General features: G+C 34.9%; 5 protein-coding genes across 5 annotated transcripts; 4 read left to right on the top strand and 1 right to left on the bottom strand.

The window, feature by feature from the left end:
• Positions 1–22,699: 22,699 nt before the first annotated feature.
• LOC133039208 (uncharacterized) lies at positions 22,700–23,458 on the top strand. The gene has a single exon (XM_061118045.1). The coding sequence runs from the start codon at positions 22,700–22,702 to the stop codon at positions 23,456–23,458; it is 759 nt and encodes a 252-aa protein (XP_060974028.1).
• A 29,318-nt stretch (positions 23,459–52,776) lies between these two features.
• On the top strand, positions 52,777–55,358 carry LOC115695130 (protein neprosin-like). The gene is made up of 7 exons (XM_030622221.2): positions 52,777–53,135; positions 53,412–53,498; positions 53,882–54,121; positions 54,242–54,403; positions 54,487–54,540; positions 54,631–54,777; positions 54,857–55,358. The coding sequence occupies exons 1-7, from the start codon at positions 52,989–52,991 to the stop codon at positions 55,235–55,237; spliced, it is 1,218 nt and encodes a 405-aa protein (XP_030478081.1). The 5' UTR covers positions 52,777–52,988; the 3' UTR covers positions 55,238–55,358.
• Positions 55,359–62,178: 6,820 nt separating this feature from the next.
• Positions 62,179–63,704, top strand: LOC133038817 (uncharacterized). The gene is made up of 2 exons (XM_061117168.1): positions 62,179–62,796; positions 62,873–63,704. The coding sequence occupies exons 1-2, from the start codon at positions 62,210–62,212 to the stop codon at positions 63,678–63,680; spliced, it is 1,395 nt and encodes a 464-aa protein (XP_060973151.1). The 5' UTR covers positions 62,179–62,209; the 3' UTR covers positions 63,681–63,704.
• Positions 63,705–63,836: 132 nt separating this feature from the next.
• LOC133039121 (uncharacterized) lies at positions 63,837–64,461 on the top strand. Its single transcript, XM_061117939.1, has 2 exons — positions 63,837–64,108; positions 64,195–64,461. The coding sequence occupies exons 1-2, from the start codon at positions 63,908–63,910 to the stop codon at positions 64,420–64,422; spliced, it is 429 nt and encodes a 142-aa protein (XP_060973922.1). The 5' UTR covers positions 63,837–63,907; the 3' UTR covers positions 64,423–64,461.
• Positions 64,462–70,636: 6,175 nt separating this feature from the next.
• LOC115724424 (small ribosomal subunit protein eS19x) lies at positions 70,637–72,021 on the bottom strand. The gene is made up of 2 exons (XM_030653710.2): positions 71,863–72,021; positions 70,637–71,282 (listed from the first exon to the last, which is right to left on the bottom strand). Exon 2 carries the CDS (start codon positions 71,268–71,270, stop codon positions 70,842–70,844), a length of 429 nt encoding a protein of 142 aa, XP_030509570.1. The 5' UTR covers positions 71,271–71,282; positions 71,863–72,021; the 3' UTR covers positions 70,637–70,841.
• Between the last annotated feature and the right edge of the window lie 68 nt (positions 72,022–72,089).

The following is a 72,089-nucleotide window of genomic DNA, read 5'->3' as shown; positions in this document are numbered from 1 at the left end:
AGTGGGAGAATTTTAAAATTCTATACCCATCTCCAATAGGTTGATACTTGTGATAGGTACTTAAGAACACTACTGAAAAGCAAATCTAACCATTCACATGGATAGGAATAGCTTATCAGAATTATGAGAATAAGATAAAGAACTCTAGTTCAGTCCATTCGAATGACTTGAACCTAGAATTCCTAATCCTCATAAAATTTGATGGTATCTTAATTTTGATTACTTTATCTCTGGCATGTATTTTTCACTTCAAATACTAGTGTGCTATGTTGATGACTTAGTCTTAACTTAATGATTCAGACTAATACAAAAGTCACAACTAGATAACTCTCCAAACAATAAGAGGTTAAAAAGTATTATTTAACTAGACATCTGCTATTGAGTGGGAGCTATCTGAGATGTAATCAAATAGGGAACATTAGAAGATATTCAAGAAAGATTTATGAAAGTGATCTATATGATAGATATTAAGGAACTGTGTATCAGTTGTCCTTGTATCTCACCATCTAATTTCGAGATCTTTGAGATGGTGCTTACTTTTGTGGTGGAGGAGTTATTCTATAATAATTCAAGCTCTACCAGAGAAGAGTTATAACTTTGTAGATTCGAGATTACAAGAAAGTTATATCACTGAAGAAAAGTCTACACTGTATTATCTCAATTACATATTTTAAAATATGAGAGATATGTCTTCTGTTTATTCAGATGTACTTTTAAAACAGTAAAGATTTCAGTATCCCTTGATGAGTAAAGCATATAGTAAAGGATGTTTCATAAGAGTATTTATGAACTAGTTTCCAGAAGTTTGTGTGGATTCAAATATACTACACTTGATCTGAAGATCAAGACATCAGATTGACCTATTTGCACAGTTTGTTTTATATTAGTGCAAGTGGGAGTTTGTTGGGTTTTATGCCCTAAATAAAACTCTTTACAATCTGATTAGTTATCAATATAAGAAATTTGAAGTGATTGATGTTTGCATGAATTTTACATGCTAATGGTTTAAATATGTTTATTACATTTAAACACAGAATCAGTTAAATCCAGATCATATGTTTATTCACAATTACAGTATCGTCAACACAGTGGAATGTGATTGTGATCATATGTATTAAAAGACTTGGTCCCTGTTTTATCAGTGTTATTGGATTTACACTAATGTGATAATCAGCGATGATGTATACTTACACTTGGAGTAAGTGTTATGTTCTTTCCAGGACATTAGTAAAGTATACTAGTTTCGAATGTATGGAGTATACATTGGACTGGACCGATATTGCAACTAAGTTAAGATATTACAAACTTACCGTTATATATATCTTTCCAAGTCAATATCAGTAGTTGATCTTAAGATTAAAAGAATCTAAATCCTGATATGCTTAGGCTCAACTCAGGAGTGCTATTCATGTTCTTTGATTTATTAGTTAAGCCTACTTTTAGGTCAGGGTGATACGTATATTTTGGGAACATGATAGTATGATTGAGTGGGAGTGCTGAACATAAATATGGAATCTATAGCTTCTACTGGTGTATAGAAGTAAAGTGATGATTCCCTTCGAGCTTAGCAAATAGAAGTAAATGGATGAGCTCTTGTTTAACTGACTAATCATTAGATCACTAAACACCATTTACAGGTAGCTAAGTGTTTTAAGGGGCAAAATACATTGAGGGGTGAGAACGGTAAAGAAATCCCATCTTGATGTAGATCATCTATATAGAGGATCTTTAAATCACAATAAGATTATAACAATGGTTAAATGAGATAGCATATTGATATCGTGGAACATACAATATGCTCTATATAAGTCTGCAAGTGCAATTCTAAGTTCTAAGAGTGGATTCAACGAAGAATTAATAAGTAGGAATTTACTTGGTAAATTTGGTTCACTTATTGGAAGCTCAGCATATAGATCCATGTCCCCATTCTAGTTGAGAACATTCTGCTTGTAAGACTCATTAATTGATTCGTGATTGATCAATTATAATTCTAAAGTTAGACTATGTCTAATTTTATGAATTTTCACTAAGCAGGGGTGAAATTGTAAAGAAAAGAGTTTCTAGGTTTATTTATTTATTAATGGAATTTAATTAAATTAAATGACAGTATTATTTAATAATCTATTTTAGTTATTAAATAATTAGTTTTGGCATTTAAAAGGTTAGAATTAGAAAATTAGCGTTTTTGAGAAAATAGAAATAAAATTTGATAAAACTGCAAAATCAAGTGGGGCCCACTATAACACCATGGCCGGCCACTAATTGAGGTTTTTTTCAAATTAATATTTTCATCATTTTAATGCCAAATAATTCCTAACCTAAACCTAGTAGTTGCCTATAAATAGAAAGTGATGGCTCAGTCAAATCACATGCTTTCATTAGTTTTCTGACAGAAATTTCTCTCTTCAGAAAAACTGAGCCTTCCCCACTTTCTATACCTGGCCGAAACCCTCTCTCCTCTTTTCTCCTTCATCAATTTCGAACCCTAGTGAAAGAGTAAGTTCCCACACACAACAAGCAGTAACTCAATCATAGATTGGAAGACTGTGAAGGATCAAACTTGAAGAAGAAGGACATTCGGGCTCAGATCTTGATTATACTCTGCTACAGAAAGGATACAAGGGTTAGAGATCTGAGTGGAAGGAGACATTAATTCCACTGCATCAATGTAAGGTTTTCTTAACTTTATATGTGTTTAATTTATCATTTTAGAAAGTTCATATTTAGGGTGTTTAAACAACATACTTGTGAGTAGATCTAAGATCCAGGTAAAATAAATTCCAACAAACACAACCTTTTCTCCACCATTACTCTTCCTTAATCACAAAATCATTGATAATGTGAAATTCGTCTCTATATGTCTAGTCTCTTGGGATACTGGATTCTATACCTTTGGCAACTACTTCTTGGTTATTCAGGAAGTAACACTTGTAGTTAAGGCAATTTGGAATGGTGCCAAATAAGTACCTTTCCTGCAACTTTAACATTTAGTCCCTTTCTCGTAGACCTAGAGACTTCAGATAGGTTATTACACTTCTCCAAAATTACTATTCCACCCCCAGAGTAATCACCATCTTATCAGAAAGATTTTTTAGCACAAAGGCAAATTTCGAAATCTGATGTGGTGTAGTCTAAGAGTTTTAAACACACCCTTATAGACTAACATATAGTTCCTCTTCTTTATCTTAAGATTTACTTGATTGTCTTCCAATATTCTTCTCCTGGATTAATCTGATACCTACTCATTACTCCCACTCAACAGTAGGTGTCTGGTCTAAAGCATACTAAAGCATATCTGAGACCTCTCACTGTTGATTTAAGAAATTATTTTAGGATCAACTAGGTGATATTGAATTGAATAGATATTACAGTAAATTTATCATATCTAATCCAAGTTCAATATCAGTCCCTTCCAATGTATACTCCATACATCCGATACTGGTAAACTTTGCCAATGCCCTGGAAAGGACATAACACTTATCCAAGGTGTAAGAATACCTATCGCTGATTATCATGTCAATCTAAATCTAGTGAACTAACAAATCAGGGAATAAACTTTCGAACATATAATTAAGATTACATTCCACTGTGCTGACAACACTATAATCATTAACAAATTCATATGTTCTGGACTTAAATAGAATTCATACATTATATGTATATAATCATGAAATAAATCATGTGAACCATGCAACATAAAATGTTATTTCTGATCTTTATTAATAAGTAAATCTGATTATATTGAAATGGGTTTTATTTAGGGCACAAAACCCAACAAACTCCCACTTGCACTAATATAAAACAAAATGTGCATTTCAGATAATCTCAACACCTTGATATACAAATCAAGTGTAGTAGTAGTATACTCCTCGTAATAGGATCTGACAGGTTGAATTAAACACAACCTTCTCTCCACCATTACTCTTCCTTAATCACAAAATCCTTGATATTGTGAAATTGCTCTCTATATGTCTACTCTCTTGGGATACTGGATTCTATACTTTTGGCAACTACTTTTTGGTTAATCAGGAAATAACACTAGTAGTTAAGAAATGATGGAACGGTGCCAAAAATGTATAGAACTTTCCTTAGACTGAATAAGTATCTTTCCTGGAACTTTAACAATCAGTCTCTCTCTGGTAGACCTAGAGACTTCAGATAGGTTTTTACACTTCTCGAAAATCACTACTCTACCCCCAGAGTAATCACCATCTTATCAGCAGACTTTCTAGCACAAAGGCAACTCTCGAAATCTGATGTGGTGTAGTCTAAGAGTTTTTAAACACACCCTTATCGACTAACATATAGTTCCTCTTCTTAATCTTAAGATTTACTTGATTATCTTCCAATGTTCCTCTCCTGGATTAATCTGATACCTACTCATTACTCCCACTCAACAGTAGGTGTCTGGTCTAAAGCATACTAAAGTATATCTGAGACCTCTCACTGTTGATTTAAGAAATTATTTTATGGCTTTATCTTTTCTGGAATAGTTGAGACTTTTCCTTAGATAAATAAAATCTATGTCTAGAAGTTGAGAAGCTTATATAGATTGCCATTAGAAAAGAAAATGCTTCAGCATCTTACTAAACCAAGTTACTTGCACTAGAGTAAGTATGTAAAGCCCGCTTAGTTAATTTGGAAATTAGCAGTTATTTATGTTAATCAGGAAATTATTTATAGCCATTTAAATAATTTATCATGGATATTTATGGAATTCAGTTATGCATGTGTATGTTATCAGCAGTTTTTATATTTCGCATTTCCGGTGTCCGGTATTTTGGAACGCGGCGTTTGGCTCAGTAGAGATCACAACTTAGTATGTTAGTATTTTGGGGACGGGTTTTAGACATTGGGAATGTCGGGAATGGCCGGGAATTTAGAATGTCCCAAAATTACCCCTTTAGTATGATTTTAGTGATTTTATGGTGGAGGGGCAAAATGGTCTTTTTCCCCCATTAGTATTTTGTCTTATATGATTTATTAAATGGAAAATAAATAATTGTTTAAGTGATTATTTGGCTGAAATGATTTGTGTATATGTTAAATGTTATTTTTTTCAAAAATCATTAAGTTTGGAAAAATAGAAAAAAATTGGAAGCTTTTCTCTCTTTCTCTCTTCCCCATTTCGGCTGAGCCTTGGCTGTGCAAAGGCTGGTTTTTCTTTGATGATTCAAGCCCTAGATTGCAACTTTAGTGATCCATTATTGTGGTATGTGCTTCCTTGTTCATTTCTCTTTAAATTTCTTGGAAAAAAATGATGAAAAGTGATGAATGCATGCATGTTTTTAGTTGATTTTGGCTGCTGTGTTTTGAGGTTAAATTGTGTGATTCAAAGCATGTTTATGTGATAAATAATTGGATTGTTTGAAGCATGCTAGATAGGATGTTCAAAGCCTTGAGTTTCTTTGTTAAAAGTTAGGAATTTTGAAAGAAAATGCCATGTTTTGTTTCTGTGAATTGCTGGAGGTTGTTGTTTGTTTTCAGAGGTTATATTATGCTAGTTTAGGTTGATTTTAGTTGGTTTGCATGCTTGTTATGTGGTTTTGCTCAAGCTTGAGTTTGGAACTCAAAGCTTGAGCTCCAATGGCAAAATTTGTGTATGAGGTTTCTGGGTAGGTTTGGTGCCTTGGAAATGTTTATTAGGGTCTATTTAGCAGGTCTGGAAAGTTTGGGATCAATTGGGTTCGAATTGGTCAAGATATGTGATTTTTAGTTTGTCGCTGCGAGGAACCTAATTCGGTTGAGCATCCGGAATTCGGATGAGGGTTCAGATTTTCCCGAACGGAATTCGGTTGGGCAACCGGACTTCCGGATGGGGGATTTTTCAGAACCCTAGTTTTCCTCGTTTTTGGGTTTTTAGGGGTATTGCCATGCTTTTTATCGATAGGGAAACTTTTAGTTTCGAGTTTTAGTCCCCGGGAAGTGATTTAGCGTGTCACTTATAGCGTTGTGGTTTTTATGGTTTAGGAGCCGATGTCCGCCGTTCGGCTTCGGTTCCGGTCGGGTTGTGGCACACCTGAAATCGGAATCCAGGTAAGATTAGTATAACAGTATGCATATGTAGATTACATGTTTAGCGAGCATGTAGGAAGCCTATTAGATTACATTAGTTGTATGTTGGCTTCGAACCATCCAACCCTGTCACGTCGGTACAGGCTGGAGTATGACCAGCAGCCGGAGTATGACCGGTTTGACCGATCAGCCGACACCGGTTGGTGGTTCCGTGCTATTGACGTATCCCGTCGGTACAGCTGGAGTATGACCAGCGGCGGAGTATGACCGGTTCGACCGATCGGGAGGATATAGTAACACGTCGGTACAGTGGAGTATGACCAATGGCGGAGTATGACCGGTTCGACCGATCAGGTTGTTACGTGTCAATAGTACCGTCCCTATGAACGTTCAGAACTCAGTACCATGTTGGACATGGCAGTAGTGGCTCAGTACCATGTTGGACATGGCCGTAGCGGGACTCAGTGGCTCAGTACCATGTTGGACATGGCAGTAGCGGGACTCAGTATCGTGTTGGACACGGCAGTTAGTATCATGTATGAGTATTATTATGCTTTTCTTACTGAGTCTGTCGACTCACAGTTTATGTGCATGTGTAGGTAAAGGCAAGGCAGTTGCTGATGGACCGTGAGCGAGCTTATGGGATTGTACATGTCGGGGCGGTTAGGCCTGGAGCGTACGATCCTCGGGACAGCACGGCTGAGATTTTGTAACTGTCGTTAGACGACTTTCATTTTGATGTAAAAGTTAAACAGTGAAAACGTTTGTAAATATTTTTTATAAATCGGGATCCCGAGACTTTTTGTAAAATGGTTTATAAGTTTAATGAAAAAGCAAAATTTTAATTAATCACGTTTTTCCATAAACCTCGTTGATTAGCAACGAGCTGCACAGTACGTTTAAAAATCACGTAATACGCCTAAATTAGTTAGGGTGTTACAATTTGGTATCGTAGCGCGGAGTTGTCTTCCGAAGATCGTCACGACATGTACAATCATCATCAGCAGTTAGCTCGGTTCACGGTTCAGTAAGCCTTTATTGCTTTAGTAGTTATCTTATTCAGTTATGAAAAGAAAAGCCTGTTAGGAAGCATGTTAGTAGCCTGATAGTAGAATAGGCGCATGTTTCATTTCTAATTTCCAAATTAAGCGGCATTAGTAAAGCTCTCGATGATCGTGACCTGAAATGCCAACTCGGAATTTCGAGGCAGTTCAGACTAGATGGACGCCAGGCGAATATTAGGAGTCAGGGCATCTCAGTCGGGTCAGATCAAGGTCGAGGAGCTCAGTTTCCCCCCAAGTGTTTTGGGCCGAGGTAGAGGTCCCAGGGGCAGGGTTCGCGGTTGGAGTGATGTTAACTCGCCGCAGGCTGCCCAAGTGAATCAGGAAGCCCGGAATTGGGAAGTTACAGTTTGCGGAAATGCAAACCCGGATAGAAGAGCAAGATCTCGAGATTCAGAGGTTGAGACAGCAGGGTGCTCTTGCAGTTCCAGTGCCCGTAGTTCCAGTGGCACCTGCCCCTGCTGCCCAGGCCGAGTTAGTGGTAGCGGCCATTAGATAGGAACCTTAGTATGAGCGGTTCCGGAAGCAGGCACCTCCGGTTTTCCTGGGAGGTCCGGACGTGTTGAAAGCCGAGTAGTGGCTGACGGTGGTCACCAAGATTCAAAACTTTATGGGTGTCACCGGGAACGACAGAGTGGCGAGTGCCACTTTTCAGTTTAAAGAAGACGCTCTGGTCCGGTGGGACATGGTGTCTCAGATCCATGACGTCATCTCTATGACCTGGGAAAGATTTTAGGAACTCTTCAGCGTTAAATGTTGTAACGAGGCGGTCAGAAGCGCCAAGGGGAAAGAGTTCGCCCACCTGACCCAGCGAGAGAATATGAGCATGACGGAATATATTGCTCAGTTTAGCCGGTTGGCGAGGATAGCCTCGGGATTTGCGCCAACCGATTTCAGTAAGAAAGAAAATTTCTCGATGGACTTAATGTGAAGATCAAGTATGACCTTATGATCACTACCGACGATAAGGCCATCTAGGTTGAGGTGGCGAAGAAAGCATGGTGAGCTGAGAGCGCAGCTAGATGTATGTGGAATCAGTTAGAACTCCGGAATGTGGCGGGGCTCCTACCCCTTCTGCGTCAGGTTTCAGCAGGGGAGGTAGCGGTTCGGCCATGGACTGGAGGAGGAATCACCCACTGCATCTGGTGGCTCGAGGCAGAACAAGAGGTTCCGAGGGAACCAGAATTAAGACGATCGTCAGGGTAGTGTTAAGACCCGTTATTCCTACTGGAGTGTCTTATTAGTAAGAGGCATTCTCCGGGTGAGTGCTTGGGTCGGGGTTGTTTTGTGTGGCTGTTAGAATCTCTCGTAATTTGGGTAGACCATATGATAGATATGAATCAGGGTTTGGAACCCTGTTACCTGGCGGAGAATTGGTTATCTCCAATAGGTGGATTAGGTCTATGCCGATCAGGATAGATGGTAGAGAGTTAAGTGCTAATCGGATAGAGATGAGCTTCATCGAATGTGATATTATTTTAGGAATGGATTTCCTATCTAAATATTCGGCGAGCATTGATTGCAAGAGGAAGATGGTGGTCTTCCAACCGGAAAATGAAGAACCGTTCGTAATTGTGGGTTCGGTTCAGGGATCTCGGATCCCGGTGATCTCGGCTATGTCAGCGAGAGAATTATTGCACGGTGGGTGCTTAGGGTTTCTGGCCGTGGTGGTGGACACCACTCGGCCAGACACCATTCGGCCAGAGGACATCAGAGTGGTTCGGGAATTTTTGGACGTTTTTCCCGAAGAACTTCCAGGGTTACCACCTCAACGGGAGATTGACTTCGTGATTGACTTGGCACCAGGGGTGGATCCGGTTTCTAAAGCCCCGTATAGGATGGATCTATGAGGATGTGCATCGACTACAGAGAGTTGAACAAGCTGACGGTGAAGATTAAATATCCATTACCTAGGATCGATGACTTGTTCGATCAGCTTCAGGGGAAGACGGTCCTTTCTAAGATTGATCTCCGTTCGGGTTATCATCAGTTGAGGATCCGAGAGGAGGACATTCCAAAGACGGCTTTCCGCACTAGGTATGGATACTACGAGTTTCGGGTTATGTCATTCGGACTAACCAACGCTCCTGCAGCATTCATGGACCTGATGAATAGAGTATTCAAGGATTTCCTCGATATCTGTGTGATTGTGTTTATCGACGACATCCTCGTGTACTCTCAGTCAGAAGAGGAGCATGAGTTACATCTTCAGATGGTACTGCAACGACTTCGAGAACATAGACTCTACGCCAAGTTCAAGAAATGTGAGTTCTGGTTGTCTCAGGTGTCCTTCCTAGGGCACATAGTGAGTAAAGATGGGATCAAGGTAGATCCCGGGAAGATTGAATCCGTCAGGGATTGGCCGAGACCGAAGACAGTGACAGAGATCAGAAGCTTCTTGGGATTAGCTGGGTACTACCGTAGGTTCGTGGAGGGGTTCTCCAAAATTTCAATGCCCCTAACCGAGCTTACAAAGAAGAATCAGCGATTTATCTGGTCAGATAAATGCGAAGCTAGTTTTCAAGAGCTGAAACAGAGGTTGATTACTGCTCCGGTACTAGCTTTGCCTTCGGACAAGGAGAAGTTCGTGGTCTATTGTGACGCATCCAAACAGGGTTTGGGGTGCGTACTGATGCAAGCCGATCGGGTTATCGCTTACGCCTCCCGTCAATTAAAGGATTATGAACAGCGATACCCGACTCATGATTTAGAATTGGCCGCAGTGGTATTTGCACTGAAGATTTGGCGGCATTACTTGTATGGTGAGAAGTGCGAGATCTACACCGACCATAAGAGTCTCAAGTATTTCTTTACTCAGAAAGATTTGAACATGAGACAGAGGCGTTGGTTGGAATTAGTGAAGGACTACGATTGTGAGATCCTTTACCATCCCGGGAAAGCCAATGTAGTGGCCGATGCCCTGAGCAGAAAGGGTCCCGGGCAAGTGGCTAGCATGGTTCAGATCTCACCTCAGCTAGCAGAGGATATGGTCAGGTCCAGCATTGAGTTTGTGGTAGGACAACTACACAACTTAACGTTGCAGTCTGATCTGTTGGAAAGAATAAAGGTTGCTCAGACGTCAGATCCGGAGTTAGTGAAGATCCGAGATGAGGTATTGGCTGGTCAAGCCAAGGACTTTTCAGTGTCAGACAGTGGAATGCTTTTGTATAAAGCCAGAGTTTGTGTCCCGAGCAGTGTGGACTTGAGAAACAAGATCTTTGAGGAGGCTCATTCTACCCCGTATTCTCTGCATCCCGGCACCACCAAGATGTACCAAGACTTGAAACCGTACTTCTGGTGGAACGGTATGAAGAAGAATTTGGTAGAATTCGTATCGAGATGCCTCACGTGTCAGCAGATCAAGGCTGAACATCAGAGACCAGCAGGGTTGTTACAGCCTCTAACCCTACCAGAACGGAAATGGGAGGATATTACTATGGATTTTGTGGTCGGGTTACCTAGGACCACGGGTATGTTTGATTCCATCTGGGTAGTGGTGGACCGATTTACGAAATCTGCTCATTTTCTGCCGGTCAGAACAACATTTTCAGTGGATCAGTTGGCAGAACTGTACGTCAGGGAGATAGTGAGATTTCACGGGGTACCGAAGTCTATTGTTTCGGACAGGGATCCGAAATTCACCTCCAAATTTTGGCAGAGTTTGCAACGGGCAATGGGTACGAAGCTAAAATTCAGTACAGCATTTCATCCTCAGACAGATGGTCAGTCCGAGAGGACAATTCAGATATTGGAAGATATGCTGAGAGCCTGTATTATGGACTTTGAGGGTTCATGGAATAAATATCTACCGTTGATAGAGTTCTCGTATAACAACAGTTATCAGAGTTCGATAGGGATGGCACCCTACGAACTGTTGTACGGTAGAAAGTGTAGATCCCCTATCCACTGGGATGAGACAGGGGAGAGGAAATATCTAGGTCCAGAATCAGTTCAGCGGACCAACGAGGCAATAGAGAAGATTAAAGCTAGAATGCTTGCCTCACAGAGCAGACAGAAGAGTTACGCAGATCCGAAACGTCGAGATGTTGAGTTCCGAGTAGGGGACCATGTGTTTTTGCGAGTATCTCCGATGAAGGGGATTAAACGTTTCGGGAAAAGAGGCAAGTTATGCCCTAGATTTACAGGACCTTTCGAGATTCTCGAGAAGATAGGTCAAGTGGCATATCGGTTAGCATTGCCTCCAGCTTTATCAGCAGTGCACAACGTATTTCATGTCTCAATGTTGAGAAAATACGTTTCAGACCCCTCTCATATACTCAGTTATGAGAGCCTTTAGCTTCAGTCAGATATGTCTTACGAGGAACAGCCAGTGCAGATCCTGGATAGAAAGGATAACGTCCTTCGGAATAAGACCATAGCGTTGGTCAAGGTTCTCTGGAGAAACAGTAAGGTGGGAGAAGCCACCTGGGAGCTAGAATCAGATATGCGAGCTCAATATCCAGAGTTATTCAGGTTAGATTTCGGGGACGAAATCCTTTTAAGGGGGGGATAGTTGTAAAGCCCGCTTAGTTAATTTGGAAATTAGCAGTTATTTATGTTAATCAGGAAATTATTTATAGCCATTTAAATAATTTATCATGGATATTTATGGAATTCAGTTATGCATGTGTATGTTATCAGCAGTTTTTATATTTCGCATTTCCGGTGTCCGGTATTTTGGAACGCGGCGTTTGGCTCAGTAGAGATCACAACTTAGTATGTTAGTATTTTGGGGACGGGTTTTAGACATTGGGAATGTCGGGAATGGCCGGGAATTTAGAATGTCCCAAAATTACCCCTTTAGTATGATTTTAGTGATTTTATGGTGGAGGGGCAAAATGGTCTTTTTCCCCCATTAGTATTTTGTCTTATATGATTTATTAAATGGAAAATAAATAATTGTTTAAGTGATTATTTGGCTGAAATGATTTGTGTATATGTTAAATGTTATTTTTTTCAAAAATCATTAAGTTTGGAAAAATAGAAAAAAATTGGAAGCTTTTCTCTCTTTCTCTCTTCCCCATTTCGGCTGAGCCTTGGCTGTGCAAAGGCTGGTTTTTCTTTGATGATTCAAGCCCTAGATTGCAACTTTAGTGATCCATTATTGTGGTATGTGCTTCCTTGTTCATTTCTCTTTAAATTTCTTGGAAAAAAATGATGAAAAGTGATGAATGCATGCATGTTTTTAGTTGATTTTGGCTGCTGTGTTTTGAGGTTAAATTGTGTGATTCAAAGCATGTTTATGTGATAAATAATTGGATTGTTTGAAGCATGCTAGATAGGATGTTCAAAGCCTTGAGTTTCTTTGTTAAAAGTTAGGAATTTTGAAAGAAAATGCCATGTTTTGTTTCTGTGAATTGCTGGAGGTTGTTGTTTGTTTTCAGAGGTTATATTATGCTAGTTTAGGTTGATTTTAGTTGGTTTGCATGCTTGTTATGTGGTTTTGCTCAAGCTTGAGTTTGGAACTCAAAGCTTGAGCTCCAATGGCAAAATTTGTGTATGAGGTTTCTGGGTAGGTTTGGTGCCTTGGAAATGTTTATTAGGGTCTATTTAGCAGGTCTGGAAAGTTTGGGATCAATTGGGTTCGAATTGGTCAAGATATGTGATTTTTAGTTTGCTGCCTGCGAGGAACCGGAATTCCGGTTGAGCATCCGGAATTCCGGATGAGGGTTCAGATTTTCCCAGAACCGGAATTCCGGTTGGGCAACCGGACTTCCGGATGGGGGATTTTTCAGAACCCTAGTTTTCCTCGTTTTTGGGTTTTTAGGGGTATTGCCATGCTTTTTATCGATAGGGAAACTTTTAGTTTCGAGTTTTAGTCCCCGGGAAGTGATTTAGCGTGTCACTTATAGCGTTGTGGTTTTTATGGTTTAGGAGCCGAATCCGTCCGTTCGGCTTCGGTTCCGGTCGGGTTGACGGCACACGAAATCGGAATCCAGGTAAGATTAGTATAACAGTATGCATATGTAGATTACATGTTTAGCGAGCATGTAGGAAGCCTATTAGATTACATTAGTTGTATGTTGGCTTCGAACCATCCAACCCTGTCACGTCGGTACGAGTGGAGTATGACCAAACGGAGTATGACCTGGCTTGACCGATCAGCCGACACCGGGTTGGTGGTTCCGTGCTATTGACGTATCCCGTCGGTACGGGCTGGAGTATGACCAGCAGCCGGAGTATGACCGGTTCGACCGATCAGGAGGATATAGTAACACGTCGGTACAGGCTGGAGTATGACCAGCAGCCGGAGTATGACCGGTTCGACCGATCAGGTTGTTACGTGTCAATAGTACCGTCCCTATGAACGTTCAGAACTCAGTACCATGTTGGACATGGCAGTAGTGGCTCAGTACCATGTTGGACATGGCCGTAGCGGGACTCAGTGGCTCAGTACCATGTTGGACATGGCAGTAGCGGGACTCAGTATCGTGTTGGACACGGCAGTTAGTATCATGTATGAGTATTATTATGCTTTTCTTACTGAGTCTGTCGACTCACAGTTTATGTGCATGTGTAGGTAAAGGCAAGGCAGTTGCTGATGGACCGTGAGCGAGCTTATGGGATTGTACATGTCGGGGCGGTTAGGCCTGGAGCGTACGATCCTCGGGACAGCACGGCTGAGATTTTGTAACTGTCGTTAGACGACTTTCATTTTGATGTAAAAGTTAAACAGTGAAAACGTTTGTAAATATTTTTTATAAATCGGGATCCCGAGACTTTTTGTAAAATGGTTTATAAGTTTAATGAAAAAGCAAAATTTTAATTAATCACGTTTTTCCATAAACCTCGTTGATTAGCAACGAGCTGCACAGTACGTTTAAAAATCACGTAATACGCCTAAATTAGTTAGGGTGTTACAAAGTAACTAACCAGGTAAACCACAAGCCCTAGGTTTAGATAAACTCAAACCTATAATACTAGGAACAGGAAATTTTGTTAAGTCCATTGAATAGACCTACAAACAATAATTTCCTTTCTTGTCCTTGTAATAGAAAACTTTAGGTTACTCCATGTGAGTGGATTAAACCATAGTTCTCTAGGTTTAAAGTCACAATGTATTTTAATCACTAGTGTCTTCCAAGTCATAAGAACGTGAGTTCCTAGAAACCCTCCCACTACGACAAGGTACCGTGAATTATGTCTAAGAAAACTAAATGGTATAAACCTCTTCGGTTGTGTCAAGACAACAGAGGAAGTGGGATCATCATATGTAGAATAAGATGATAAAACACTTTTAGAATCAAGAAAAAAAAATATCTCCTTTATTTGCTACTTTATTTTCAGACTTAGTCATTTTCTTAGAAAATTAGTATTTGTTTAAACAAACACTTTCTTATCTATTGACTATGGGATGTTCCACCCCTAATCACTTAGAATAGCTAACAAACATACAAACCATGGTTAACAGTTCTAGCTTTTCTTAAGATTTTGATTAGGTCATCCATGAATCTAGTAATGGTTTACACTAAGTACCCAACCATTGCATCATTCTGAAATTGTATTACCATAGAAGGACTTAGGCACCGACTAGTAACTAATCAATATGCAACTCGAATTTCTGGGGAGGTAAGTTTGGATATAATTCAAAATCAACTTAATGATCTTTGAACTGCATATCTACTAACTATTTCTCCACCCCTATCAGTTCGCAAGATCCTTAACCACTTATCTTAATGGTTTTTCACCATTGCTAGAATTCATGAAATTTTTCAAACATGTCTAATTTCTTTTGCTTAAGGCAAAATTTAGAGTAATCGTTTTAAGAATATAACGATAAACTCATATCCACCCCTGAATGTACATCCATCTGCGAATGAGATGAATTTACTTTCAGTGGATATAGGCATATTAACTCTTTGCAGAGATTGATCTTGTCAAAACTACTATGAACAAGATACAAATGCCGTAGATTTATAAAATATGGTTGTGTCTTTTGATGACTCAGGTTTAGTTACATTAAAGAGTTCTTAGAATAGTGCAAGTGGACTCTGGTCCCAGAATACTAAACTCATATTCCATACTAACATACAGTTTGAATCCATTGATAGAAAATGGTTATTAAACACTTGTAAAAGTATAACTATATAATGAGTAATTCTTTCTTGGACCACCACTACTAATTTAACTCTAAGTCTGATTTGCCCATACAAGTAGGAGATTTTTAAGATTGAGGATTTATATCATTTTGGGATAGAATTTCGGGAATATAATCATATGCGTCATTTAATTTCTTAAGATAAAATATAGAATGACATGAAATGATTTATAGACCATTCATCCAATGATATGTTATTGAGCTAATTTGAAATGAATAAGCTAAGAGGAATTAGGATAATTTCGTATTTAAATAAGAATCCAACGATGCTTTGATTAGCGAGAGTCAAAGTAATCTTATTTATACAATCTTATTGTTTCATATTGTAAATACTAGTCTAAGGTGTCATCAATTGTTGAACAGCTAGATGTTGCATTTACAATATTTATCATTCGAGATCTAACACTATTATGTTTGTCTAATGTTGACAATCCATGAGGGATTTGTCCCATTAGAACAACCAACCAAGTTAGACCAACAATGAAGATTTGAAATTAAACTGCAATTTAATAACAGAAAATAACATGGTTCAATATAAATTCATACACAATTCAGAAATTATTAAACATATAGCAAATAACAAAGATATGTGACAATACAAAACAAGCATATCTTAAATAATTTCTAAGGTTTCCAACAAACTTATACAGTGTCTCGGTAGGCGAGAGTCAAAGTATCATTCATTGAATAGAGTTGTCAGCTCATCTAAAATGCAAACCATTCTAGCAACCTTTAATTCGATCAAAATAAGAATCCAACGTTGTCCCGGTAGGCGAGAGTCAAGGTTATTCTCATTTTATGAGCTTCCACCATTGTTTCATGTTTTATAAGTTTATCTCTAAGTAGTCACCGTAGGGGAGAGTCTAATAGAGATGAAAACTTACAAAACACTTATCAAATGACATCTTACGGTGTTAAATGCGCTCAACGAATAACCATCCATAAGGGGGACGAAGCCTAGCGTCTCGAGGTTATACTGAAAACATTTAACTATTGTAAGACCAACAATGGAGATCGAATATTCTTATATAACTAAAAGCTCATTATTTTAAAAGAGTTGTATTTTCTTCTAATATTTATTTTAATTAATTTATTTTAAATATATATTTATTTAATTAAAATTTCTAATTTAGAATGAAAAATTCTAAATATAAATTTTAATTTATATTTATAAATTATACTTAGATGGATATGAAAATAACATGAATTATTTCCATCTTAGTAATAATTTCCAATAAATATTTAGAAAATTATTCAATTTAAGTTGTTTCAAAATTAATTTAAATTAATTTTGCAACTCAAATTTAATTTTTCTATAAATATATATTGCATTTCGAAAAATTGAAGTATATATAAGAATACAATTTTCGAAAATGCTTGTTAAAATAAAATAAAAATAAATCCTGAAAAAATTATTCTAATTTTATGTTGGCCCAAAATTAATTAATAAAATTAATTTACAACAAAAATATAATTTTCCTATTTAATTAAATATTAAAGAAAATTTTATAAATTTAAGTATCATGATTAAGAATCAACTTAAATATTAATTTTCTATTTAATTAAATATCACTAGAAAAATACTTCAAGCAAAACAGATAATATCTATCTAGACTTTCATTGACTAATTAATTCATTTTCTAATTAAATATATTTTAGTTCATTTATTTTAATTAATCATTAAATGAAAAAATCATTGATTTAATTTTGTCCAAAATTAAAATAAATAATTTTTAACTTTAATCTATTTTTCAAATAAAATTCGAAATTTCTGCATTTAAGAAATGAAATTTTGAAATTGTGGGAAAAAGATTAGTAAAATAAAATAAAATATATTTTGAAAAATTATTCAAATTTAAGTTATTCAGAAATGAGATTTCAAACTTAAAATAATTTTCTATTTAATTAAATAACATGAAAATAATAATATATAAGTATCATGATGAAAATCAACTTAGATAATAATTAATTATAGAGGAGACTTAATTATTAATTCTAGTTTAATACTAGGAAAATATACTTAACTTAGATTGTACCAAAATTAATTATTAAACAATTAATTTCACAATCTATGATATTATCCTATTTTAATATTAGAAATAATAACTAGTATAGAAATAACTATCTAGAAAATATCTCAATTTAATTAAGTATCTTTTCAAAATTTAGAAAATATCTAATTTAAGTTGTTATAGAAAGAATCTAAAATAACCAACTTAAAAAAATTTCTAAATAAAATTAAATTAAATATCAAAATTAAGTGGTAAATACCTAATTTAAGAATATTCCATTTTAAGTTTAACAACTTAAAAAATATCTCTAGAATCTTCAATAACCAACTCCTAGAATTCCTCAGCTTAATTTTAAATTCAAAAGATATTCAAATTTAAGTTGATAAGAAAAAAATTAGTTAGTAATAACTAATTTATAACTTAAATAGGAATATTTAATGAAATAATTAAAATAAGCTTCAGAAAGAATCTAGTCAGTTAAAATTCTTTATTTAATTAAATACAAGAAAAATACAAATAGTTTATCTAGAAATAATATCTTAAACTAAGAGTGTTTTTCTTAAAATTAACTTTAAAATATTAAAATGAAAATAAATTTCATATATTTTAAAAGTTAATTATGTTGCTAATCAATTTTATTAGGTTAAACTAATTTAATTAACCTAGCACAATTATCCAAATAAGGCAAATGGGCCTTCACAATTGGGGTAGTTCATGTGAGGGGGAGCTGGGTTCAGTATATCGTACCTACTTCTATTAGCCCCCAACACTCACACAAGACCCAAAAGAGAGGAATTTAACCTTAAAATGAACAACTGTTATTAATTGAATAGGCCCAAAAACTACATGGGCCTAAATAAAATCTATCATGGTGTGACATTTTATTTAGCAACAACCTATATGCATCTAAACATAAAGTAAACATATAGGTTCACACAGGCATACCGATTTGGATGGATCCTATCATGTTACTAGGTCATACACAAATGAAAGAAGAATGTAAAATTTACCTGTTACAAATTATTAACTTGGCCTATTGACAATTGAACCATGGGTTAAAATCAGATCATTGGATCTGTCAAAAAGTTAACCATGGCAATTTCGATCAAGCAATAATAGGTTTTAGAAAACTTACAAACAAGCTAAAACACATACTCCTGCAACAAGTTGAATTTGGATGGTTGGATGTAGGATTTATTTAATTTTAAATTAATTAAAAAAAATTTCCGAAAAATAATATTTAAATAAAAAAATATTTTCGGTTTTAAAATAAAATAAATTAAAATTTAAAATTAAACCTACAATTTTGAAAAATTAGGTTTCAACTAACCTAAATATCATTTCAAAAATTTTGCTAACTACCTTTTAAATTTCATGTTATTTTATAAATTAAATATTCAATAAAATAAAATGATAAATACATACCCTTTTCTGATTTTATAATTTCATTCAAGTAAAAATAACAAAATTTAAAAGTTAGCAAAAATATCTTATTTCTATTTAAAATACCATGATTATAGTAATCTTATTTTAAATCTAAATAAGGTCAGGACACGATTTTCTCTGGTTTTAGCTCTTGCAGCTGAGAGGCTGGTGCTATGGCTAAAACAAGATCAAAGAACCATGGAAAATCGAAATTTCCTGCTAAAATTTCAAGAAAGAAAGCTGGTAATGGTGTTAGCGATATCGATCTTGTTGATGCTTTGGGGCGAATTGCTGAAATCGAACCACTAGAAGTTACGGATGAGGAGGAATCGCCAGGGGAGGATCGTCTCAACGAGGGAGAGGATCGTCATGATTTTCGACCTCTGTCTCCCGATACTTCACTGAGGGTGATTCAAAGGCAAGATGAGGTTAGGAATGATGCTCGGAACGATTTTATCCATTTTCTCAGGGCCAACAATCAATGTAACAGTGAAATACGGCAAGGTAAGGATTCAATTCCTCCTATTTTACGTTCTAAATTTGTGATGAGAAACCTAAAAACTTCTTTTAAAGATACGGAGCAGGCTACTGGGAAAGTAAAAATCACTTTAGATGATATTGAAGAGGAGATTTTGTTTTGGAAACCTTCAATTGTGTGCTATGTTCTTGGTGTAAATCCACCATTGCACATTCTTAAAGGTTTTGCAAAAAGGATATGGCAAGATAAGGTGGATCGAGTTAAAGCTTTGTTTCATGGAATTTTTATCATTCAATTCACCTCTCTTGAATTCAGAGACCAGGTCATGAATGGGGGCCATGTGTTCTTTAATCGAAGACCTGTAATTTTGAAACCTTGGGACCCTAATACTAATTTCAAGAAAGAGGATGTCAAGTGTGTCCCAATTTGGGTGCAGCTTGAAGATCTTGAACTGAAATATTGGGGCCAAAGGTCTCTCTTTAAAATTGTTGGCCAAATTGGAAAGCCTCTTATGGAGGATGTTGTTACTAAGGATAGGGAGAGATTGAGCTATGCTAGAGTGCTAATTGAAGTGCAAATGGACCACCAACTCCCAAACATGATAAAATTCGAAAATGAACATGGCCTTAACATTTCAGTGAGTGTTAAATATGAATGGAGGCCGATTACATGCTCTCATTGCTCTGGGATTGGGCATTCTGCTGGGGAATGTTAAAAAGTTGCTGCTCCTTCAAAGCAACAGTGGGTGATGAAGAATGATAATCGAAAACACAACCTTCCTGAGGTAGATGCTGATGGTTTCACTAAAATTGTTAAAGGTCCGAGATTGGACAGAAATGAAAACAAAGAATGCCTACTGCAGTAAGAACGGGGAACACTTTTCAGGCACTTATGTCAGAGGAACAAGATGGAAATAATGGGGGAAGTCATGGTGAAGTTGGCTTTGACATGGTCAGTACGGGTGAAGAGAACATTGACAATACAAGAGGGGGGGGGGACCGTCTCTTTCTAATGGATAGATTGTTATGTTGGAATTTCCGAGGAGCCAATCATCAATCTAAACAACAACTAATCAAGAATTTTATTTTTTCTCAAAATATTGATTTTGTGGGTCTCCTCGAGACTAGGGTAAAGGCTCCAAAGCTTGGAACCTTGTACTCTAATGTTTTCAATGGATGGTTCTTTTCTTCAAACATTGCTTGGCATCCGGGAGGTAAAATTGTGATTGCTTGGAATCCTGATAGATTTACTGTTGATATCATCAAATTATTAGTCAACTAATGCATTTGAGGATTTCAACTATTGAAGGTTTTAATAGTATGCTCACGGTTGTCTATGCTTCAAACAGCAGGGAAGAGAGGAAAGTACTTTGGAAGGACTTGTGTGATTTATCTTCTAATGAGAATTGGTGTGTGATGGGGGATTTCAATGACATTCTAGCTAAGGAAGAAAGAGTGGGCTACAGGGTAAGGTCTTATCCTGATTCTGATTTCCTTACTTGTGTGAACTTTTGCAAGCTAGAAGATGTTAAAGCTAGTGGGAATTTTTTCACTTGGAATAATAAGCAACCAGGGACTGATAGGATATATTCCAAGATAGACAGGATTATGGCCAATCAAGCTTGGATTGGGAAATATGAGTTTGCTGAAGCTGTATTTCTTAATGAGGGATTATTCGATCATTCTCCAGCTATCCTTTCTTTGCATCCTCAAATGGTGGGGGGGAAAAAGCCGTTCAAGTATTTTAGGATGTGGAAATCCCATCCTAAGTATGACTCTATACTAAAAGACAGTTGGTGCTTGGAAATTTCAAGTAACCAAATGTATCAAGCCGTTTGTAAGCTGAAACTCTTCAAAGAGAGGTTGAGGAAGTTAAACAGGGAAGCTTATTGTGACTTGCATAAACAGGTTCTTGAGGCCAAGGCTTCTCTCTATAGTATCCAAAGCCAGCTGCAACAGCAGTCTCTTGAGGAAAGTTTACACCAGCAGGAAAGAGTAGCCCGTGAGTATTTAAGTCAAAAGCAGCAAGATTACTCATTATTTTTAAAACAGAAAGCTAAAGTGGAGTGGATTCAAGATGGGGATTCGAACTCTTCCTTATTTCATGCTTGCATTAAGCATAGAATAAGGCAAAACCGAATCCTATCCATAGAAAACCAAGAGGGCAACAGAGTTACAGATCCTGAACTTATTACAGCAGCATTCCTAGACTTTTATAAAAGTCTCCTTGGAACCAAAAGAGAGCAGAGGAAGGTAGTGGAAAACAATATTCTCAGCAATGGCCCTATGCTTTCCCCAAGTCAGGCTGATTACTTACTACAGGAATTCACAAAGGATGAGATAAAAAAAGGCTGTATTTAGCATACCTGCAAATAAATCCCCGGGTCCAGATGGCTTTTCTAGTGGCTTCTATCAAGACAATTGGGAGCTCATTGGAGAGGACATATGTGCTGCTGTGCTTTCTTTTCTGAATTCAGGTAACATCTTGAAAGAAATAAACTCTACTATAGTTACATTGGTGCCTAAGGTGAATTGTCCTAACTCTGTTAAAGATTTTAGACCTATAGCTTGTTGCAATGTGATTTACAAGATTGCTACCAAGCTGTTGAGTTCTAGAATCAATAACATCCTTCCTTCAATAATATCACAGTCTCAAGGTGGTTTTATTAAAGGGAGGTTTATAGGGCATAATATCTTGATTTGTCAAGATTTGGTGAGGCATTATGGTAGAAAGGCCAATAAGCCTAGTTGCATGATAAAGCTGGATTTGCAAAAGGCGTATGACACAATTGAATGGAGTTTTATTGAAGAAATGTTAGTTGGTTTGAAGTTTCCTCTAAAATTCATTCAACTAATTATGAGCTGTATTACAACTCCTAGATTCTCATTGATGTTTAATGGAACTCTTCATGGTTTTTTTGAAGCACAAAGGGGAATTAGACAAGGAGATCCGATTTCTCCCTTGCTTTTTGTTCTTGGAATGGAATACTTATCGAGATTGATGAAGAAAGTGGGGGAAAAAGAGGGATTTCAATTTCATGACAGATGTGCTAGTTTGAGACTGAATCACCTTGCATTTGCTGATGATGTGTTACTATTTTGTCATGGGGATTTTATGAGTATCTTATACATGTTGCAGGCTCTCAAAACCTTCTCACTCACATCTGGGTTATATCCCAATGCCAGCAAAACTGCCTTGTACTGTAGTAACATGCAGCCGAATGAAGTCAATCACATTATGAAGATTTCAGGTTTCAGCAGACAGGAAATGCCATTCACTTATCTGGGTATACCAATTTGTGGGAAAAATATCTCAGGGAAAGAATGTGATATATTAGCTGAGAGAATGACTGCTAGAATCAGAAGTTGGAGCTCCAGGAATCTTTCTTTTGCTGGGAGAATCACTTTAATCAACTCTGTTCTTATTGCTATACAGACATACTGGAGTCAAATAATGATCCTTCCAAAGAAAGTATTGAGATCTATTGAAGCCATCTGTCGGCCTTTCTTTGGAAAGGGCAAGCTATGTTTCAAGGTGCAGGGTCTGTTGCTTGGCATTTCATTTGTCAACCTAAGGCAGGTGGAGGTCTAGGGATCATGAACTTGGAAGCATGGAACAAGGCTGCAATAAGTACATATGGGCTATTTCAAATAAACAAGAGAGCTTATGGCTCAAATGGGTCCATAGTGTCTATATAAAGAATCAGACATGGGGGGACTACTCTCCTTCCATACATTCTAGTTGGTATTGGAAGAAGATGGTCGCCTTGAAAGACCAAATCCGAGAAAAGGTAGATTTTGATGCTTTTCAGAAGCAAAAATATAGTGTTGCAGCTGGATATAAAATGTTTTCCCCACCCGTAACTAGGCTGCATTGGAGTAAAGAAGCTTGGTCAAGGCTTAACATTCCAAAACATAGTGTCATAGCTTGGTTGGCAATGCTAAACAGGTTGAAGACACAAGATAGACTGATGCGATTTGGCCTTCATGTTCAGGGAACTTGCTGCTTATGTGAGCTACAATTAGAGACTTGCCAGCACTTATTCTTTGAGTGTTCTGTTGCTGAGAAATGTTTGCAGGATCTGAAGAACTGGCTGAACTGGCATGCCCAAACCAGTAGCCTTCAGCAACTTCTCAAGTGGATTGGGAAGTCCAAATTGTCAAAGTTTAAAAAGGGAGTCCTCACGGCTGCTGTTATAGGGCTGGTGTACAACATTTGGAGGGCCCGAAATGAAGTTGTTTGGCAAAAAGCTAGAGTTAACCCGACTCGAATTGTTGAAGAAACAAAATGGAACATAAAGACTCGGATTGATAGGGTGATGCCTAAAAAGGTCAAGACTAATGATAGAGATTGGTTTATTGCTTTGTAAATCATAGTGCATATTTTGACTCTAGATTGATACAATTGTATACATAGAATTCGGCCCTTTTCATGAGTGCGTATAGTTTGTAAAAAGCTTGTTTGTGCAATACAACTCATTGATTTATCAAAAAAAAAAATCTAAATAAGATCAAATTACTTGAAATAGAATATTTTATAAAAAATTTAATATCTGAACTTAGATTTAAAAATAAGATAAAATAATCAAATTTTAAAAAATAAGAAAAAAAATGCCAATTCAACCATTTAAATGCCAATTATAATTATTTAATAACTAAATTAATTATTAAATAATATTGTCATTTAATATATTTATTAATTAGACATATAAAGTCTCTTAATTAACAAATAAAACCCAGAATCTCTTTTCTTTACAATTTCACCCTTGCTTAGTGAAAATTCATAAACTTAGACATAGTCTAACTTTAGAATTATAATTGATTAATTAAAATCAATTAATTGAGTCTTACAAGTAGTATGGTCTCAACTAGTATGGGGACCATGGGCCTATATAACCGAGCTTCCAATAAGTCGAACCGAATTTACCAAGTAAGTTCCCTAACTTATTAATTCCTTATTGAATCCACACTTAGAACTTGGAATTGCACTCTCAGTCATATAGAACGCTCTATATGTTCCACGATATAGATACGCTATTAGTTATCCATTGTTATAAACCTAATTTGATCAATGACCCTCTAATAGATGATCTACATTGAATAGAAACTAAATTACCGTTACACCTTCAATGTATTTTATCCTTAAAACACTTAGCTCCGTAGAAATGATATTTCAGCAAAGTGAAATGAGATCTCCACCATTTATCTCTGTCTAGCCAAGCTCGAAGGATATCATCGTTTCACTTCTAAATTCCTATAGAAGTTATAGACTCCATATTTATGTTAGCGCTCCCACTCAATTATACTATCATGTTCCCAAAAATGTACGTATCACCCTGACCCAAAAGTAGGCTTAACTAACAAATCAAAGAACATGTATAATACTCTTGATATCGAACCTAATCATATCAGGATTAAGATCATTTAATCTAGGATCAACAGGTGATATTGAATTGAATAGATATTACGGTAAATTTTAATATATCTAATCAAAGTTCAATATCGGTCCCTTCCGATGTATACTCCATACATCCGATACTGGTAAACTTTGCCAATGCCCTAGAAAGGACATAACACTTATCCAAGGTGTAAGAATACCTATCTCTGATTATCATGTCAGTCTAAATCCAGTGAACTGACAAATCAGGGAATAAACTTTCGAACATATAATTAAGATTATATTCCACTGTGCTGACAACACTATAATCATTAACAAATTCATATGTTCTGGACTTAAATAGAATTCATACATTATATGTATATAATCATGAAATAAATCATGTGAACCATGCAATATAAAATGTTATTTCTGATCTTTATTAGTAAGTAAATCTGATTATATTGAAATGAGTTTTATTTAGGGCACAAAACCCAACAAAACCATCCATAGGTGTTGTCCATACATCATTTTGGATAAAAGGGCGCCTAAGGATATCATTAACATGCACTATGACGTATGTTTTTGAGAAAATCCTTAATTACCATGATCACCAGATTCATAAAAACTACGAGAGTGTTGATTAGTTCAAAGGCATATCTAAAAGTTTGTATTAACCGTACCTAGTATGGAAAATACTACTTGAAATATTCTTTTCTCAGATTCTCAATTAATGATAACTTGAGCAGAGGTCATTCTTTAGGGTAACTACTTTCCCCCAAACTGATTAAACCACTCGTAACTCCTTAACAGAAGGTACTTATTCTTGATTAAAAACTTTGTTATGGTGATAATCTAATAAGTTCTACTAGAAATACATTTAAGAACTCTTATACCACTCTAATTTTCAAGGTTGAATTGTCTTGGCCAGATAGTATCCAACACCATTGCAAATGATTCTATGTATCTATCCCATGATGGATCTTTATTTTTTATTGTCGTGAAAACTGGAGCCTGAAAACCCCATCATGTACCATACACAAACAAGCTTTCACTTTCAAATTGAAAAGTTACTACATTACTAGCGGCTTATTTAGACAATAATTCTATTTTGAGTAATATCTCATACTCCACTATACTCAAAAACAACAAAGTGAGTATCCAATTTCCTATTTTTAACTCTAACCGGTATAGACCTGAGCTATCCCTTTGGAGATAACTAATTCTCTGCCAGGTAATAGAGTTTCAAACCCTATTTCATATCTATCTCAAGGTCTATTCAAGTATTAATCACCCTGACTACCACATGCTAATGTGTAGTTCCAAATTCAATTAACACAAAGTTAAACAAAATAGTTGATAAGAAACTAACCTAACACTACTAAAGATCTATCTTCTGCTGTGATTTTAAAAATGGCCAACACTCAAACATGAAGGAGATTTTGCCTCTTGTTCTGGTCCCTTTTTCTATAGCTGTGGACAGTCTCTCTAGTAGTTCCCTACTTGATCACAATAAAAACATCTCCAATGCTTACACTCTCCCAGATAATGGTTCTTGCAATAAAAGAACTCTAAATAAGTATAATAACTATCAGAGCTACCCTGATGGCCACCCCGTCCTTGTTTCCCCCAAAACTTCTTTCTCTAGATCGAGCCCACCGATGTCGACGGAGCTCTTTTACTTTGATCAACTAATGAATCACTCCCACCTCTACCAAGACGAGAGGTAGGAGGAGCAGTGACCTTACCCACAACTAGAGTCCCTTGGGGATCTTGAACAAATTATGTACTGTACATAATTGGAGAATTATTCATCTCATCTAGGTTTCTCAGAATAACTGAAGGTCCTTGCATCATATAACTCCCACCAGATGGTTCCATTCGGCTACCAGCCATTCCCTGTTCTGCTAAGAACACTGGAATAAAAGTAATTGGAAATTGAGATGAAGGTACAATAGAAGACCTTTGTTGTCTTAATCTCTTAATCTCCTTATCATGTCGTTGAATTCTAGCTTCCATTTCAACGAACCTTTGCTCCAAATCTGACGGAGCCTGCGGTGGATTTTCATAACCACCCCCATTAGTCTTTTCACAGTCTTGAGTATAAGAGAGATCCCAATCTCTCCATCCGCCACCAGTATTGTCCTTATTAGCCCAACTACATGATTCCTGCCAGGCGTCCATTCTATAAGACAAACATGCGAATTCATGAGTCTGCTCGGTCAGGCAGCAATCAATAATAAAACCTAACTACCACTTACATGGAAACTTAGTATGCTCCTATTCAACTATCATTCTACTAACATGCTTTCTATCATATGTGTCTAACCATGCATAACAAATAAAACTAATAAAAGACGTAAAAACTTACTGAACTATGAGTCAAGCTTATCTTAGATGATGATTGTACATATCTTGAAGATCTTCGGAGAATAATATGGCGGCTCTAATACCGAAATTGTAACACCCTACTAGATTAGGCATGTTACTGTGTTTTCTAAATATTGTGCACGCCTTTTCTACTCAAATGGGTTTATTAAAAAACATGAATGATTAAAACTTTATTAAATAACTTCACTTTAATAATAGAACATAATAATTTACATAATTTGGGATCCTGTTTTGAAAGTTACATAAATTTACAAACTATTTATACTTCAAAACTTGTTGTCTAGCGACCAATAAAAGTGAGCCCAAAATGTCTCAAAGACCCTAAATGCTCTAGGTCTAACCATCTTGATATGTACAATCTTCATCCTCAACTTTTATACTCTTAATGGTTCGGTTCTAGCTCTTACATGCGTAAACATATAATAACTATTAGGGTTGTACATCGGTCGGTTTAGTCGGTTTATACTATATATTTTCCAACCCAACATAAAGATCGGGTTATAAAATTCTGCATGCAAACTGCCCAATTTAAAAAAAAAAAAATTCTGGACCCGACCGACGGGTTGGGCGGGTTGGGCGGGTTAACCCGCCCAAACCGAATTAGGAGTTTTTTTTTTTTTTTTTTTTTTTTTTTTCAGATTCAACTAAAATAAAAATTAATAACATTAAATACATAATATTCCAAATCTAAATTCAATTTAGGGATTGGGTTTTTTTTTAATATATATTATATATTATTATATATTATATAATATATAATATATATAAAAAAAAAAAAAAAAAAAAACTCTTAATCGGGTTAAATCGGTTTGGGCGGGTTCATTGGGCGGTTTGGGTCAAAATTCAACCCGCCCAATTTACAGATTGGGCGGTTTAGAATTTTGTCAAGTTATGTCGGTTTGTATTTTTTTTCGGTTTTGTCGGTTTGGTTTAGTCGGGTTATTCGGGTTGGGCGGTTTACGAAAATTTCTGTACAGCCCTAATAACTATGAGTCGACAGACTTAGTAAGAAAAGTATAATCATAACATAAATATAAACATGATTACGATTAGGCACCCGTACACCCAATCATAACCCTTCCTTGCGTCCCACACTGAGTCAAGAACATTCATAAGACAATACTATTGATCATAATATCAGCCTAGCTATACTCGGTACTCTAGTCATATTCTAGTCGTACCGATGTGATAGCGTCAATTAGTGTTTAAGCCTAACATACATTCATCAATAACCAATATAATTCTAAATATACTTATACCGCTATTCGAACGTAATCTAACAGGCTTAAAAAATATGTATGCTAAACATGTAAACATATATGCATATTACTATGTTGGAAATTATTTTACCAGGATCTTAGATCTACTCACAAGTATGTTGCTTAACACCCTAAATATGAACTTTCTAAAACGATGAAATAAACACATATAAAGTTTAGGAAACCTTACATTGGGTGCAGCGGAATAATATGACTCCTTCCGTTCAGATACCTAGCCCTTGCTTCCTTTCTGTAGCAGAGCATTATCAATATCTGAACCTGGATCTCTTTCTCTGAATCTTTGATGCTGAAACTCCTTCTTGCTGAAAGTCTTTCTTCACGATCTTCCTCACTATGATTGAGGTATCACTTGCTGTGTGTGGGCACTACTCTTACACTAAGAATTTCGAAATTCAAGAGGGAAGAGAAAGAAGAAGTGGCAGCTAAAGATAGGGAGAGAGAAAGGCTCAGGTTTTTCTCTGAAGGAAAAATAGAAAATTTAAGTGTAATTTTCCTGAAGCCTTCACTATCTATTTATAGCATTCCACTAGGGTTAGGTTTGAATTATTTGGCATTAAAATAATGAAAATATCAGTTTAAATTGCCTACAAAAGTGGCTCGCCATGTTTAGTGGATTTGGGCCTCACTTTTTGCAATTTTGCAGTTTTACCTTTTCTGCATCTGATTTTCTCAAAAACGCCAATTTTCTAATTCAACCATTTAAATGTCAATTCTAACTATTTAATAACTATAAATAATTATTAAATAATATTGTCATTTATCATATTTATTAATTGAACCATACAAAGTATCATAATTAACAAATATGCCCCTATAAACTCTTTCTTTACAATTTCGCCCTTACTTAGTGAAAAATTCACAAATAGACATAGTCTAATTTGAGAATTATAATTGATTAATCAAAACCAATTATATGAGTCTTACAAGCAATATTATCTCAACTAGTAGGGGGACCATGGGTCTATATAACCGAGCTTCCAATAAGTAGATCAAGAATTTAGCACTAAAATTCACTAACTTATTAATTCTTCGTTGAATCCACGCATAGAACTTAGAATTGCACTCTCAGTATATAGAATGCTCTATATGTTCCACCATATAGACACATCATTAGTTATCCATTTTTATAATCCTAATGCGATCAATGATCCTCTATATGAATGATCTACACTGTAAAGGGATTAAATTACCGTTACACCCTACAATGTATTTATTCCTTAAAACACTTGACCCCGTATAAATGATATTTCAGCTCATGTGAAATGAGTACTCCACCATTTATGTTCGTTTGGTCAAGCTCGAAGGAGATCATCCTTTGCTTACTATTCGCTAGATAGAAGCTATAGATTCCATGTTTATGATAGCGCTCCCACTCAATTGCACTACCGTGTTCCCAAAATGTACGTATCACCCTGACCTAAAAGTAGGCTTTACTAACAAATCAAAGAACAAGAATAGCCTTTCAAGATTGAGCCTAATCATAACAGGATTAATATCATTTGATCTAGGATCAACTAGGCGATATTGACTTGAATAGATTTTACGGTAAGTTTGATTAAATCTAAGTCAAAGTTCAATATCGGTCCCTTCCGATGCATACTCCATGCATCCAACCTGAGCTTTACTTTAACCAATGCTCTGGAAAGAACATAGCATTTCTCCAAATGCAAGTAAACTCTGTTGTAGATTATCATATCAGTAAAACCCTATGTCTGATAAATCTAGGAAACTTTATTCACATAGTCATGTTTACTTTCCAATGTGTTGACAGCACAATAAACATGATCAAGTATGTGAAAAGGGTTTCAGATGAATTCATACATTATGTACATATAATCATGAAATAAATCATGTGAACCATGCAACATTAAATGTTATTTCTTATCTATATTAATAAGTAAATCTGATTATATTGAAATGAGTTTTATTTAGGGCATAAAACCCAACAAACTCCCACTTGCACTAATATAAAACAAAAAGTGCGTTTCAAATAATCTCAACACCTTGATATACAAATCAAGTGTAGTAGTAGTAAACTCCTCGTAATAGGATCTGAAAGGTTGAATTAACCACAACCTTTTCTCCACTATTACTCTTCCTTTAATCACAAAATCATTGATAATGTGAAATTCCTCTCTATATGTCTACTCTCTTGGGATAGTGGATTCTATATCTTTGGCAACTACTTTTGGTTAATTAGGAAATTAACACTAGTAGTTTAAGGCAATTTGGAATGATGCCAAAAATGTATAGAACTTTCCTTAGACTGAATAAGTACCTTTCCTGCAACCTTAACATTCAGTCCCTCTCTGGTAGACCTAGAGACTTCAGATAGGTTTTTACACTTCTCCAAAATCAGTATTCCACCCCCAGAGTAATCACCATCTTATAAGAAAGATTTTCTAGCACAAAGGCAAATTTCGAAATCTGATATGGTGTAGTCTAAGAGTTTTAAACACACTCTTATAGACTAACATATAGTTCCTCTTCTTAATCTTAAGATTTACTTGATTGTCTTCCAATGTTCTTCTCCTAGATTAATCTGATACCTACTCATTACTCCCACTCAACAGCAGGTGTCTGGTCTAAGGCATACAAAAGCATATCTAAGACCTCTCACTGTTGATATAAGAAATCCTTTCATGGCTTTATCTTTTCTGGAATAGTTGAGACTTTTCCTTAGATAAATTAAAATCTATACCTAAGAAGTTGTGAAGCTTCTATAGATTGCCATAAGAAAGAAAATGCTTCAGCATCTTACTAAAGTAAGTTGCTTGCATTAGAGTAAGTAATTACCAGGTATACCACAAGCCATAGGTTTAGATAAACTCAAACCTATAATACTAGGAACAGGAAGTTTGTTAAGTCCATTGAATAGACTTATAAACGAAAATTTCCTTTTATGTCCTTGTAATAGAAAACTTTAGGTTACTCCATGTGAATGGATTAAACCATAGTTCTATTGGCTTTCTTCTTAGTTTCTTATCTTGACAATCCATTACTTGTTTAAACTCATAATGGATTTTAATCACTAGTGTCTCCCAAGTCATAAGAAGGTGAGTTCCTAGAAACTCTCCCACTACGACGAGGTACCGTGAATTATGTCTAAGAAAACTAAATGGTATTGATCTCTTCGGTTGTGACAAGACAACAGAGGCAGTGGGATCATCATATATCAAATAAGATGATAGAACACTTTTGGAATCAAGAAATAAATATCTCCTTTATTTGTTACTTGTTTTCAAACTTAGTCATTGTCTTAGAAAAGTAGTATTTGTTTGAACAAACACTTTGTAACACCCTAACTAAATTAGGCGTATTACGTGATTTTTAAACGTACTGTGCAGCTCGTTGCTAATCAACGAGGTTTATGGAAAAACGTGATTAATTAAAATTTTGCTTTTTCATTAAACTTATAAACCATTTTACCAAAAAGTCTCGGGATCCCGATTTATAAAAATATTTACAAACGTTTTCACTGTTCAACTTTTACATCAAAATAAAGTCGTCTAACGACAATTACAAAATCTCAGCCGTGCTGTCCCGAGGATCGTACGCTCCAGGCCTAACCGCCCCGACATGTACAATCCCATAAGCTCGCTCACGGTCCATCAGCAACTGCCTTGCCTTTACCTACACATGCAACGTAAACTGTGAGTCGACAGACTCAGTAAGAAAAGCATAATAATATCATACATAAAACTGACTGCCGTGTCCAACACGATACTGAGTCCCGCTACTGCCATGTCCAACATGGTACTGAGCACTACTGCCATGTCCAACATGGTACTGAGTTTTGAACGTTCAGGGGACGGTACTATTGACAAGTATCCTCCTGATCGGTCGAACCGGTCATACTCCGGCAGCTGGTCATACTCCAGCCTGTACCGACGGGATAGGTCAATAGCACTGAACCACCAACCAGTGTCAGCCTGATCGGTCGAACCGGTCATACTCCGCCGCCGGTCATACTCCACTGTACCGACGTGACGGGGTTGGGTGGTTCGAAGCCTAAATACATATCTAATGTAATCTAACGGGCTTCCTACATGCACGCTAAACATGTAAACTACATATGCATACCGTTATACTAATCTTACACGGATTCCGATTTCGGGTGTGCGGTCAACCCGACCGGAACCGAAGCCGAACGGCGGATTGCGGCTCCTAAACCATAAAAACCACAACGCTATAAGTGATACGCTAAATCACTTCCCGGGGACTTAAACTCGAAACTAAAAGTTTCCCTATCGATAAATAGCATGGCAATACCCCTAAAAACCCAAAAACGAGGAAAACTAGGGTTCGGAAAAATCCCCCATCCGGAAGTCCGGTTGCCCAACCGGAATTCCGGTTCTGGGAAAATCTGAACCCCCATCCGGAATTCCGGATGCTCAACCGAATTCCGGTTCCTCGCGAGCGACAACCAAAAATTCCCATATCTTGACCATTTCGAACCCAAATGGTCCCAAACTTTCCAGACCTCCTACATAGGTCCTAATAAACATTTCCAAGGCATCAAACCTACCCAGAAACCACATACACAAATTTTGCCATTGGAGCTCAAGCTTTGAGTTCCAAACTCAAGCTTGAGCAAAACCACAAAACAAGCCACAAACCAGCTAAAATCAACCTAAACTAGCATAATATAGCCTCTGAAAACAAACAATAACATCCAGCAATTCACAGAAACAATTCATGGCATTTTCTCTCAAAATTACATAATTTCACATATTCACTTCTAGCATGCTCAACCTAGTAATCAAGCATCAAAACAACCCTAAACTCATCATGCTTAAACACAAAATAATCACTAGATTACAGCAGCAACAACAACATAAAAATCCAACATGCAATTCACATTTACACACATTTTCTTCAAGAATTTAAAGAGGGAAAGAGACATGAACCAACCTAGTTGCAATAGACCTTAAAGGATGAAGAATAACTAGCCAAAATCAAAGGAAAAACACCTTCTCCTAGCTGCTCAAGGCTGGCCGAAAATGGAAGAGAAAGAAAGAGAGAGTTTGAAACTTTTTTTTGGAATTTTTTCTAAGTGTTGTAAAATAAAAGAAAGTCATTTAATACCAACCTAATAAAACCATTTAATTAACTCATTTCAGCCAATACTTAATAAAATAAATACCTAATTTTCCATTTAATAAATCACATAAAACAAAACACTAATGGGGCAAAAAGACCATTTTGCCCCTCCACCATAAAATCACTAAAACCATACTAAAGGGGTATTTTTGGGACATTCTAAATTCCCGGCCATTCCCGACATTCCCAATGTCTAAAACCCGTCCCCAAAATCTAACATACTAAGTTGTGATTTCTACTGAGCCAAACGCCGCGTTCCAAAATACCGGACACCGGAAATGCGAAATATAAAAACTGCTGATGACATAAATATGCATATCTGAATTCCATAAATATCCATGATAAATTATTTAAATAGCTATAAATAATTTCCTGATTAACATAAATAACTGCTAATTTCCAAATTAACTAAGCGGGCTTTACAACTATCCCCCCCTTAAAAGGATTTCGTCCCCGAAATCTAACCTGAATAACTCTGGATATTGAGCTCGCATATCTGATTCTAGCTCCCAGGTGGCTTCTTCCACCTTACTGTTTCTCCAGAGAACCTTGACCAACGCTATGGTCTTATTCCGAAGGACTTTATCCTTTCTATCCAGGATCCGCACCGTTGTTCCTCATAGGACATATCGGCGAAAGCCGAAGGCTCTCATAGCGAGTATATGAGAGGGGTACGAAACGTATTTTCTCAACATTGAGACATGAAATACGTTGTGCACGCTTGATAAAGCTGGAGGCAATGCTAACCGATATGCCACTTGACCTATCTTCTCGAGAATCTCGAAAGGTCCTGTAAATCTAGGGCATAACTTGCCTCTTTTCCCGAAACGTTTAATCCCCTTCATCGGAGATACTCGCAAAAACACATGGTCCCCTACTCGGAACTCAACATCTCGACGTTTCGGACTGCGTAACTCTTACATGCTCCGGGAGGCAAGCATTCGGCTTTAATCTTCTCTATTGCCTCATTGGTCCGCCGAACCGACTCGGACCTAGGTATTTCCTCTCCCCTGTCTCATCCCAGTGGATAGGGGATCTGCACTTCCTACCGTACAACAGTTCATAGGGTGCCATCCCTATCGTACTCTGATAACTGTTGTTGTATGAAAACTCTATTAACGGTAGGTATTTATTCCATGAACCCTCAAAGTCCATAACACAGGCTCTCAGCATATCCTCCAATATCTGAATTGTCCTTTCGGACTGACCATCTGTCTGAGGATGGAATGCTGTCTTGAATTTTAGCTTTGTACCCATTGCCCGTTGCAAACTTTGCCAAAATTTGGAGGTGAATTTCGGATCCTGTCCGAAACTATAGACTTCGGTACCCCGTGAAGTCTCACTATCTCCACGACGTATAACTCGCCAATCGATCCACCGTAAACGTTGTTCTAACCGTGAGAAAATGAGCGATTTCGTAAATCGATCCACCACTACCCGGATGGAGTCATACATACCCGTGGTCCTAGGTAACCCGACCACAAAATCCATCGTAATGTCCTCCCATTTCCACTGGTAGGGTTAGAGGCCGCAACAACCTGCTGGTCTCGATGTTCGGCCTTGATCTCGACACGTGAGGCATCTCGAAACGAATTCTACCAAATTCTTCTTCATACCGCTCCACCGAAGTACGGTTTCAAATCTTGATACATCTTGGTGGTCTTAGGGATGTAGAGAATATGGAGTAGAATGAGCCTCCTCGAAGATCTCGTTTCTCAAGTCCACCTTTGTTCGGGACACAAACCCTGGCTTTATACAAAAGCACTCCACTATCTGACACTGAAAAGTCTTTGGCTTGACCAGCCAATACCTCATCTCGGATCTTCACTAACTCCGGATCTGTCGTCTGAGCAACTTTTATTCTTTCTAACAGATCAGATTGCAGCGTTAAGTTGTGTAGCCGTCCTACCACAAACTCAATCTTGGACCCGACCATATCCTCTCGCTGGGCGAGGTGAGATCTGAACCATGCTAGCTATCTGCCCGGGACCCTTTCTACTCAGGGCATCGGCCACTACATTGGCTTTTCCGGGATGATAGAGGATCTCGCAATCATAATCCTTCACTAACTCCAACCAACGCCTTTGTCTCATGTTCAAATCTTTCTGAGTAAAGAAATACTTGAGACTTTTATGGTCGGTATAGATCTCGCACTTCTCACCATACAAGTAATGCCGCCAAATCTTCAGTGCAAAAACCACTGCGGCCAATTCTAAATCATGAGTCGGGTATCGGCTGTTCATAATCCTTTAGCCGACGGGAGGCGTAAGCGATAACCCGATCGGCTTGCATCAATACGCACCCCAAACCCCGTTTGGATGCGTCACAATAGACCACGAACTTCTCCTCGTCCGAAGGCAAAGCTAGTACGGAGCGGTAATCAACCTCTCGTTTCGGCTCACGAAAACTAGCTTCGCATTTATCTGACCAGATAAATCGCTGATTCTTCTTTGTAAGCTCGGTTAGGGGCATTGAAATTTTGGAGAACCCCTCCACGAACCTACGGTAGTACCCGGCTAACCCCAAGAAGCTTCTGATCTCTGTCACTGTCTTCGGTCTCGGCCAATCCCTGACGGATTCAATCTTCCCGGGATCCACCTTGATCCCATCTTTACTCACAATGTGCCCTAGGAAGGACACCTGAGACAACCAGAACTCACATTTCTTGAACTTGGCGTAGAGTCTATGTTCTCGAAGTCGTTGCAGTACCATCTGAAGATGTAACTCATGCTCCTCTTCGGCGAGAGTACACGAGGATGTCGTCGATAAACACAATTACACAGATATCGAGGAAATCCTTGAATACTCTATTCATCAGGTCCATGAATGCTGCAGGAGCATTGGTTAGTCCGAATGACATAACCAGGAACTCGTAGTGTCCATACCTAGTGCGGAAAGCCGTCTTTGGAATGTCCTCCTCTCGGATCCTCAATCCGATGATAACCCGAACGGAGGTCAATCTTAGAAAAGACCGTCTTCCCCGAAGCTGATCGAACAAGTCATCGATCCTAGGTAATGGATATTTATTCTTCACCGTCAGCTTGTTCAACTCTCTGTAGTCGATGCACATCCTCATAGATCCATCCTTTTTCTTCACGAACAAAACCGGGGCTCCCCAAGGTGACACACTGGGCCGAATGAACCCTATGTCAAGCAACCCCTGGAGCTGAATCTTCAATTCCTTAAGTTCAGCTGGAGCCATCCTATACGGGGCTTTAGAAACCGGATCCACCCCTGGTGCCAAGTCAATCACAAAGTCAATCTCCCGATGAGGTGGTAACCCTGGAAGTTCTTCGGGAAAAACGTCCAAAAATTCCCGAACTACTCTGATGTCCTCAGGCCGAACGGTGTCTGGCCGAGTGGTGTCCACCACCACGGCCAGAAACCCTAAGCACCCACCGTGCAATAATTCTCTCGGCCGACATAGCCGAGATCACCGGGATCCGAGATCCCCGAACCGAACCCACAAATACGAACGGTTCTTCACTTTACCGGTTGGAAGACCACCATCTTCCTCTTGCAATCAATGCTCGCCGAATATTTAGATAGGAAATCCATTCCTAAAATAATATCAAATTCGACTAAGCTCATCTCTATCAGATCAGCGCTCAACTCTCTACCGTCTATCCTGATTGGCATAGACCTAATCCACCTATTGGAGATAACCAATTCTCCGCCGGAGTAACGGGGTTCCAAACCACGACTCATATCTATCAAAGGGTCTACCCAACTTACTAAAGACTCGGCCGCCACATAAGAACGTGTAGCCCCGAATCAAACAAGATCTTGAATAAAACGAGTCGTTAATAAGAATCCGACTGTAACAACCGATGGGCCGGCATCCGCATCGGCTGCGTGATGGCGAATACCACAGCCGGAGTGGGTATCGGCTGGAGCTCTCGGTGCCTACGGCGGGCCCGGGGACATTCCCTCTTGAAGTGCCGGGCATGCCACAATGAAAGCATCCACTGCCCCTTGCACTCTCCCCGATGATGCCTCTTGCGGATAGGGCACTCGGGATAGGAGAAGCGAGTCTCATTACCACCGGGACGACTCCTGCCGTTCGGTTCCCCGGAACCTCTTGTTCGACTCGAGCCGCCGGAAGTGGGTGCCCTCTTCCTGCCGATCAATGGCCGAACCACTACTCCCCTGCTAAATCCCGATGCGGGGAGGGGTAGGAGCTCCGCCACCGACCGAGATCTTGGGCGAATGCGACATACATCCCACCGCGCCCTCGGCTCGCGGTGCCTTCTCCACCATCCGAGCGTAGGTGGTGCCGTCGTCGGTGGTAATCATCGGGTCATGCACGATCTTGGGATTCAACCCGTCCGGATACTTCTCCTTTCGCCGAAGTCGGTCGGCACAATTCCCGAGGCTAACCTCGCCAACCGGTCAACCGAGTAGTATACTCGGTGACACTCATGTTCTCCCCGTGGGTCGGGTGAACGAATTCCTTTCTCTTGGCGCTTCTAACCGCCTCGTTGTAGTACTTCGCGTTGAAAAGTTCTGGAACCTCTCCCAAGTCATGGTGGTGACATCGTGAATACCGAGACACCATGTCCCACCATACCGGGGCATCCTCCCGGGCCCGAAAGGTGGCGCACACCACTCTGTCGTTGCGGTGACACCCATAAAGTTCAAGATTACGGTGATCACCGTAAGCCCTTTGCTCGGCTTTCGACACATCCGGACCTCCCGGGAATACGGAGGTGCTTGCTTCGAACCGTTCATATAAAGGTTCCAACCCGTGGGCCGCCACTACCATCTCGGCACAGGCGGCGGGCGAGTGCGGCGGAACTGCGGCCGGGCTGCGGGAGCACCTGCTGTCTCGGCCTACGAATCTCGAGGTCTTGTTCTTCGATCCGGGCTTGCATCTCCGCAAACCGCGGCTCCCGATTCGGGGCTCACGATCGAGGGGGAGCACAGGCAGCTGTGGTGGGTTCTCATCACCCCGACCACGAGCCCCGCCTCGGGGACCTCTCGCCCGGCCCCACAGCGGTGGGGGAAACCGAGCTCCCTCTCCCTGATTCGACCCCACTGAGTTGCCCTGACTCCTCGTGGTCCGCCTGGCGTCCATCTAGCTAGAACCGCCTGCGAAACCAAGAGTTGGCATATCAGGTCGTATTCAGGGCGAGCTTACTAATGCCGCTTAATTTGGAAATTAGAAATGAAACATGCGCCTATTCTACTATCAGGCTACTAACATGCTTCCTAACAGGCTTTTCTTTTTCATAACTGAATAAAATAAACTACTAAAGCAATAAAGGCTTACTGAACCGTGAACCGAGCTAGCTGCGATGATGATTGTACATGTCGTGACGATCTTCGGAAGACAACACAGCGGCTCTGATACCAAATTGGAACACCCTAACTAAATTAGGCGTATTACGTGATTTTTAAACGTACTGTGCAGCTCGTTGCTAATCAACGAGGTTTATGGAAAAACGTGATTAATTAAAATTTTGCTTTTTCATTAAACTTATAAACCATTTTACCAAAAAGTCTCGGGATCCCGATTTATAAAAATATTTACAAACGTTTTCACTGTTCAACTTTTACATCAAAATAAAGTCGTCTAACGACAATTACAAAATCTCAGCCGTGCTGTCCCGAGGATCGTACGCTCCAGGCCTAACCGCCCCGACATGTACAATCCCATAAGCTCGCTCACGGTCCATCAGCAACTGCCTTGCCTTTACCTACACATGCAACGTAAACTGTGAGTCGACAGACTCGCAAGAAAAGCATAATAATATCATACATAAAACCGACCGCCGTGTCCAACACGATACCGAGTCCCGCCATCGCCATGTCCAACATGGTGCGAGCACTACCGCCATGTCCAACATGGTACCGAGTTTTGAACGTTCGGGGGACGGTACTATTGACAAGTATCCTCTGATCGGTCGAGCCGGTCATACTCCGGCACTGGTCATACTCCGGCTGTACCGACGGGATAGGTCAATAGCCGAACCACCAACCGGTGTCGGCTGATCGGTCGAACCTGGTCATACTCCGCCGCTGGTCATACTCCACTCGTACCGACGTGACAGGGTTGGGTGGTTCGAAGCCTAAATACATATCTAATGTAATCTAACAGGCTTCCTACATGCACGCTAAACATGTAAACTACATATGCATACTGTTATACTAATCTTACCTGGATTCCGATTTCAGGTGTGCCGGTCAACCTGACTGGAACTGAAGCTGAACGGCGGATTACTGGCTCCTAAACCATAAAAACCACAACGCTATAAGTGATACGCTAAATCACTTCCCGGGGACTTAAACTCGAAACTAAAAGTTTCCCTATCGATAAATAGCATGGCAATACCCCTAAAAACCCAAAAACGAGGAAAACTAGGGTTCGGAAAAATCCCCCATCCGGAAGTCCGGTTGCCCAACCGGAATTCCGGTTCTGGGAAAATCTGAACCCCCATCCGGAATTCCGGATGCTCAACCGGAATTCCGGTTCCTCGCGAGCGACAACCAAAAATTCCCATATCTTGACCATTTCGAACCCAAATGGTCCCAAACTTTCCAGACCTCCTACATAGGTCCTAATAAACATTTCCAAGGCATCAAACCTACCCAGAAACCACATACACAAATTTTGCCATTGGAGCTCAAGCTTTGAGTTCCAAACTCAAGCTTGAGCAAAACCACAAAACAAGCCTGCAAACCAGCTAAAATCAACCTAAACTAGCATAATATAGCCTCTGAAAACAAACAATAACATCCAGCAATTCACAGAAACAATTCATGGCATTTTCTCTCAAAATTACATAATTTCACATATTCACTTCTAGCATGCTCAACCTAGTAATCAAGCATCAAAACAACCCTAAACTCATCATGCTTAAACACAAAATAATCACTAGATTACAGCAGCAACAACAACATAAAAATCCAACATGCAATTCACATTTACACACATTTTCTTCAAGAATTTAAAGAGGGAAAGAGACATGAACCAACCTAGTTGCAATAGACCTTAAAGGATGAAGAATAACTAGCCAAAATCAAAGGAAAAACACCTTCTCCTAGCTGCTCAAGGCTGGCCGAAAATGGAAGAGAAAGAAAGAGAGAGTTTGAAACTTTTTTTTGGAATTTTTTCTAAGTGTTGTAAAATAAAAGAAAGTCATTTAATACCAACCTAATAAAACCATTTAATTAACTCATTTCAGCCAATACTTAATAAAATAAATACCTAATTTTCCATTTAATAAATCACATAAAACAAAACACTAATGGGGCAAAAAGACCATTTTGCCCCTCCACCATAAAATCACTAAAACCATACTAAAGGGGTATTTTTGGGACATTCTAAATTCCCGGCCATTCCCGACATTCCCAATGTCTAAAACCCGTCCCCAAAATCTAACATACTAAGTTGTGATTTCTACTGAGCCAAACGCCGCGTTCCAAAATACCGGACACCGGAAATGCGAAATATAAAAACTGCTGATGACATAAATATGCATATCTGAATTCCATAAATATCCATGATAAATTATTTAAATAGCTATAAATAATTTCCTGATTAACATAAATAACTGCTAATTTCCAAATTAACTAAGCGGGCTTTACACACTTTCTTATCTATTGACAATGGGATGGTCCACCCCTAATCACTTAGAACAGCTAACAAACCATGGTTAACAGTTCTAGCTTTTCTTAAGATTTTGATTAGGTCATCCATGAATCTAGTAATGATTTACATTAAGTATACAATCATTACATCATTCTGAAATTGTATTACCATAGAAGGAATTAGGCAACGACTAGTAACTAATCATCAATGTGCAAATCGAAATTTCTGGGGAGGTAAGTTTCGATATAATTCAAAAATCAAATTAATGATCTTTGAACTGCATATCTACTAACTATTTCTCCACCCCTATCAGTTCGCAAGATCTTTAACCACTTACCTTAATGGTTTTAACCATTGCTAGAAATTAATGAAATTTTTCAAACATTTCAAATTTCTTTGCCAAAAGGTATAATCTAGAGTTATCGTTTTAAGAATACAACGAAAAACTCATATCCACCCCTGAATGTACATCCATCTGCGAATGAGATGAACTACTTTCAGTGGATATAGGCATATTAACTCTTTGCAGAGATTGATCTTGTCAAATCCACTATGAACAAGATACAAATGCCATAGATTAAAAAAAATGGTAGTGTCTATTGATGACATAGGTTTAGTTACATCAAAGAGTTCTTAGAATACTGTAAGTGGATCCTGGTCACAGAATACATAACTCATATTCCATACAGTTTTAATCCATTAATAGAAGATAGATATTAAACACTTGAGAAAGTGTAACTGTATTGTATTCTGGAATTAGAAATATAAAAAAATTTCTGTTTGGATTCTAAAATTAAAGTCAAAGACTTAAATTCAACCAAATATAATGAGTAATTCTTTCTTGGACCACCACTACTAATACAAACTCTAAGTCAGATTTGCCCATACAAGTAGGAGATTTCTAAGATTGAGGATTTATATCAATTGGGAATAGAATTTCGGGATTATAATCATATGCGTCATATAAAATGACATGAAATGATTTATAGATCATTCATCCAATGATATGTTTTTAAAGCTAATTCGAAATGAATAAGCTAAGAGGAATTAGGATAATTTCGTTTAAAATAAGAATCCAACGATGCTTCGATTAGCGAAAGTCAAAGTAATCTTATTTATACAATCTTCTTGTTTCATATCGTAAAAATACTAGTCTAAGGTGTCATCAATTGACGAACAGCTAGATGTCGCATATACAATATTTATCTTTCGAGATCTTACACTATTATGTATGTCTAATGGTGAAAATCCATTAGGGATTTATCTCATTAGAAAAACAAACATGTTAGACCAACAATGAAGATTCGAAATTAAACTACAACTTAATAACAGAAAATAACATGGTTCAATATAAATTCATACACAATTCAGAAATTATAAACATATAGCAAGTAGGAATGACAAGTGAAAATACTAAAACATACAATCCTAAATAATTTCCAAGGTTTTCAACAAGGCGATATCGGTTGTCCCGTTTAGGCGAGAGTCAAAGCTACCATTCATTGAATAGAGTTGTCAGCTCGTCTAAAATGTTAAACATTCTAGCAACCTTTTATTCGATCAAGATTGGAATTCAGCGTTGTCCCGTTTAGGCGAGAGTCAAGGCAATTCTATCTTATGAGCTTCCACCATTGTTTCATAATTTGCAAGTCAAGTATGGTCGCCACCATTAGGGTGATCTATACCATACAAAACACTTACAAACTACTTATCATGCGAGGTTAAACGGTGCGAAATTGCTAATGAACGTTCCTCCATTAGGGAGGATTACTCACTAAAACAAACGCGGTGTAAAACCCACAATGGAGATCGAATATCTTAATAATAAAGCTCATTATTTAAAGAGAGTTGTATTTTCTTTGATTCTCTTTATTTATTCATTTATTTTAAATATATATTTATTTAATTAAAATTTCCAATTTAGAATGAAAAATTCTAAATATAAATTTTAATTTAATATTTATAAATTTTACTTAGATGGATATGAAAATAACATGAATTATTTCCATCTTAGTAATAATTTCCAATAAATATTTAGAAAAATATTCACTTTAAGTTGTTACAAAATTAATTTAAATTAATTTACAACTCAAATTTAATTTTCTATAAATATATATTGCATTTCGAAAAATTAAAGTATTTAAGAATACAATTTTTCGAAAAATGCATGTTAAAATAAAAAATAAATCCTGGAAAAATTATTCTAATTTAATGTTGGCCCAAAATTAATTAATAAAATTAATTTACAACAAAAAATATAATTTTCCTATTTAATTAAATATATATATAAGAAAAATTTCAAATATTTAAGTATGATGATGAAAATCAACTTAAACATTAATTTTCTATTTAATTAAATACACTAGAAAAATACTTCAAGCAAAAATATCATCTATCTAGATTTTCCTTTGACTAATTAATTCAATTTCTAATAATATACTTTAATTCAATTTATTTTAAATTAATCAATAAATGAAAAAATCATTGATTTAAGTTGATCCAAGAATTAATTAAAATAAATAATTAATTTACAACTTAATCTATTTTTCAAATAAAATTTGAAATTCCAGCATTTAAGAAATGCAATTTCGAAGTTTGATTAATAAAATAAAGAAAAAAAATATATTTTGAAAATTATTTAAATTTAGTTGAAAAAATAAATTTCAACTAAAAATAATTTTCGATTTAATTAAATGTCATGAAAAAAGAAATATTTAAGTATCATGATGAAAATCAACTTAGATATTTAATTTTCAAATTAATTAAATGTATTAAATTCAAGAAATAAATAATTAAGTGTAGAGAAGGCTTAATTATTAATCTCTAGTTTAATACTAGGAAAAATATACTTAAAATAAATTGTACCAAAATTAATTAATAAGTAATTAATTTCACAATGTATAATATTTCCTATTTAATATTAGAAATAATAAGTAGTCTAGAAATAACTATCTAGAAAATATCTTATTTGACTAAGTATCTTTTCCACAAAATTTGAAAAAATATCTAATTTAAGTTGTATTAGAAAAAATCTAGAACGTAAATATTTTTCAAATTTAAATTTAATTAAATATCAAAAATTAAGTTGTAACCACTTAATTTTAAAATATTCCATTTTAAGTTAATATTCGAAAAAATATTAACTTAAAAAATATCTAAAGAATCTTAATAACCAATGCCTAAAATTCCTCAACTTAATTTTGAAATTTGAAATTCAAAAGATATTCAGATTTAAGTTGGTTAGTTGTAGATAACTAAATATCAACTTAAATAAGAATATTTAATGAAAAATTTAAATTAAGTTCCAGAAAGAATCTAGATGGTTATAATTCTATATTTAATTAAATACAAGAAAATACATATAGTTTAGCTTAGAATAAAGAATTCTTTAAACTATAATTTTCTTAAATTAATTTCAAAATAAATGAAATTAATTATGTTGCTAATCAATTTTATTAGGTTAAACTAGTGTAATTAACCTAGTACAGTTGTTCAAATCAGGCAAATGGGCCTTCACAATTGGGGTGGTTCATGTGAGGGGGTGCTGGGTTCAGTATGTCGTACCCACTTCTATGGCTCCCAACTCTCACACAAGACCCCAAAGAGAGGAATTTAAACTTAATAAGAACAACTGTTATTAATTGAATAGGTCCAAAAAATAAATGGGCCTAAATAAATTCTATCAAGAACTATGATAATTTATTTTAGCAACATTAACCTATATGCATCTATAATAAAATTAAACACATAGGCTCACACAGGCACACTTTGGATGGGTCCTATCATGTTGCTAGGTCATACACAGATGAAAGAAGATTGTAAATATACCTGTTACAAATTATTATCTTGACCAAGGGAGCCATCAGATCATTAGATCTGGCAAAAGGTAACCATGGCTATTTGCAATCAAGTAATAATAGGTTTTAAAAACTTACATACAAGCTAAAACCACATACTCCTGCAACAAGGTTAGCTGGATAGTTGGAAGTAGGATTTATTTAATTTTAAATAAATAATTTCGAAAAATAAATAATTAAAAAATATTTTAATATTCGAAAAAAAATTTTAATTTCGGAAATAAAATTTAAATTTCAAAATTTAAAAAAAATATTTAAAATTAAACCTACTTTTTGAAAAATTAGGTTTCAACCAACCTAAATATCATTTCAAAATTTGTTAACTACTTTTAAAAATTAAATGTTATTTTGAAAATAAAAATTAAATGAAAATTAGAAAAGATAAATGAAATATCTTTTCAGATTTTAAATTTAATTTAAATAAATAAAATAACAAAATTTAAAAGTTAGCAAAATATCTTACATCTATTTAAAATTACATGATTATAAATATCTTATTTTAAATTTAAATAAGGTCAAAATATCTAAAAAGATTTAATTTAAAAAGAAGATCTTAAAAGATAAGATATAATTAAAAATATCTTAAAAGATAAGATATCTTAAAAATATCTTAAAAGATTTTATAAATATCTTATAAAATCTGACCTTAAATTTAAAAAAAATAAGATATAATCAAATTTAAAAATAAGATAGATTTTTAAGCAAGAAGATAGATACTAATTCTATTCAAATTCAAATTACACTAATATCTTGAATTAAATTTAAAAAATATTAAATTAATTCAAAATGATAATTAGAATTGAATTAGGAATAGTAATAGTATAAATACAAAACTACACAAAAAATTGGAAGTTAATTCCATGGAAAAGCATGAAAAATCGAAGAAAAACATGCGATCGCAGGAAAATATCAGTACAGCCCCGATTTTTTCAAATCTTCAAAAAATCATAACTAATTCAAATAAAATCCAAATTAAGTTCTGTAAAAGGCTAACTTGCTTAATTTTTTCCATACTATCCAATAAAAATAACTCCAGAGATAAAATCGCAATTATTTTTCACGAAAAATTTCACAAACATCAATCAATCATCAAATAACACTCAATACAACATGATACCATCCAAAGAACATACAAACAATCGTTTTAAAGTCCAAATTTCTTGCAAGTAAATCAATTACCATGGCTCTAATGCCAGTTGTTAGAAATTATTTTACCAGGATCTTAGATCTACTCACAAGTATGTTGCTTAACACCCTAAATATGAACTTTCTAAAACGATGAAATAAACACATATAAAGTTTAGGAAACCTTACATTGGGTGCAGCGGAATAATATGACTCCTTCCGTTCAGATATCTAGCCCTTGATTCCTTGCTGTAGCAGAGCATTATCAATATCTGAACCTGGATCTCTTTCTCTGAATCTTTGATGCTGAAACTCCTTCTTGCTGAAAGTCTTTCTTCACGATCTTCCTCACTATGATTGAGGTATCACTTGCTGTGTGTGGGCACTACTCTTACACTAAGAATTTCGAAATTCAAGAGGGAAGAGAAAGAAGACGTGGCAGCTAAAGATAGGGAGAGAGAAAGGCTCAGGTTTTTCTCTGAAGGAAAAATAGAAAATTTAAGTGTAATTTTCCTGAAGCCTTCACTATCTATTTATAGCATTCCACTAGGGTTAGGTTTGAATTATTTGGCATTAAAATAATGAAAATATCAGTTTAACCTTAATAAGAACACTTGACCCCGTATAAATGATATTTCAGTATGTCGTACCCACTTCTATGGCTCCCAACTCTCACACAAGACCCAAAAGAGAGGAATTTAAACTTAATAAGAACAACTGTTATTAATTGAATAGGCCCAAAAAATAAATGGGCCTAAATAAATTCTATCAAGAACTATGATAATTTATTTTAGCAACATTAACCTATATGCATCTATAATAAAATTAAACACATAGGCTCACACAGGCACACTTTGGATGGGTCCTATCATGTTGCTAGGTCATACACAGATAAAAGAAGATTGTAAATATACCTGTTACAAATTATTATCTTGACCAAGGGAGCCATCAGATCATTAGATCTGGCAAAAGGTAACCATGGCTATTTGCAATCAAGTAATAATAGGTTTTAAAAACTTACATACAAGCTAAAACCACATACTCCTGCAACAAGGTTAGCTGGATAGTTGGAAGTAGGATTTATTTAATTTTAAATAAATAATTTCGAAAAATAAATAATTAAAAAATATTTTAATATTCGAAAAAAAAATTTAATTTCGGAAATAAAATTTAAATTTCGAAATTTAAAAAAAATATTTAAAATTAAACCTACTTTTTGAAAAATTAGGTTTCAACCAACCTAAATATCATTTCAAAATTTGTTAACTACTTTTAAAAATTAAATGTTATTTTGAAAATAAAAATTAAATGAAAATTAGAAAAGATAAATGAAATATCTTTTCAGATTTTAAATTTAATTTAAATAAATAAAATAACAAAATTTAAAAGTTAGCAAAATATCTTACATATATTTAAAATTACATGATTATAAATATCTTATTTTAAATTTAAATAAGGTCAAAATATCTAAAAAGATTTAATTTAAAAAAAAAATCTTAAAAGATAAGATATAATTAAAAATATCTTAAAAGATAAGATATCTTAAAAATATCTTAAAAGATTTTATAAATATCTTATAAAATCTGACCTTAAATTTAAAAAAAATAAGATATAATCAAATTTAAAAATAAGATAGATTTTTAAGCAAGAAGATAGATACTAATTCTATTCAAATTCAAATTACACTAATATCTTGAATTAAATTTAAAAAATATTAAATTAATTCAAAATGATAATTAGAATTGAATTAGGAATAGTAATAGTATAAATACAAAACTATACAAAAATTTGGAAGTTAATTCCATGGAAAAGCATGAAAAATCGAAGAAAAACAAAAAAATTCGAAACTGTACGGACAGATTAGCGATCGCAGGAAAATATTAGTACAGCCCCGATTTTTTCAAATCTTCAAAAAATCATAACTAATTCAAATAAAATCCAAATTAAGTTCTGTAAAAGGCTAACTTGCTTAATTTTTTCCATACTATCCAATAAAAATAACTCCAGAGATAAAATCGCAATTATTTTTCACGAAAATTTCACAAACATCAATCAATCATCAAATAACACTCAATACAACATGATACCATCCAAAGAACATACAAACAATCGTTTTAAAGTCCAAATTTCTTGCAAGTAAATCAATTACCATGGCTCTGATGCCAGTTGTTGGAAATTATTTTACCAGGATCTTAGATCTACTCACAAGTATGTTGCTTAACACCCTAAATATGAACTTTCTAAAACGATGAAATAAACACATATAAAGTTTAGGAAACCTTACATTGGGTGCAGCGGAATAATATGACTCCTTCCGTTCAGATATCTAGCCCTTGATTCCTTGCTGTAGCAGACCATTATCAATATCTGAACCTGGATCTCTTTCTCTGAATCTTTGATGCTGAAACTCCTTCTTGCTGAAAGTCTTTCTTCACGATCTTCCTCACTATGATTGAGGTATCACTTGCTGTGTGTGGGCACTACTCTTACACTAAGAATTTTGAAATTCAAGAGGGAAGAGAAAGAAGAAGTGGCAGCTAAAGATAGGGAGAGAGAAAGGCTCAGGTTTTTCTCTGAAGGAAAAATAGAAAATTTAAGTGTAATTTTCCTGAAGCCTTCACTATCTATTTATAGCATTCCACTAGGGTTAGGTTTGAATTATTTGGCATTAAAATAATGAAAATATCAGTTTAAATTGCCTACAAAAGTGGCTCGCCATGTTTAGTGGATTTGGGCCTCACTTTTTGCAATTTTGCAGTTTTACCTTTTCTGCATCTGATTTTCTCAAAAACGCCAATTTTCTAATTCAACCATTTAAATGTCAATTCTAACTATTTAATAACTATAAATAATTATTAAATAATATTGTCATTTATCATATTTATTAATTGAACCATACAAAGTATCATAATTAACAAATATGCCCCTATAAACTCTTTCTTTACAATTTCGCCCTTACTTAGTGAAAAATTCACAAATAGACATAGTCTAATTTGAGAATTATAATTGATTAATCAAAACCAGTTATATGAGTCTTACAAGCAATATTATCTCAACTAGTGGGGGGACCATGGGTCTATATAACCGAGCTTCCAATAAGTAGATCAAGAATTTAGCACTAAAATTCACTAACTTATTAATTCTTCGTTGAATCCACGCATAGAACTTAGAATTGCACTCTCAGTATATAGAATGCTCTATATGTTCCACCATATAGACACATCATTAGTTATCCATTGTTATAATCCTAATGCGATCAATGATCCTCTATATGAATGATCTACACTGTAAAGGGATTAAATTACCGTTACACCCTACAATGTATTTATTCCTTAAAACACTTGACCCCGTATAAATGATATTTCAGCTTATGTGAAATGAGTACTCCACCATTTATGTTCGTTTGGTCAAGCTCGAAGGAGATCATCCTTTGCTTACTATTCGCTAGATAGAAGCTATAGATTCCATGTTTATGATAGCGCTCCCACTCAATTGCACTACCGTGTTCCCAAAATGTACGTATCACCCTGACCTAAAAGTAGGCTTTACTAACAAATCAAAGAACACGAATAGCCTTTCAAGATTGAGCCTAATCATAACAGGATTAAGATCATTTGATCTAGGATCAACTAGGCGATATTGACTTGAATAGATTTTACGGTAAGTTTGATTAAATCTAAGTCAAAGTTCAATATCGGTCCCTTCCGATGCATACTCCATGCATCCAACCTGAGCTTTACTTTAACCAATGCTCTGGAAAGAACATAGCATTTCTCCAAATGCAAGTAAACTCTGTTGTAGATTATCATATCTATAAAACCCTATGTCTGATAAATCTAGGAAACTTTATTCACATAGTCATGTTTACTTTCCAATGTGTTGCCAGCACAATAAACAGGATCAAGTATGTGAAAAGGGTTTCAGATGAATTCATACATTATGTACATATAATCATGAAATAAATCATGTGAACCATGCAACATTAAATGTTAATTCTGATCTATATTAATAAGTAAATCTGATTATATTGAAATGAGTTTTATTTAGGGCATAAAACCCAACATATTATACTAATCTTACCTTGATTCTGTATGCAAGCATGTCAGTAACCCTTAGTGAAAACTGGTGCTCGACGATTTACAGGCCCCTAGTCAAAATATTCGTAAAACTAATGAGTGACACGCTAAACCACTTTTCAGGGACTTAAAATCAAAACTAAAAGTTTCCTTATCGATAGATAACATGGCAATACCCTAAATATCATAAAAACATGAAAATCTAGGGTACCCTAAACTGCCCCAATCGGGTAGACACTACAAGAGAAAAAACAAGTCTGTTGGCACGATAAAAATTATGCCTTAAAGCTCCATTTTTCGTGCCAATCTACTTTTAGACACGACATGTCATCCCCATTCTGTGTTGCCTAAAAGTTATCTAGTGGCACGACATTTAAATGTCGGGCCAAATAGTAAATTTATTTTAAAAAAAATAATAATATATTATTAATATAAACAAATTTATAATATATATATTATATTAGGATTAAACTTTTATTTAGTAATATAACTTAAAAATTATTTATATGAATCTGAATAATTAATATAAAAAAATATATTTGTTCAAGAACAAATATTATTAGTGCATACACATTATACATATTTATATAGAAATATCTCTTAAAAAGATGAAAAATATTATTACAAAATAGGAAAAAAGAGTATTTGAAAATACTTTGAACCACTGATACAAATAGTAACCACGTCGAAGCCCTTGAACAACCGTCCGACCAATGTGTTGCCTCATCCAAAACCCATGCGCCACCAATCGGAAACACCTTGAACCACCAATCCACCCCTGCTATACGCTTTGTCGTACACCCAGCGCCATTGAGCATTTCTTGTCACCATTGGGCCTCCTCTTCAAAAATCCATGAACCACCAATCTGAAACACCTTGAACCACCCGTCCACCACTGTTATACGCTTTGTCGTACACAGCGCCACCGAGAATTTCTTGTCGAATTGAGCTGCTCTACAACTACGGGGTGTGCTAGATCTGCTTAAACCGGTCGCTTGAGAGAGATTATGCCAAGATGAGTGTATGAGAGACATGGAGATAAAAAAAAATAGAACAACAGTGGAGAGAGATGAGTTGAACCAGATAAAAAAAAAAGAGGAAGAAGGTAAATAGTAGTGGAGGCGGCTAGGGTTTTGTTTGTGGGTTGTAAGTTTGAGATAATGTTGCTTTTATATATGTGAATATATAAGAAAAACAAAAAACTAATAAATGATAAATATAATAAAAGTAATAATAGTTTTATTGAGAAGTTGGAGTGAAAATTAGGAGTCTTGTCCAAATATTTTAATATAATATAACTATAATTTTTTAAGCAATATAACTATGTTATTTTAAAAATAATAAATTTAGAAAAGTAAAAATAAAGAGAAAATTTGAGAGAAGTGAGACTTGGGACCCGTGTTGTTATATTAGTGTGTAGATTGTGTTAAGAAGTTGGGCACCACCTATTGTGGTGCCAAATTAGTGGTGCCAAATTTAATCGTGCCTTTTAACCTTTATTCTTGTAGTGAGACCGGATCCCAACTAGAAAATCGTTTTCTAAACATGCTGCAAGGGGGAACCAGTAGACTGGTTTAGTGCACGAAACCCTAAAAACTCCACCACATGCTCAAAACTACCCAAAATAATGCAAAACTCTTTAGAGTACCTAAATATACCATAACAAACTTAAATCATGCAATAAACCCCAGCAATAACCTCAGAAACTAAAACCACCATCGATCGAAGAGCAAAAATTTAAGCTCTTAAGCTCAAACTTTGTCTAAACACACCAAAGACAACAAACCAAACTTAATTCAGCTCAAATAACATCAAAATAACTTCTAAAAATCATAACCAAACTCGAACTAAACCTACAACAACCCAACTCAAAAATCTTCCATGAAAACCTAACTTTCAAGCTTAAATTCAAAGAGACAAAGAGGGGAAATCTTACCTCACAAATTACTAAAGTTACAGCTGCTAAATTTCTCTACAATTGGTCTAAAATGGAGATGGAAACTGTTGGATTCCTTTAGTTCTTAGTGGCCGACTCTATGGAGAGAGAGAAAGACAATATCTATTCTTTGATTTCATTTTAATTTTTTTAAGTAAATCCTTAATCTAATTCAGCATAACCCAAATTCACTGAAGACAAACTAGGTATTACCATTAACATCCCAAATAATATCACAATAAAAAGCTAACATGAAATGACCTAAATACCGTTTTCTTCACTAAAAGAAATCTTAAAACCTAGGAGTATTATGGTGCAAAACCAAAACCCCGAACACTCCTGATATTTTAAATATCTAACTAAATCACCCCACTATTTCTAAGATACTAAATCAGTTCTAAGTGACTCTATAGGCCAAACATCGCATTCCACTGTTACCGAGCATAAAACATGAAATTCATAAAACTTTACATATACATAATTATTAATGCACCTAGCATCCAAATATATTTCCGTAATTGAGAAAATATTTTCTTAAGGCCTATTTCTGCCAATAAGTCTTAATTTCTACTAAGAGACACAAAATCACATAATAATAATTAAATCTCTTAATTATCTACTAATTAATTTTTATGATTTAACTATGCGGTTATTACACTAAAATTCTTGTCTATTTTAGAATTTATGGAGTTTTTTTTTTTTGTTTTCAAAACTCAATTTATGTAGTACTAACTGATAATTTTTTTTTTTTTAATAAAAAGTCCAATTTCAATTTTTTGTCCAACACCTTTGGACCAGCCCCATATATATAAATAATATATATATATATATATATATATATATATAAAAAATGTTGAACATGAAAATTTGATGATTATAAGGTGAAGGTGAATCATGCAACGTTTACGGAGTTCATAATATAGACATATGACTACATAAATAATTTTTTGAACGTCTAATATTTAAAGGAATTAATATATATACATCTTAAAGTGTAGTCTCCCTCCAAATGTAAAGTAGCCTTAGTTTTCTCGAGAGAATAGAATATTTTGTGTAATCTAAGATTAATATGTAGACTTGAAGTGATGCAATGCGAAGCATATTAATTTGGTTTAGTGTTTTACATCTAAAATAATATACTGTATATACTATATAAGAAAAATGTGGTGTTTTGAGATACAAGTGTTGGGAATACTTAGCTTTATTATTAGTCTCTTAACGTTATCCAGTACTGCTAGTTACTCCTCCACACTACAACCCAAAGTTGATACCAAAACGATCAATTCCCACATGATCAAGACCATACAGGTACATATAAATACTAATATATATATATATATATATATATGTTACAAATTCATATATATACATACATCAAAATATGTAACAGACATACAAAATATATTTCAGATGGACTATAATAATCACAATATTTTTTATCCATAAATGTATTTAACATGTTTCTGTAATATTTTTGGCCCAAATATAAATATTTTCATTTTTAATTCGATTAGTCTAGCGCTTGGTAGACAAATTTGTTAACTATAACTATACTTTTAATTTGGTGTATATTTGTGCGTGGAGAGTGAAGATGGAGATATCATTGACTGCATTGATTTGTACAAGCAGCCAGCATTCGATCATCCCGCCCTACGTAATCACACCATCCAGGTACGTATGTACCTTATTTATTAATTAATCTAGCTATTTTATAGTTAATAAATAATATGGGAATATTATATATTATTATGTATATATAAATATATATATTTAACCGAAATTACTTTATATATTATTTTTTTAATTTTTTTTTAAAATTTATAGTTTGAGTTTCTTAAATGGTTGCAGCACTAGTTGCAATAGGGGTTTCTATACGATTTTTTGTTGCAATTTAAGTTGCAACGCTAGTTGTAATAGAAATTTTTATGTAGAATTCTAAAAAATGAAAAAAAAAAAAAAAGTGTAAAAATAAAAAATTTATTATATTTAATGTTAAAATATTAATGTTTTGGGAGTCCCCATTATATTAATGTTAAAATATTGTTAATATTCAGATGGCACCCAGCTATAATAAGGCCGCAGAGAGAAATGATGATGATATTAATAATAGGGAAATAAGAATTAGTCAAGTATGGAAAAGAAGTGGAATGAGTTGTCCAAAGGGAACCATTCCAGTTCGACGAGGAATAATCAACAGTAGACTTACTACAACTGCTGCTAATATTATAAGGAAAACTCCTCCACACCATTCACATAATAACAATAATTTGTCTCTTCTACAAACAAACCACTCGGTACGTACGTATTATATACTATTATTATTATTAATTAAGTCATATATAATATTAATTAACTGACTCATATGATATGAGAGATGTTTAATTATTATAATACATTTTGTATCGATCGATCAGAAGGCAATACTGCTTACAGTAGGGTATAGATATTTAGGAGCAAAAGGAGACATCAAAGTTTGTTATCCTCAAGTGGAGAAAGACGATGATTACTCCACTTCTCAAGTTACACTCTCCAATGGTGATTACTATGATTACGAAAGCGTCGAATCAGGATGGGCGGTAATTAATTAATTATTAACTCTCTTTTTTCTTATGAATTAATAATTAATTGTGTCAATTATATCATGCATGATGATAATCAGGTAAACCCGCGTCTTTATGGAGACAGACAGACTCGATTCTTTGTATATTGGACGGTAATTTATTAATAATAATTCATTATAATTAATTTGGAGAGATCGAAACATGTGTAGCCATATAGTTATTAATAATAATTTTTTATACAGAGTGATGGTTCAAAAACAAGTGGTTGCTTTGATCTAACATGCCCAGGCTTTGTTCAAACGAGCAATGAAATAGCTCTTGGCGCAGCAATCTACCCAACATCCTTCCCTCATGACCTTTCTTACGAAATAACCATTTACATTTTCAAGGTAAATAAGTTATAATAAATAGATATATAATTAATTGGTATGTCATGTGTTGTTGGTTATATATATTTTAATTATGTAGGATGCTGAAACAAGCAACTGGTGGGTGGAATACGGAAATAGGATAAAGATAGGGTATTGGCCTGGGGAGCTATTCAAAGAGCTGCGTTCGAACGCGGACAGCGTGGAGTGGGGAGGAGAGGTGTACAGCGATAGAGTGGGGCACACACCACACAGTTCCACCGCAATGGGAAATGGTAGGTTTCCTGAGGGAATGTATGGAAACTCAGGCTACATTAAGAGAATCCGAATCCATGACAACTCTCTCTACTTGAAATTCCCTGAATGGGTTGAGACTTACACTGATGAGTACAACTGCTATGATGTTGACTATGTTGGAGATTATATTGCTGACCCTGAGTTTTACTATGGTGGCCCAGGAAGAAATCCTATATGTCCTTAACAAAACAATGTCTAATAAACCCAATTATATCTACCTGTCCTCATCATCTTCTTTCTAATTTTGTCTAAACATGTACAATTAATAAAACAATCTCATCATCTCCTTAGTTCACTTCTCTGCATATTTAGAACATCTTTTTCAAAGCTGCATATTAATTTAGAACATCTTCATTCGTTTTTTTTATATTCTTTGAAAGCATCTCATTGGTTTTTAATTGGAGTTTTTTTATTTTTACATTTTAAATTAGTCTTCTTGTAATTTTACGAAATTTTACACAGAAACTCTTGTACCAACTAACGAAGCAACCAAAATCTGTATAGAAACCACCCACCGAGAAACTACCAGAACCCAAATCTTAAATTTAAAAAAAAAAAAAAAATAGTATCTAAAGTGATTTTTTTTTTTTTGAAATTTTTTTCCACATTATTTTCTTTTAATATTAATAGTTAATTTTATTTTATTTTCACTTGTTTTTTTTTTTAATCACGTATGGTTTTTTTATTTTTTTTATATAAATTTTATGTAATTTATTATTTTATAGGCATTTCTTTTATGAATATGATAAGTAAGAAAAAAAAATAAAAAAAAAATACAAATTAAAGATATATTTTAAATAAAATAGAGTGTACTTAATTTTATGAGGTGCAAATAAAAAATTAAAATCCTCTTAAATTTGGCCAACTCAACTCAGCAACAATCCACAAAGCATGTTATTTATTGTGATGACAATTGTGGTCTACTATATATGGCACGTTTAGAATTATGTCGTTTGAAACTAAAACTTGTGGATGATTGAACAGATTATTTTTAGAATTCAATGTAATTGTAAACATAGAATTCTTAGTGTTATACCTTGTAAAACTAGCACCTAAGATAGAGATTGGTTTATAAGTTTATAAAATTATAAATATGTACATTGTATAGATATCCCGATGTAATGACTACAATAGATTGTAAATGTTCAGTTGGAAGAATACAAAAGTACTTATTCATAAAAAAAAAAAAAAAAAAAACTTAATTTTATATTAAATGTTGTTATTTTATTAGACTCCATTAACAATACACATTAACAATACACGTTTCATTTTTTTTTTTCAGTCAACTAAATTAATTTTTAAAGTCTGGTAGGTCTCGCATTTATTACGTTATTATTTTACCAATATACAAAAATAACAAAAAAGTTACAAAAATACAGTTGTATAAAATTTTTACGATATATATTTATGATTTTATTTACAGAAAATATGACCTTTTTGTGTTATACTATTGTTAATTTTTTGTTGATTTTTTATTATCCATATGTTATTTTTTGTTATTGTTTTGATATTATTTTCTTCTTACTTTTACGTAGTTTTCTTGTTATTTTCGTGTTTTTTTTTAAAAAAAGATCTATAAAATGTAAAAAAAAAAAAAAATCTTTAAACGTAAAATTATAAAATTTTACAAAAAATAGTGTGTTATATAATTATCCCTATCTTTTTTTTTTTCTAACAAGAAAATTCTATTTTAAAGATATTAAAAAATTACTAGAGAAACATTTATATTTGTCACTAACAATTTCACACACATTTCACATCAAAAGTAATTTCACACAAATAATTATATTTCTCACTCTCATCTTTACAGAGTATGTTTTGTAAATTATTACTAGCACAAAATATTAAAATAAAAAGTTCTAAGATCATCTCCAATAGTAAAATTCATATTTAGTGTTAAATCTACACTAAAAAATATATTCTTTATTATTATATTATTTTATTATATAATAAGAATATTTTAATATTAAATATTTATCAAATCTAATAAATTATATTAGTAAATATTAAAATATATTATTTAATATTAAAAAATATATATACTGCGGTCTACAGTGTCCACCATTATTAGTGGAACACTGTAGAGCTCCATGAAAATATGTTGGCTTTTGCAGTGTGGTTGGAGCATTTAGAGGAAAAATAACAGTATATAGGTTTTTTGCCGTTTCATTGGAGATGGCCTAACACCATATGAAATTATCCTAAAAAAGAAAGAGTAGAGCACAAAAAATATATCCAAAAGTAAACCACAAAATTAAAATATATTTTCTTTCATAATATTGTCATAAAATCATTAGAAAAAAAAAATCACCCGTAAATAATGTTTGACATAGTACTTTTTTTTATTTTTTTAATTATTTTTTAAAATCTCCAAACACACCATAATGATTTGTAGGTAACAAATGAACCTACAAAAAAGAAAAAAAAAAATCTTGTTATTAAATAAGATTATATTCAATTATAAAAAATTAAGTAATATATAATATATATATATATATATATATATATATACTTTTCCCTTAAATTTAACACCCTTAATGTTCTTTTCATCTTTATTGATAGCAAGCCCATCATAAGCCAATAGTTTACATGTTAGTTGCTCGAGCTAGGAATTTCATTGGTATTTTTTTTTTTTTTTGTCTTAAGAATGCATCCACATTCTCCATAATTTTATTGAAACCATTTAAAGCAATGATATATATTTTTTTCATATTTTGCTGACTTTGTTGATACTTGTGTTTGCCTTCTACACATTTTTATAGCGCAATCCCAATATATCCTTATGATTCTCAAAATTGATAGGCTACAATGTGTTTGCTTTGACATTTGCATGCTTTGTCCTTTGTAATGCATATCTATCAGGAATTTTTGAATTATTATTTGTAGAAAAAACTTTCAAAGTATGTGCGCATAAAATTCTTCCAAACTCAAACTTCTTACAATTGTACACCCAAGTGTGCCATTAACAAAAATTATTCAGCCATATAATCAATTGACTCTCCATGAGGAGTGACTTTGTATTTTGTCGATATTGTCGTTTCATCAAAAATATACAAAGCACAATCATAAGCATTGCATATCTCAATTTGAAACAATTTGAATATAATTGGAATGTATATCTTTGCTTCATGTTTCAGTATTTCAGCAGGAAATGACAATAATAAGTTATTGTGAGATGTCTTAAAACCAGCTTGTAGCTCTTCGTAACGACGATCATCAATAAGCCTATTAAAATCACTACTACAATACTAGCCTTTAGAGGCAGTTTTTTCAACCCTATTTATAAAAAGGGAAGCTAAAGGGTGTGAAAATACCCGCTATGTTCGAAATTGACATTTAGAGGCGGTTTTTTGATAAAAACCGTAGGTATAAAATTGCATTATACCATTTAGAGGCGGTTGGAAATTATTTATTTATTTTTTTTTTTTCTGAACTACCCTATGGCGTCGGTTCATGCATAGGAACCGACGCCATAGGGTCGATCAGAGTATATCTTTGTTCGACCTTTCTTCTTCCTCCCCACTTCACTCAGCAACCCAGAAACTAAAAAACCAGAGACCCCATTTCTCAGCCAAAACCCTCGCCTCCACCACCTTCTCCCCACCCTATCTCCCCCATTTCTCAACCATTTCAGCCCATTTTTTTTTTTAAAATCCTCCATTTTCGATACTTAATAACATACACCTAAAAAGTTTTGATTTTTTAGCCTCTTTAAGTGTCATCCGAACCCAAATAGTAAACTTTGGGTGTGAAATCCGGCCACCCATTTTTGTTGAGAAATTGTTCAATCTCAACCTCGTTTAAGGTATAAATATTGCTTCTATTCTTATTGTATTATGCATATTGTTTTATTTTTTGTTTTTGTAAATTATTATTTGAGTTTTTTTATTTTATTAGTAATATTATTGTGTTTTATGTGTATAGTGTCGGGATTTTTTACGGTGGTCGTCCGATTGCGGTTATTAGGTAATAATTTATACCTCAATGTATAGTATATATATGTATTTGTATATTTTATTGAATATTTGTATATAATGTGTGTATATATTGTGTGTGTATATAGTGTGTGTATATTTTTTATGAAAATAAATTTTGTAATTGTATTTTATATATTTTTTGCAATATATATTTATTGTGAATAAAATGACATTGGAGGGATTTCATTAGTTTAGAAATAAAAATTTTAAAATTGAATTAGTGTGTGATATAATTTTATTTTTTTGAGATAATAGTGTGAGATATAATTGATTATATATATGTATGTATAATTTAGTAACTAAGTAACTTGTTACAATTTTTTATAACTAGTTATAAGTTATGAAATAATTAATTTTGTAATTTCGTTGTATTTCTTTATATTATAGGGGTTCGGCATAATTTTGTGTGTAGCGTATTTGGGCTTGCAATTATAGGTATATACTTTTACTAACTTTTTCTTAATATATAATTAATTATCAATGCATGTTAGTTGAGTTTGAATATCTTAAATATTCATCCGTAGTGAAGTAGGTTCTGCGAATACATGTACTGCGGTCGGATGGGTGGATTAATTTTGTATTGTTTATCTGTTTTGTTTGTTATTTTAGGCACTTGTAAAATTTTTGGGAACGTCCAATTACAGCCGTTATGCTGCCGAAATTTCGGTAGAATTAGGATAAATCTTACTAAAACCATTCATAATATAGTTAATTATAACATAGTAATAAGAAGTTAGGTCACATAAAAAATAATAATATTCACATTTATGTAAACTTTTTAATTTTACCAACATTCTAATCAACTAAACAACCTAATAACATGAACTAATGTAAAACGAAAATTTGAGTAATTTTTAGATTAATATGAATAAATTGTGTGAGAAACTTAGTTAGTTACATTGTGTAATTAGTAACTAGATATAATTAGTTACTAAATAAATTAACAAAATAAACATATAAAATCCTTCTTTTTTTATTTTTTTTTTCTTTCATTTGAGAGGTTCAATGTGGATTTTTATTTTTCAAAGAAAATAAAGAGCAAAAGTTAATTAAAAGGGGATCATATTAGTTAATACCTTTATTTCTTTACCAAAAATTTTTCCCCTCAATTTTATTTATTAAAAATATTTAATATTTTAATAACATTCTAATCAACAAAACAACCTAATAATATGAACTAATCTAAAACGAGAATTTGAGTAATTTATAAATTAATATGAATAAATTGTGAGAAACTTAATTAGTTACATTGTGTAATTAGTAACTAGCTATAAGTAGTTACTAAATACTGAATTTTTTTGGATAGGATTTTTGTTATGGATAAATCATGGATGCGTGAGGAGAGAGACACACTGCGATTTCAAGTAGGGTTCGATGCATTTTTAGAGTTTGCCTTAAAGAATTCTACAAATCACGATCGTATTCATTGTCCGTGTGTAGATTGTTGTAATGTATCTAAAGGGAATATTACAATGATTAAGGACCATGTGTATTTACGAGGTTTCAATAGAAGTTATACTAATTGGTATTACTATGGCGAACATTTACCTAATGATCCATATCCATTAGGAAAGCGGGGGGTAGATGATATCGAGGGTAATGATTTCGATGATTATCCATTGGACTTGCTTAACGAAGCACAGGAGGAATTTCTTAATGATCCTGAGAAATTCGATAATTTTCTTAGTGATGCTGATAAACCTCTGTTCGATGGTTGTAAAAAACTAAGATTACCAACAATGGTAAAGTTTTACAACATAAAAGCAGAAAATGGAGTGAGCGATAAATGTTTTACTCAATTTTTAGCTGCTTTTAAAGATATCTTACCATTTGCCAACTGCTTTCCGGAATCTACTTATGAAGTGAAAAAAACGTTAAATTCTATAGGATTGAAGTATGAAAAAATTCATGCATGTCCGAACGATTGCATTTTATATCGTAAGGAATATGCAGACATGAATTATTGCCCGACTTGCAGTTTATCCCGCCATAAAGTAAATAAGAGTAAGGAGAATAGGAAACTTATCCCCCAAAAAGTGATGTGGTACATGCCTTTGATTCCGCGACTGAAACGATTATATCGTAGTGCAGAACATTCTAAAAATTTGATTTGGCATGAGACCAAGAGAGTGAAAGATGGAAAACTTAGACATCCTGCAGATTCCCAAGCTTGGAAAAAAGTAAACTACATAAATCCTGAATTCAAATCTGAACCAAGACACATTCGTCTCGGTACGTACGCGGATGGAGTAAATCCACATAGATCTCTAAGTAGTCGTCATAGTTCATGGCCTGTCTTCCTAGTTATGTACAATCTTCCTCCCTGGTTAGTGATGAAGAGGAAATTTAACATGCTTTCTTTAATGATATCAGGCCCGCAACAACCTGGACATAATATCGATGTATATTTGGAACCATTGATTGACGATTTAATAGAATTGTATGAGAACGGGGTTTAGGTCTATGATGGTTTTAAAAAAGAATTTTTTAATCTGAAAGCTGTGTTGTTGTGGACTGTCAGTGATTTCCCTGCTTATAGTAATTTATCAGGCTTAAGCACAAAAGGTTACGAAGGTTGTCCGATTTGTTGCACTAACACATCGGCTCGTCGCTTGGCAAATGGACACAAGATGTGTTATATGGGTCACAGACGGTACTTGCCAGCAAATCACCCTGATAGACGGAAGAAGAAAGCATTCGATGGTACTGAAGAGGGTGATATGGCTCCTTTGCCACTGTCTGGGGAACAAATTCTCCAACAAGTTCAACTTGTAGATTTTAAGTATGGAAAGACGCAAAAAAATAAAAAAACTAATGGTTGTTTTCAAAGAAAGTCAATCTTCTTTCGTCTTCCATATTGGAAAAGTCTACTAGTTCGACATTGTTTGGATGTCATGCATATTGAAAAAAATGTGTGTGAGAGTATTATTGGTACGTTACTTGATATTCCCGGCAAAACTAAGGACGGTCTAAATAGTCGTTTAGATCTCGTTGAAATGGGTATACGACAATCTCTGGCACCTGAGAAGAAAGGTGAACGTTTATATTTGCCTCCTGCTTGTTTCACTTTGTCCAAAAAAGAGAAACAAAGAGTTTGCAAATCACTTGCAAATATGAAAGTACCCGATGGTTACTCGTCTAGCATCAAAAACTTGGTGAATGAGACTGAATTGAAACTAATGGGTCTGAAATCACATGATTGTCATGCGTTAATGCAACATCTACTTCCAATTGCCATTAGATCAGTCTTCCCAAAAAATGTTCGAGAGTGTTTGACACATGTTTGCATTTTCTTTAATAGGCTGTGCGGGAAGGAATTAGAATTGGATAAGTTAGATGCATTACATGAACATGTAGTCAAAACATTGTGCAACCTGGAAAAGTTTTTTCCGCCATCTTTTTTTGACATCATGATCCATTTAATGGTTCATCTAGTGAGAGAAGCAAGGCTGTGTGGGCCGGTGTGGGCGAGATGGATGTATCCATTTGAAAGAAATATGAAGGTACTTAAAAGTTATGTGCGTAACCACTATCGGCCAGAAGCATGTATGGTTGAGTGCTACATATCTGAAGAGGCTGTGGAATTTTGTTCAGAGTACATGGCTGGAGTTGAGGCAATAGGAATTAGCAAACCAAGAACTGACCCAGATGATGTTGATAGAGGATTAAGGGGCAAAGGGACAATGGTGACAGTGTCCAAGCTTGAACTAGATCAAGCTCAATTAGTCGTGATGAACAATAACGCAGAGGTTCAACCATATATAACGTAAGTACCTTTTGTTTGATTAACATTACTTAAGTCACGATGAACAATAACTTGATTTATCTTACTTGTTTTACAGTGACCATATGGAGCTGTTACAATCAATGGTTCCAAGAAATCAAAAAAATAAACAAAAATGGGTTGCAGACCAACATCGTCAAACTTTCATTGGGTGGTTAAGGAATACCATTATATCAAAGTTGAACGAACCGACTCATGGAGTATCTGATGTGTTGAGTCGTATTGCCCTTGGACCAACTTTTGCGGTTGCAAAGCATGAAGCGTACATTGTAAGGGGTAAACGTTTTCATACAAAGTCAAGAGATGATGCTCGAGAGGTTCAAAATAGTGGTATACGTATCGTCGCAGAAACTATGCACTTTGCAAGTGCAAAAGATAGAAACCTTGTTTTAGGTACTATGACGTATTACGGGGTCATTGAAGAAATATGGGAGCTCAATTATTTTGCGTTCCGAATTCCACTTTTTAAGTGTTCTTGGGTTGACAACAACGTTGGAGTAAAAACTGACGAGCTTGGTTTTACTTTGGTTGATTTAAGTAAGAGAGGAAGCAAGAATGATCCATTCATCATGGCTAGCCAAGCAGCTCAAGTTTTTTACATTTCTGATCCGGCTAATGATAAATGGTCTATTGTTTTATCGACACCAGAGAGGAGGTTCTTAGAGACTGAAGAGGATGAGGAGAATGCTGACTTATGTTACGATGACTTCATTGTTGGACAACCAATTCATGAGCAACTTATGGGAATTGATCGTAACATTGAGGAAGATGACGCTGAATACATTAGAAACGATATCAATGAGGGAATATGGGTCAATTGTGATTCAGGCAAACATAAACAAAAAAAGAAAAGAAAACATGTCTAATTGGTAACTTGATATATAGCTTACTTTATATTGTGGTTGTGAATGGTCTTGAATACTTAACAATTTGTTTATGCTTTTAATATTTCATATACACTACTTGTTATATATATAGATAACTTTGAAGTTTGTTTGTTAATGGTGTAGACATGACGAACTCGGAATCAGGATCTGATTCGGGAGCAGAAAATGAGTGTCCAACCACAATACCTACACGAGGGCCGACGCAAATGAATGAAATATCCAAACTAATGGATCAGGGCAAAAGAGTGGCCCTCGAAGTTAATGATAAAGGTCAATACTGTGGAAAAAGCTATGCGAAGCTCGTATCCACTCTAGGAGTCAGATGTCGGCAGACAATAGGGTTGGCTTATAAAAACTGGAAAGAAGTCAACCAGACTCTGAAAAATAAAGTTTGGAAAGACATTCAGGTAAGCTATTATTTGTTAGAATTTTGATTTGTTTTTCTATTACTCCAAATGTTGACTCTAATCGTGTTTGTTTTCCTTCAAAACAGACGGGGTTCATTGTGCCGGACACCTTCAAACATGATTGTCTCATCATAGCTGGGAAGTTAATGAAAGACTTCAAGAATAGGATGACAAAAGACATCATAATGCCCGCGTTGAAAGAGAATGATCTGGGACGACTAGCACAAGTCCCTGAAAAGCACCCGGAGATCGACGCTGCTGATTGGTGCAAATTTGTTGAAAGTCGACTAACTCCTGAATTTCTGGTACGCTAATTATATTAACACTAAGATAAACTCTTAAATACAAGTACATGTATCTAATGCAACTTATGGGCATTGTAAGAATTGAGTAAGGTGCAACGTGAACGTTCCTCAAAAATTCAATCCAGACATCGAAGTGGTCGGAGTGGAATGGTGAACGTACGGGAAGCTGTGGTAAGTAATACTTAAAATTTAATGTGCTATAATGTGCTATACAATTTAATTGGTACTCATTTCATTGTTATAACGTTATGTAGAAAAAGGACCTCGAAGTTGCAGATCCTCCCCGCCACCGTGTTTGGATTAAATCTCGCACCAAGAGTAGAAAACTTGTCACTGATTACGACAAGGAAATTGCCGAGAAGATAGTAAGTATATATTAATCCTTAATTGAGTTCTACTCATGAGTTAGTGTATATAATTCATATACTAATTGCTTGAATATATGCGTGCATTAGGCTCAATTAGAGGAGAAGCTTAGTCAGGGACAAATTCAGGTCCAGGGCCAAAACGATATCCTCACGCAGGCGCTTGGGACACCAGAGCATCCTGGACGTGTCAGGGCTGCTGGGTATGCTATTACTTCAAATGTTATTTATTTAGTTACACAAATGAAATCGTTGCTAATTTGCATTTTATGATTTGTAGGTTCCTGACCAGGGCATCTCAACTGTTCGGCAGGAAGAAAAGGGAAGTGTCTGATGTTGTGGCTCGGCAAGCGAAGGAGATTGAAAAATTAAAAGCCGAAGTCCAATCCCTTAAGCAGCAGAGGAACGCTGCCGAACAAGAGGAAGAAGGAGAGGTGGCTGGTGAGGCGTATGTTCCACAACCATACGCTCCTCAGGATGAGGTACAACCACAAATTTATGCTGAGGAGTTTATTTCCCTCAACGACCAAGGTATCCTATACAATTTTGATGACCATGCGGCCCTTAATCAGCAAGTACATCTCTGCTCTGACAACATCGACAATATTGTGGCCCGAGGGTATTTGTACGAGCATGTGGGTACGATCAAAGTTCACTGCCAGGATTACGATGATTCACATGCTCGGATCATGGTTTCGGAAATCCTGCAAGAGGACGCTGAAATCCCAGTCCCAATTGAAGAGTGCAGATATGTTAGGGACGTGTACCAGATGTTCCTTCCTTGGCCTAAACACTAGATTTTAACAACCGAGGTAACTTCTCAACTGAAATTAATTATTAATGATTAGTGGAGTTTGAATATCTTCAATATTCATCCGTAGTGAAGTAGGTTCTGCGAATATATGTGCTGCGGTGGGATGGATGAACAAACTACTGTTATATATGTGTTATTTGTCGTTATACAGCCATGTTCAAAAATTTTGGGGTCATTCAATTACAACCGTTATGCTGCCGAAATTTCGATAGAATTTAGATAAAATTTGATATATATATATATATTATGTTATGTTTTGTTTAGGGTCCACTCGCTCAACCGCCCTCAAGACGTGATGCGTCAAAGGGGAAAGCTCCGATGCTTTCTCCACAAGGCCGTGGTGCACGGGAAGATGACTTGTTCACGGAAGAGAAGATGGCGTTGATCCCTAATTCGCTAAAATTGATGATTCATGAATTCCTAAGGCTCAAAGATAAACGTGATATAATCACAATTTCTGTCCCCCGAGGATTCATTGCACCGCGTACCCAGATCACGTTATCTGGAGAGGATTTGCAGCAGGTTGCTACGTGTAACTACATCGGCAACCAGGGAATGCTGTTTGGAATGATGTATACTGTTCTTTAATCTAATTAACCTTATATCAAATTATAGTTAAATTATTATAAGGCACTAACACTTTTTTTGGCAGGCACATATGGGAGAGCATCAACGATCTGAGAAAAATTTTCAAGTTTTACGACCCAGAGCTTCTCACAGTGCATGGGATCAACGATGAAGAACAGAGTCAGTCTTTTGACGATGCGGCAAGACGATTGGCTAATTGGTTATCATTAATGAACAACAACCACCAAATGTTCTTTATTCCTTGGAATATCGGGTAAACTTTATTAAATTCTTTAGTGCTAATTGTTCATTTCTATATTATGTTTTCAAATTATTTTTATACTATCTTACTTATATTCCAATATAATTTTCTAGGATGCATTGGACGCTAATGGTGGTTGCGCCAAGGAAAATTATCCATTTAAACCCTGTAAATGGCCGCCCAATTCCCGAAGAAATAGAACAAATGATCGGAAGGTAATAATTTAATGACTTCTTATGTAACGAATTTAAATTAACTAACGAATTGAAATGCTAATATAATTTTCCCAAACAGGGCATTCATGTATATAGGGGACGCACATCAGTATCTTGGCCCGTGGCAAGGAATTTCACAAGCAAACTGTCCAAGACAACCTAAAAGCCAAGAATGCGGTTTTTATGTTTTGAAATATATCACTGACATCGTCGCACGTGCCAACCCCAACCGTTACATACAAGATCAAAAAGCTGTAAGTTTTAATTATTGATTATAGTATATAAATTTTATAATAACAAATATATAATATACATATACATAAACTAATATAAATTTTTAATTTTTTTAACAGTTTGGGGGTAAGAAGCAATACGATCCAAAAACAGAATTGTTACCACTACAGCGAAAGTGGATCGAACAATTGATGGCGGTGATTCACGGTGATGATTGAGGTTCAAAGGTCGAAGAATTTTTCTTCATTATGTAATTTTTATAGATTAACTTGTAGTTAGATTTATTAACTTATTAATATTTTTAACTAATTTTACATGTTTGTGTAATATTTAATTACTTTTATGAAATCAAATTATGTTTTTACCCAAATTTAATTACTATTTAATTTAAAATGTAATTAATATATAATTAAATTAAATAAATATGTAATTTAAAATTTAAATAAATATGTAATTTAAATTAAATAAAATAATATATAAATTAATAAATATAAAATTAAAATAATATAATTAAATTAAAAAAAATGAAAAAAACTGAAATCTGCTCACTTTTGGCGTCGGTTGCTACGCCACATATGGCGTCGGTTATTGGCTAGGAACCGACGCCATAGGGGTACCTATGGCGTCGGTTCCTAGCCAATAACCGACGCCATAGGGGTATATATGGCGTCGGTTCATATAAACCTTTTAGCGTCGCCCTGATCAGCGTCGGTAGCGAATTTTGCGAAAACCGACGCTGAAAGGGCTTAAAAACCGCCTCTAAAGGGTGTTTTTGTAGTAGTGAATGTTAAAAAAATCGTAGTAGATCATGCTTATAGCTAACATAGTTTTTATAACACTATTCATACTACTTTTAGACATTTGAGTAGTTGTCATCTCTGCAAAAAAAATTTCTCTGCCGTATACCAAAGCTTATTTTTCTTTTACAACAAACATACGCTTCAACCAATTATTATCTTCAAGATTATACGAACATCTCATTCCAAGCTTGTAAAAATGCTTCTTCATCTTCACAATCATATAAGCATCTACTAAAATTTTTAGAGAATTCTCAAAAATTTTCAAAAATGTTATTCAAATATTTTGCAATATTTTGATATAAATTTCATATACATAGACGATGATGCGTTTCTAGCCATTTAACAGCCAATGCTTTTGCCATTGTCGCATCTTGATCTGTAAGAATAGTTTTTGGTTTTTTTTCCAGACATCGTATTAGCAGATGTATCAAACAACCACATGAACGATTCAACAGTTTCATCATAAAGTAGTGCAGCTCCAAAAATAGTAGTTTGCTTATGATGATTCACCCCAAGAAATATAACAAAAGGTCAACCTTCTTTATTTTTCTTGTAGGTAGGATCAAATGAAACAATATCGCCGAAATAAGAATATGCTAAAATTATTTTTGCATCAACCCAAAAGATATTTGTTATCAACTCATCTTTATCGACCTGAATAGCATAGAAGAAGTTGGGATTCTTCTAATTGCTTCCCCTGAAAGTACTTAAGAACACTACATGTATCTCCTAACTTCATTTGAATTGGTCGTTTTGTTCGTAATATTTCTTATAATCAACGTGAGTAACTCTAAGACTTTCATGTCCTCCAGCTCTCTTTGTGATTAGTTCCTAATTTTCTTTTGGAGCAATTCCTAAACTAACAGCTAAGTCTATTTCTGCAACTAGAGTAGGAGTGATCAGTTTTCTTTGTGATATGTGTAAATGACTTTTTGTAGGAGTTAATATCACATGAGTGTGTTTAGGAATAGACTCAACAAAATGATATTTACCAATTTGACTACAATCAACTTTCATTCTTGCTAAACATCCAAACATTGTCTCAGCATGATGACATCTCACAATAACATCCTGGTTATTAATTTGACGATACCCTTCACAAGAGCAACAAAAAGTTCTATTTATTACCACACCATGCTTATCTTTATACCTTTTAGTTTTTCTAATACCAAAACTAACTTTATAAGCATAAGCATTGTAAAAATTATGAGCTTCGTCTTCAGTTTCAAACTCTATGCCCATTTTTGGAATTATATTTCAGAGAAATTTTTACATGAAAAATACAAATTAACACTTTATTTACAAAAATACATCTATAAGGCGTGGGCAATAATTTTGTCTTTAATGAGCTTTTACTTACCAAAATACTACTTACACATATCAATTTATTTCGGCCCAAATATCAAATTTTTTTTTCTCTTTTTTCTTTCATTTTTTATTTTCAAATTTAGCATTCAGTTTCTTTTTCCTTTTCTTTCTCAGCTTTTCATTTCAAAACTACCTTCCAGCCATTACCCTTTCGAAACCCACGTTCAAAACCCTTCCAACTGCCTCCTTTATCATTTTTTTATATCTTTCATTTCGTCTATATAATGGCTATTACATGTGCCTTTGCTTCTCTATCTCCATTACCAAAAAAAAGTTTCAAAAATAGGTCATAAATCAGTTGCTAACAAGGCTAAAGGGAAACGTCTAGTCATCGACGATGATAACTGCAATTTCGCTTCTCCCGTGGGTAAAGGTGGCCGTCGTCCAGTGAAGAAGAAGTTAAAGGTGTCTTTTCCTGAAAAAAATTCTAACTCCGACGGCCGACCTATTTTATACCTGGGCTTAAATTTGTGCTTTATTTTTTCAATTTTTTTTTTTTTACAATTACTAAATTATATGTATATTTCAAAGCTTTAGTTATATTTATATAAATTTTGAACATTATTTTACCAATAATCATATAAAAAATTTATTCACATCATTAGAATTTAAATATTTACTTACAAATACTCAAATTTTTATATCACACCCTATATAATATATAATCTTAATTTTTTATGTTTTAATAGTTTTAATATAGAATAATTGTAATATTAAGTATTATATTAAGTTTTATTATTATTTTAACTTATTTATAATTGATAAATTCATATCTTATTATTATTAATGAATTATAAAGTTTTTTAATATGGCATGTCATGCTTTCGGGCTTGTCGTGTGTCGTACTACTCAGACTAGTCTATTCGTGCTTACATGTCATTCTTTTTGTGTTTCTCGTGTCGTGTCATGCTAAAGGACATATTTTTTGTCTCGTGTCGTGTTAATTTATAGCATCGTGCTGTGTCATGCCGAAGCCCGTGCCAGTTTCGCGTCGTATCAAAAAGTCCGACCCGTATTTACAACACTAGTCTAACCTAGAGAGAGAAACCTTTTCTCGTAATCTCTGTGAAGATTCTTGTAACTTTTTGAACACTGATATTAACAAAGATATGATTGTTATTGTTTCGACTAAGATGTAGAGCATTGCACGTAGCTTGAACTCGTTAAACTTGGTATTATTCTTTTCTGTTTTGCTACTTAATTCATTACTTGAATTTTAAGATCTCTTGATTCATTATTTCTTATTTGTGTTGTGTTTTTGTTGGTCTGGTATACTAAGTTGTAAATCATTGATTATTTTCGTTTCGCACAACACAGTGTAGATATCCACACTTTGCAAATTGAATTAAATATTTCATAAACACCCTTACAAATCAGAGAAAATAATACTCAGAACATATGAAAGCTTGAATTGGAGTTGAATTGACATTTGCTAATAATACATAAAATTAAATTAAATTTGTCAAGATAATTAACTCCAATTCTGCGTTTTTTTATATTTGAAAAGAATAAGTTAACATTAATACTTTTCATATGTACAATGAGAATTATACTATTAAATTTATAATTACAGATATAACAAGTGGGAAAAACAAGTATTTATAAACCAAGCGAGTAATAATTAAGCGCACCAAGTAAAATACAGAAAATATTTAAAAACTACTAAAAAAAACTAAAATACGATATTAGCAACACATGCTTTTTAAGAATCTCAATTAGTAGTTGTAATTAGTAGTTGTAGGTTACCAAAATTGTCTACCAAGCAAAAAAATAAAAATATAAACCACTAAAGAAAACAAGAGTTCATGGAGAGACAATTCTTCCAGCGACTTGATCAAGATCCCTGCGACCATTAGATGTAATTTTTCGTCCCCCCTTTGTGTCAATGTCGACAATGTTCATTGACTCCAACTGTTGTAAGATGTGCCGAAGAATGGCACCACTGCTCCTGCAAAAATGTGGAGGCCGACTTCCATTCCTCTTCGATCCACCATAAATCCTACGAAATGCACCAACGCCAAGACCCCCTCGAAGGTATACCTTCCTGGCTACAGAGGCAGCCCTCACAAAGTACCAGTCAGGGTCATAAGGAGCTAGCTCCTTAAATTTAGCAGTCTTTACCAAATCAGTATAATCCGGCAGCTCCACCTTCCCGGATCTCTTCAAATGTGCAGCATAAGCCTTCACGAACTCGTGAGGATTTACATCCTTCACTGTCTTAGCTGTGGCCATTTCTTGTGATTTCTGCAATGGTAACAATTAATCACTCAATTTGTGATAAGTTTTAGTTTTAATAGAATGTAGCACAAATATTGTAACACGTTGTAAAGGAAAAAAAAATACGGTAACTAAAAACAAATAACACAGTTTTGAATCTTTTGATCATGTTGTGTAATCCAAAATCAGTGGAGATGAAATGAAATTAACCATTTACTCGTATGAAATATTACGAAGCCATGTACAATAATAGTACGGTAGATGCAATTAAGCATCAAACACAAACCGATCGAAACATTAAGCAGGACATTTATATATATTTAGGTTAATTCTTGCTCTAAAATTGTAAAAGTAATATAGAAATGAATTTCGATGCAGAAAGAGCTAAGGAAAATTAAGTGAATCTCGTGTTGTATGCACGGAGTGAATAACTCTTTATCAAAACCTTGAAACATACAATTAACATCACTACTGTTACCTTCTTTTTTTTCTTTTCTTTTGAATGAGTAGAATGATTAAGAGAAATGCTTAAAATACAACCAACGCATATATAATTTGAAGAACGGAGTTAGTAGTAAAATTAAGCCAAAAAGTTAAAAGAAAAAACCTTGAATATGAATATGAAGAGACTTCTGTGGTGATGTGGTTGCTGTGCGTAAGCCAAATAAGAGAAACTGCTGCGGAACGTGAGATGGGAGAGATGGAAGTTTTGTTTAAGGGTGCTTAGGGTTAGGATTTGATTAATGGGCTGGGTCTATAACTTGGGCTTTGGCAAAATTTGTTGAGGGATTTATACGAAGAAAATTATAGTAAATATTCCCATATACATACAGT

This window comes from Cannabis sativa, chromosome 6, assembly GCF_029168945.1.
Source record: "Cannabis sativa cultivar Pink pepper isolate KNU-18-1 chromosome 6, ASM2916894v1, whole genome shotgun sequence".
Taxonomy (NCBI): domain Eukaryota; kingdom Viridiplantae; phylum Streptophyta; class Magnoliopsida; order Rosales; family Cannabaceae; genus Cannabis; species Cannabis sativa.
Note: the sequence above shows the minus strand (reverse complement) of the source record. Positions and strands in the feature narration are given on the sequence as shown.

Coding starts and splice junctions, on each gene's coding strand:
- LOC115724424 (XM_030653710.2), bottom strand. CDS start 71,270: ATGGCCACAGCTAAGACAGTGAAGGATGTAAATCCTCACGAGTTCGTG.
- LOC133038817 (XM_061117168.1), top strand. CDS start 62,210: ATGGGTCTGAAATCACATGATTGTCATGCGTTAATGCAACATCTACTT. Junction 62,797..62,872: donor GAGGTTCAACCATATATAAC/GTAAGTACCTTT, acceptor CTTGTTTTACAG/TGACCATATGGAGCTGTTAC.
- LOC133039121 (XM_061117939.1), top strand. CDS start 63,908: ATGAATGAAATATCCAAACTAATGGATCAGGGCAAAAGAGTGGCCCTC. Junction 64,109..64,194: donor AAGTTTGGAAAGACATTCAG/GTAAGCTATTAT, acceptor CCTTCAAAACAG/ACGGGGTTCATTGTGCCGGA.
- LOC133039208 (XM_061118045.1), top strand. CDS start 22,700: ATGGAACAAGGCTGCAATAAGTACATATGGGCTATTTCAAATAAACAA.
- LOC115695130 (XM_030622221.2), top strand. CDS start 52,989: ATGTGGTGTTTTGAGATACAAGTGTTGGGAATACTTAGCTTTATTATT. Junction 54,122..54,241: donor TTCTACAAACAAACCACTCG/GTACGTACGTAT, acceptor TCGATCGATCAG/AAGGCAATACTGCTTACAGT. Junction 54,404..54,486: donor GCGTCGAATCAGGATGGGCG/GTAATTAATTAA, acceptor GATGATAATCAG/GTAAACCCGCGTCTTTATGG.